The following is a 60,948-nucleotide window of genomic DNA, read 5'->3' as shown; positions in this document are numbered from 1 at the left end:
CAGAAACAGGACAATGGAAAATTAATTGACATCAAGAAAGATTTTTTTTTCTCTTTCATAAATGTAGCTTTATTGACAGCCTTTTCTTTGTTGCATGAAAAAAAAATGCTGCAAAAATGCATAAAAAAGCACAAAAAACCACCAAAACTGCATGTGTTATTTTGCTGCGTGTTTTTGCCACAAGGTGTAGATTTAGTGCAGAAACTTTCTGCAGTGTGTGCACATAGCCTTAGATTCCGTGCACTTTTTTTTTTTTAACCCTACAGAAACCATTTTGAAATTTGCAAAATGTCAATTCCCCTTGCGGTAAATTTACGTTTTATTTGCGGATTTTCCCCGCAGACTTGAATGAGAAGAGGAAGATCTGCAAATTAAAAAAACGCATATGTGTTTTTATTGCAGAATCATAATAAAACGCATGTGATCACGGGATATTTTTAACCCTTTAAAGCGTGATATACAAAAAAGAGGCAAAAAAAACGCAGCTAAAACAACACGATAAAGCAATGAAAAATACTTTAGATAATTCTGCAGCATCAAAACGCAGCTTTAGGGCCGGTAACCTCTAATAACCCCTGGGATCTGTGCGCCTTGGAATGCAAAGAGTTAATAGAGTATTATAATAGGTCTCCTCCCCGCATAACCCCTGTCCCAGTCCCAGTGTTTAACCCTATTATTACTGCGGCTCAGCACTGAGTTATGTGACATCTGTGAATCACGTGAGCAGCAGCCAGAGAGGATCTCTGGGTAAAGACCAGGGGAGAGGGAGGAAGCACAAGCCTGAGACTCCAGTCCCCTTCATTGCCAGGCAGCAGGCGGACTCAGGTAATGGGCAGGCTGCATGGTGCGGAGCCCCAGACAATGGTGGGATGACCCCATATACCCCTATGTCCTCTATAGATCATATATACCCAGCTACGACTAAGCCGGGGACTGCGATCGTCTATAGGATGAATATTGCAGGAGTATTTCGTATCTGATCTCCCAAAAGTTTTTTTGGAGGGCAAAATAACAAAAAACTTTTCATTTTGCAGTCCGAAGAGAACTAGAATTGTCTATTGTAATGTTTTTCGTGTACTACCGACTCCTTTTGCATAATTAGGTCGCCATGTACGCAGGGCTGTGGAGTCGGTAAGCCAAACCTTCGACTCCGACTCCTCAAATTCTCTTGCACCGACTCCGACTCCAGCTCCGGCTCCGACTCCGACTCCTACATATATTGCTTATAGTTAGGTGAAAAATTTATTGTAGTACATGAATATGTGTATGTGAACATCAGACATTTAATAATTTTTATGATACAATAATCAAGATATTTGGATAGAACATAAAATATATTTATTGGAATACAACTTTAGAACACAAAAAACTGTAATAAATTGTAAATATGTAATACACTATGTAATATACAGTAGATTACATATATATCTTGTGTGTGTATATACACATATATATATATATATATATATATATATATATATATATATATATATATATATATACACAGTGTATATACACACACAAGATATATATGTAATCTACTGTATATTACATAGTGTATTACATATTTACAATTTATTACAGTTTTTTGTGTTCTAAAGTTGTATTCCAATAAATATATTTTATGTTCTATCCAAATATCTTGATTATTGTATCATAAAAATTATTAAATGTCTGATGTTCACATTGTACTACAATAAATTTTTCACTTAAATATAAGCATTATACTAAATGTTATTATTTAGTAAAATATTCAGCACATTCTGCATTGCACTCCTGTCCCCAATTTATTATATATTTTAGGAGTCGGAGTCGGTGCATTTTATACCGACTCCGACTCCGACTCCGACTCCACCAAAATGAGCTCCGACTCCACGACTCCGACTCCGACTCCACAGCCCTGCATGTACGAGCTCGAGGATATTCCGGTCATATATATGTACCAATAATGAATCCGAGCACCTCCGCCAAGGCTTCAAGCTAAAGCCTGGTTCAGACAGACGTGTTTTACGGTCCACACGCAGTCGGCCAAGACTGGACAGATCTGACCTTACAACCTGGTTTATGACGTGAGTTCAGGTCTAGGAAATGTGGTCGTCTGAACCTGGCCTGAGTATATGTATGTATGGGGTATTATGAGGCCATATTGTCTCGTTGTATATTAAGGATTCTGCCACATGTTTCTTATTGATGCGATTTTAACCTCATCAGTTATAGCATCAGAATAAATCCGTAGTCCGGTTTCACACATTTAGCCCCTGCATTACCAGCAAACCTCGATAGTGAATAGTAATGTAATATAAAATATAATGGTCCCCGTAAATATAAATGTCAGGTGACGCTGCTGATTTTGGCAGGATTGATGGAACGTCTGAGGGGCATGGTTTAGTGATGAGCGGGCACTATCATGCTCTGGTGCTTAGTACTAGTGATGAGCGGGCACTACCATGTTTGTGTACTCTGTAATAGTTATGACAGAGCACTACCATGCTTGGGTGCTCAGTACTAGTGATAAGCGGGCACTACCATGCTTGGGTGCTCAGTACTAGTGATAAGCGGGCACTACCATGCTTGGGTGCTCAGTACTAGTGATAAGCGGGCACTACCATGCTTGGGTGCTCAGTACTAGTGATGAGCGGGCACTACCATGTTTGTATACTCTGTAATAGTTATGACAGAGCACTACCATGCTTGGGTGCTCAGTACTAGTGATAAGCGGGCACTACCATGCTCTGGTGCCTCATACTAGTGACGAGTGGGCACTACCTTGCTCTGGTGCCTCATACTAGTGACCGGCAGGCACTACCATGCTCTGGTGGTTGGTACTAGTGATGAGCGGGCACTACCATGCTCTGGTATTTGGTACTAGTGACGAGCGGGCACTACCATGCTCTAGTGCCTCATACTAGTGATGAGTGGGCACTACCATGCTCTGGTGCTCAGTACTAGTGATGGTCGGGCACTACCATGCTCTGGTGCTCAGTACTAGTGATGGTCGGGCACTACCATGCTTGGGTGCTCAGTACTTCTGATGAGCGGGTACTACCATACGCTGGTGGTTGGTACTAGTGATCAGCGGGCACTACTATGCTCTGGTGCCTCATACTAGTGCCGAGTGGGCACTACCATGCTCTGGTGCCTCATACTAGTGCCGAGTGGGCACTACTATGCTCTGGTGCTCAGTACTAGTGATGGTCGGGCACTGCCATGCTTGGGTGTTCAGTACTTGTGATGAGCAGGTACTACCATACGCTGGTGCTCGGTACTAGTGACCAGCAGGCACTACCATGCTCTGGTTGGTACTAGTGACTTAGCGGGCACTACTATGCTCTGGTGTTTGTTACTAGTGATGAGCGGGCACTACTATGCTCTGGTGTTTGTTACTAGTGATGAGCGGGCACTACCATGCTCTGGTGTTTGTTACTAGTGATGAGCGGGCACTACCATGCTCTGGTGTTTGGTACTAGTGATGAGCGGGCACTACTATGCTCTGGTGTTTGTTACTAGTGATGAGCGGGCACTACCATGCTCTGGTGTTTGTTACTAGTGATGAGCGGGCACTACCATGCTCTGGTGTTTGGTACTAGTGATGAGCGGGCACTACCATGCTCTGGTGCTCAGTACTAGTGATGGTCGGGCACTGCCAAGCTTGGGTGCTCAGTACTAGTGATGGTCGGGCACTGCCATGCTTGGGTGCTCAGTACTTGTGATGAGCGGACACTACCATGCTCTGGTGCTCGGTACTAGTGATGAGCGGACACTACCATGCTCTGGTGTTTGTTACTAGTGATGAGCGGGCACTACCATGCTCTGGTATTTGGTACTAGTGATGAGCGGGCACTACTATGCTCTGGTGTTTGGTACTAGTGATGAGCGGGCACTACCATGCTCTGGTGCTCAGTACTAGTGATTGTCGGGCACTGCCATGCTTGGGTGCTCAGTACTAGTGATGGTCGGGCACTGCCATGCTTGGGTGCTCAGTACTTGTGATGAGCGGACACTACCATGCTCTGGTGCTCGGTACTAGTGATGAGCGGACACTACCATGCTCTGGTGTTCGGTACTAGTGATGAGCGGGCACTACCATGCTCTTGTGTTCGGTACTAGTGACGACTGGGCACTACCATGCTCTGATGCCTCATACTAGTGACGAGCGGGCACTACCATGCTCTGGTGTTCGGTACTAGTGATGAGCGGGCACTACCATGCCCTGGTGCTTGGTACTAGTGATGAGCGGACACTACCATGCCCTGGTGTTCGGTACTAGTGATGAGCGTGCACTACCATGCTCTGGTGTTCGGTACTAGTGACGACTGGGCACTACCATGCTCTGATGCCTCATACTAGTGACGAGCGGGCACTACCATGCTCTGGTGTTCGGTACTAGTGATGAGCGGGCACTACCATGCCCTGGTGCTTGGTACTAGTGATGAGCGGACACTACCATGCCCTGGTGCTCGGTACTAGTGATGAGCGGGCACTACCATGCTCTGGTGTTCGGTATTAGTGACGACTGGGCACTACCATGCTCTGGTGTTCGGTACTAGTGAAGTGACGAGCAGTCAGATGCTCGGATGGACTGAACTTGTGTACTGAGTATAATGGAAAATCTTCTGGAAAGATGCTCGAGTTCCCCATTGACTTCCATTATACTCGGAAGACGCATTGTGCCCATCCAAGCGTCCGACTGCTTGTTACGAGACCCAAGTATGGTAATGCTCGCTCATTACTACTATGGTGGTCTTCTCTTTCCTGATGTGGTGGTCGGATAAGTAACAGTCAAGTGTTTGGGTATGTGAAAATTAGGAGATGGCTGTAAAGCCCCCGTCGCACATAGCGATATCGCTGAAACGTCACAGGTTTTGTGACGTATCAGCGACATCGCCAGCGATCTCGCTGTGTGTGACACGTAGCAGCGAGTGGGCACCTGCTGCGAGGTCGCTGATCGTTACAAAACGATCAGGACCTTTTTTTGCTTGTTGGTCTCCCACTGTGCAGCACACATCGGCGTGTTTGACGGCGGGAGACCAACAAGCACCGACTCTGTGTAAGCAGCTGATAAATAGGGAAACTAAGCAAAGCGCTTTGCTTGGTTACCCGATATTCACCCTGGTTACCAGCGTACGCCGCTTACAAGCTGCCAGCGCTGGCTCCCTGCACACGTAGGCAGGGTAAATATCGGGCAAAGCGCTTTGCTTAGTAACCCGATGTGTACCCTAGCTACGTATACAGGGAACCAGCGCTGGCAGCCTGTAAGCAGTGTACGCTGGTAACCAGGGTAAATATCGGGTAACCAAGCAAAGCGCTTTGCTTAGTCACCCGATATTTACCCTGGTTACCAAGCGCAGCATCGTTACACGAGTCGCTGGTGGCTGGTCGCTGGTGAGCTCTGCCTGATTGACGGCTCACCAGCGACCATGTTGCGACGCACCAACGATCCCTGCCAGGTTGGATCACTGGTGGGATTGTTGGTGCTTCGCTACGTGTGACAAGACCCTTAAAATGACAGCTGTAACAAGTATGGACAGCTTATGGCCTATGGAAATCTTTTCACTTGTGTTATCTTAATTACTACCTTTTCTGTCTGCAATATTTTTTCCTTTCATTCATTTTAAGACCCTGACAAATGTAGTTTGCAGCCTGATCCATGTTTCATATTGTCTCTTGTGGGAGTGTATCTTCCTATAATGCAGGCTGGATGTGTGTACCCAGGTCGCTGCTGTATTGCTTATCATTTTCAGCAATTTTTATACTGCTTTCTGCCTTATCTAAAGCCTGTTTTTGTTTTTTTTTGTTTTTCTACCCTCCCTGAAACTCTAATTACTTTCTCCCCTTTCCACATTTTGAAAACGTGTGTAAAATTCATGTACCCTTCCGGCTGCTATCTTTATGGCTGGATTCAAATATCCATGTGTCGCGGTCAGAGTATGGACCTCGATGCACAGGCTGATCACGTGTATCCTGACCCGAAACTGACAGCCTCATCTCTAATATCTAAAGGTTGTGTGTGTGTGTGTGTGTGTGTGTGTGTGTGTGTGTGTGTGTGTGTGTGTGTGTGTGTGTGTCCGCTAAAGGAAACCGCACCATCGCATTTACAATCACGACATTTTACACAGACGCCTCATGTGACCCAGGGAATGTCATAGACTATGTTTTGACAGGAAAATTTAACCCCGCGCTTTAGTTATTCTCCAAAAAACCTGCCTCCATTAAAGTGAATGGAGCCTGGAACTACAAGTCATTAATAGGAGCTGTGATTGGTTGCTATAGGAACAAACGAAATTGTTAGTCTAAGAAGCTTCTGTGTGAGGTAATATGATGTCGGTGGGGAGACAGACAGACAGACTGACGGGGAAAGAGAGAGACAAAGAGATGGACAAAGACAGACAGGGAAAGAGACAGGAAAAGATACGGGGAGACAGACGGGGAAAGACAGACCTGGAAACAGACAGATGGGGAAAGAAACAGATTGGGAGATAGAGAGGCAGTTATGCGGGCGTCACACGGTCCAATCTATCGTGCGATTGCACGAGCGATCGTACCCGCCTCCGTCGTTTGTGCGTCACGGGCAAATCACTGCCCGTGTCGCGCAAAGTCATTAACCCCCGTCACACGTACTTACCTGCTGAGCGACCTCGCTGTGGGCGGCGAACATCCTCTTCCTGAAGGGGGAGGGACGTTCGGCGTCACAGCGACGTCACACAGCGGCCGCCCAATAGAAGCGGAGGGTCGGAGATCAGTGGGACATAAACATCCCGACCGCCTCCTTCCTTCCTCATAGCCGCGGGACGCAGGTAAGCTGTGTTCATCGTTCCCGGGGTGTCACACAGAGCGATGTGTGCTGCCCCAGATACAATGAATAACCGGCTGAAAGAGAAAAATAAATGATTTTGTTAAAAATGAGCGACGTGTGACAGATAATCGATTTGCAAATGTTTTGCGTCGCTCGTAGGTGTCACACGGGACGATGTCGCAAATGATGCCGGATGTGCGTCACAAAAACCGTGACCCCCGACGATTCATCGCACGATAGATCGCCTCGTGTGACACCCACATTACTATCCTGGGCAACGCCGGGTACTACAGCTAGTTTGTGTGTGTGTGTGTATATATATATCTCTCAATGTCTTTTTTACATTGCTGTGCACACTGTTACTTTTTGGCAATCAGTCCACCTGAAAAAGAGAGCGGGTGCACTTACCCTTACAAATATTCTGCCGCAGTAAAATGGAAGCAAATTTTGAAGATTGTGTTTTGTGGTTTGTTTTTTTTTTTTTCTTTTTTTTTTAGAACATTTCATAGTTGATAAGGTTGAAGGTAGACTAAAGGCCGCTTTACACACTGCGACATCGCTAGCTATGTCGAGCGTGATAGCACCCGCCCCCGTCGTACGGCTGATATGTGGTGATCGCTGCCGTAGCGAACATTATTGCTATGGCAGCGTCACACTACCTACCTGGTCTGCGACGTCGCTGTGACCGGCGAACCGTCTCTTTTCTAAGGCGGCGGTTCGTTCAGCGTCACAGCGACGTCACTAAGCGGCCGCCCAATCAAAGCGGAGGGGCGGAGATGAGCGGCCGGAACATCCCGCCCACCTCCTTCCTTCCTCATTGCTGGCGGGACGCAGGTAAGGAGAGGTTCCTCATTCCTGCGGTGTCACACGGAGCGATGTGTGCTGCCACAGGAACGAGGAACAACATCGATACTGCAGCAGCAACGATAATTGAGCTTAGGGGGGCATGTCACCGATTAGCGGTTTTGAACGTTTTTGCAACGATTAAAAATCGCTAATAGGTGTCACACGCAACGACATCGCTAACGCGGTCGGATGTGCGTTACAAATTCAGTGACCCCAACGAGATCGCTTTAGCGATGTCGCAGCGTGTAAAGCAGCCTTTAAGTCCATCAACTTCAACCTAAGCTGTGCATTTTGAAAGCAAAATAAAAAAAATCATAATGTTTTTTTTTTTTTTTTTTTCTTTGTTTTCTTTCAGCCACATCAATGGATCACGGCTGTGAGTGCACGTACCTTGTGGGCGCAGCCCTTGGAGCATTGGTGTCCATTGTGCTTCTGTGGTTGGGGCACCGTCTGGGCGTCATCTATCAGCTCTTTCATAAGGTAAATCGTATGAAAACTTTGCGTTACACAATATAAATCCACAAATGGAAGATTTTCCTGCTTTGGTAACACCTCCATATTACACAACATATTTTATTTATCTTGAAACCACATTTATAGCCTAACCAGGCAAACAAGATCATCCGCCAGGTATCTAATATCTAATCAACGTTTTACTATAGACCAGTGTGATTCCTGCTCTAACGATCCCACAGCTGAATGTGTTTGCTTTACTTCATTGAGTGACCTTATGGATAAATGATTGATACCCCTGATGCCACTTTATACTGGCGAAACGATATGATACCCCTGATGCCTAAATGTTTCGTAAATAAAAAAGGTTGAAGATGGCTCCACCAAAAGCTTTGATCTTGGGTTCCTCTTCAGGTTTATTCAGTTTTTATTTAATATTGCACAATAACTTCTGACTTGGGTGGGCTTCACATCAGCGGTATTCTGCCGCAATGCCGGATCTGGTACAAATGCGTTTCACTTCAATGCATTGCCTATGGACTCACGGCAATGTCTGGTCACATGCGGTTGCATGCGTCATACACAACCGCATGTGACCGTAACTTGCCACGAGTCCATAGGATTTGCATTGAAGTGAAACGCATTTGTGCTGGATCCGGCATTGCGGCAGAATACCGCTGATGTGAAGCCCACCTTACTGACCCTTAATACATCTAAAATTATTTTATTCGTAGGTGGAAAGTCAAAGTCCCTGTCATGGAGGAGAGTTGGTGGCTCAAGTGCTTCAGTCCCACGGTGTAAAGTTTTTATTCACCCTAGTTGGTGGCCATATTTCTCCCATCTTGGTTGCAAGTGAAAAGTTGGGAATACGGGTGGTTGACACGAGGCACGAGGCCACGGCGGTGTTTGCTGCCGATGCAGTAGCCAGACTGTCAGGTAGGAAAGTCGCCATGTTTGGTGATGACAGTTGCACTCTGAAATGTTAAAGCATGAAAGATGAGATATGCCTTGACGTGGCTACTGGGCAGATATAAAAATGGCCATTTTTGTATTCTAAACATCTCAATTTATTCTTAGATTTCCTTTAGCAGTAATGTATATCTATATTCTCACATTCATGGTTTTCATGCTTTAGCATTTCAGAGTGCAGACTGTCTCCTTTTTTTGTCATTTTATGCCATGTTTAGCTATGCACCCGTTCACATTGCAGTTTTGGAAGTACCGTTATTCTTTGTGTCTAGATTAATGCACGTCTTAGTAAGGTCATTGCCATGGTACAAGGTGGCCGTCAGACCTAATAATAGTTGTGCCCCCCCCCCCCCCCCGAATTAGAAAATTTACTTATCCACGTGTTATGGTTATTTCGGTGCAGGTACGGTCGGAGTGGCAGCAGTGACAGCCGGTCCAGGTTTAACCAACACTGTGACGGCCATTAAAAATGCCCAGATGGCGGAGTCCCCGCTGCTGCTGATTGGAGGAGCCGCTGCGACACTGCTGCAGGTAAATCCTAAGCTACAGCAAGTGAGGACAAGAAAATGCATGACACAAGGGTGTAAAGAAGCCAAAAAAGAGAATGTTTGTATTCTGCACCGCGACCTCCAGTAACGTGCTCACAGCCATGTGAAACAGGAGGTCCAGGATGAACACACTTTGCTCTCCACCAAGAAAAGAGGACATTTTTTAATGTTTTCTGTATTACTAATATATATTTTTTTCTTTCTCTGTAAAATAGGGGAGAGGAGCGCTCCAAGATATAGACCAGTTGTCCCTTTTCAAGCCCATCTGTAAATTTTGTGCATCTGTCAGGACGATACGTGACATTGTCCCAGTGTTGAAGAAAGCTTTGGCCGAGGCCCAGTCGGGAACTCCTGGTGAGTAAGGCTGCATGCAACTGTAACTTGAAGATTGTGGGCCCCAATGTCGGTCTAGACCATAGGGCCCATGTGCGACTGCGTCCCCTCTACCCACTCTAGTTACACCATGACTGGAGGACCTTGCCTTTTACTGCAGTACATAGACAGCCCATAGATTTCAGTGGGAATTTGTGTAATACTTTATTCCGCCTGTAGAGGCGCTACACTGGGAATAAAGCACCTGCTGTCAAGTTCCTCTATAACTTGTATTAAGGCAACCTCTGAGCAGAAGAAAGTCAATGTGGCGCCGACGTCCCTGCAGGGACACAGACTTATTCACCGTCGGGGTCTGGTTGCTCCCCCCCCCACCCCACCCCATCCCACCATTGTTCTGCGACCGTCCACATGTGCACCTGCTTTCTCTTACCCCCGGGGCCTGTGCACATCATAGAAGCTACCTGGGAGTGCGCTTAGGGCATGCTCACACTGGCTCTCCTCGTAAAGGGCTGGCGCGCCTTTTCCCGGAAAAGGCCTATGGCTGTGAGGCATTAAGTATTTAAGGCACACTCCCATTAGGGGAGGTGCCTGCACAACACGCTTAGTTAGTTAGGCTTCCAGTTTGCCAGCTAGTTGTCAGGTCCCGTTATTGCTGTGTCCGTTCCAATACATGTCTATCTTGCTATGCCCACCATACCTGTTCGTATTCGCCTTACTGTCTGCCTCAGCCGTTCGGCCTATAACGTGCCTGCACCAGTGTCCATACCTAAGTCTGTCTCCTGTCCAGGGGATCAGCTGCTACAGTTCCGGTCTCTGTACTGGTAGTAGTGCCTGGTGTCTGCCCCGTGGCAGGAACTTACTTTTCAGTGGGAGGGGCTTAACTAAGTCCGGTTCCCCCCCTGTGGTCCAGTGGCCCCACTCCCGCTTGCCGCCTCAGCAATATCAGTGGTGACCATTACGGTCAACTTATTAGCGATTTGTTGATTGTCTCGTCTGGGTAGGAATTTACTCCGACATAAGATGCTGTGTACACCTTAAGGTGTCAGCAAAAATATAGCTGCAAAATGACACTATAAATGTGCCCCATAATGGTACAGTGAGTTTTAATTGATGTGTTGAAATCAGAGTCTTGGCCTCATTTCTTCTTCCCTTTCTGCATTTTCAGGCCCCGTTTTTGTAGAATTTCCTATAGATATTCTGTATCCATATCATGTCATCCAAAAAGAGCTGGCCCCAAAAGGAGCCCCGAAAGGGATCATGGGAAAAATAATCAACTGGTAAGTGACATTGTGCTGGCCTGGTAATTAGGTAGAGCCGTGCTCTTCTATCTGGTATAGAGTGATGTAGAAATGCACATAGTGTGACTTGCATCCTACAGTTCTCCTCTCGGCAGGCTTTAATTCTCATTTCATAGTTGTCTCTTAGCTAGTGGGTGGAGAGCAGCCGCTATGTCCTAGATATATGAGGGATTCCTGTCTCTGTGTGGCACCTTTCCAGAAGCAGCAGCTGTAAATCTAGTGCTAGGATGAGATAAACCCTTACTAGAAAGCAGCAGTGCATCTGTCTCTCTGCTTCTCTCTCCTTCTCCCCTTTCCATAGACCTTAATAGGCAGCGGTGACCTATTCACTCAGTGAGCTGCCAGACCATCGTGTTTTGAGCAAGATGGATTTGAGCAGTTTTTCAGAGTGAATAAGTTCAGGAAGAAAAATGAAGAAAAGAAATTACTCATAAGTGGAGAAAGAAGCAGATTTCGCAGATAAAATAATATACAGGGTGGTTCAAAAGTAGGTGGACAGTGTGCGTAATAGGGTTATCAAACATGGTGTAAAGTGAAACTGACTCAGTTGCCCTTAGCAACCAATCAGATTCCACCTTTCATTTTCCAAAGAGTCTGTGAAGAATGAAAAGTGGAATCCGATTGGTTGCTAAGGGCAACTGAGTCAGGGTCACTTTACACTGTTTGATAACCCTATTACACACTGTCCACCTACTTTGGATCCCTGTGTGTGTGTGTGTGTGTGTGTGTGTAATATATATATATATCTCATTTTTTCTGGCACATGATGGCTAACAGCAATGCATTGAGTGTCGCTCCACCCTCATTTGTTAGCCTGTTAAATGCCACTGTCAACCTCTGACAGTAGCATTGAACACACGCTGGTGGGGGGGTCGCATCATATTAAGCTCCCATTGTCACACCTGTGACATGATTGTGGGGTGCTGATGGGTTGCCATGAAAGCTGGGGAACACCCCTGTGCGAAAGCTTCCTGTCCCTGTCATTGCAGTACTCCTGTGAAAGCCAGCTTGCAGCTGGCACTCATAGGAGACTGTGGTTTTTTTTTTTTGCTACACCTGGTAATGCTGATTCACTACTATGTATACTACAAGTGCTAAAGGTTCCCGTGCCTGTCACTACGGTGCTCCTGTGAAAGCTAGCCTGTAGCTGTCGTTCAATGGACACTGTGATTTTTATAATACATGGCAGTGCTGATGCACTGCTATGTATAGTACAATCGATCAGATGATTGCAGCTTCAAGTCTCCTAAGGGGACTAACAAATACAATAAAAACTGAATAAAAAATAAGAAAAAAATACAAAAGTTCCAATCGTGCTCTTAAGCTCAAAATAAAGCGATAAAATAATACACACTTGTTATGGCTATGCGGATGAAAAAATAGAAATGTTATAGCACTTGGAAGGAGGGGGAATTACAAGTGAAATTTTTTTTTTTTTTTTTAATTTATTATTTTTTTGGAGGGGTGGGCTTTAATAGGAAACGTTCTTTTCATTCTTCATTAGTAGAGAGGAATATTAATATTTACTTATTTTATTTTCCCACTGCCTAGGTACCTGCAGAATCACCTAAATAACCTGTTTGCTGGGGCCTGGGAGCCCAGGGACACCTCACCTCTTCCTGTCTTCATCCCTAAGGCCACCACTGAGCAGGTAGTTGGCTCCCTGATGGTGGGGGAAGTGGGGGGGGGGTCTGTGAAAAGCAGTCTATAGTGTTATTTATGTAATTGGTGGATATAGAAGATTCCTCCATTTCTCTAAGTTTTATTATAAAACTTTGTCTATGACTTTGCAAAGTCATCAGTGATTCTGAGTTTCTGATTTGCCTAGTATTTTTTTTCCTGAACATTAGAGACAGGCTTTGGCCCCTTTAGGCCCGGTGCGCACTTACCGGTTTTTTCCCGCGGATTTCCTGCGGTTTTGATGCATGTTTCGCTGCAGAAAATGTTCATAACATCTCTGCAGTGATTCACCAGCAAAACCTATGGGGAAAAAAATGCTGTGCGCACTATGCGGAATTTGACAGCTGCATGTTTTGCTGCGGGATTCCCGCAGCAAAAACAATTGCATGTCACTTCTTTTCCACAGATCCCTGCGGGATTTCACTCCATTGACTGCAATATAATCGTGAAATCCCGCAGGGAAGTGATGTCATTATGACAGGAAGAGGAAGCGGAGCAGAGAGTAAACACACACACATCACTCACACACACATCACTCACACACAGACATAAAGAATACACATACAAATCAAACGGAAATATAGAAAAAAAAAACACGTGTGCCCCGCCGTATTTTTACCTTCCAGCTGAGGTAAGCACACAGCGGCGGCCCGGTATTCTCAGGCTGGGGAGGGCGAGGGGCAGGGTTAATGTCCCCCGCCTCCCTCCCGCAGCTGAGACTATCAGCCGCAGCTGCCCCGGGACTGTCGCATCCATTATGCGGCAGTACCAGAGTTTCCCCGGCTCTTCCTGCTGCCGTGATGCGGTGGCAGACAGAGTAATAAGGAGTTAATGGCGGCGGATCGCCGCCACTAAGTCCAGACTTGATCATGGCAGCGTCTATGTGACAGCTGACATGATCAACCCGTAAGTAAAGTGAAAAAACACACACCGAAAAATCCTTTATTTTAAATAAAACACAAATAAGCCTCCTCGTTCACCCTTTTATTAACCCCTCCCAAACACACAGCTCCGGCGTAATCCACGTCCTGCGATGCTTGCATCCAGCCGCGACTGACACTGACACACTGCTGAATGCAGCTTCGCAGCGAGCCTGCAGAGGTAACCACAGGGCATTTCCCACGGCCGGTAATGTGAACTCACTACCGCTCGGGAGAAATGCAGCTATCTATCTATCTATCTATCTATCTATCTATCTATCTATCCCTCTATCTATTCTTCTATCTATTTATCTGTCTATCTATCTCAGAAGGAAATGATTTTTTTTTTTTTTTTCTTTTTTCAATGTGCTTTACTGCATTGAATGTAATAAAACACATGTACCAGCCCGCACGCGGCAATACCGCAAACAATGCCGCGGTAAAACCGTGGCAAACCGCATGCGGTTTTCGGGTGTGGTTTGTAGCGTTTTTTTACCGCGGGTGCGGTAATCTTTCAATGCCTGCGGAATTTTCTTGAGAAAATTCCGTATTCCAGTGCGCACAGAGCCTTACTCTCAAAGTCTTGCACAAATACCAAATTTCTCGCCCTCCAGAAGTTTAGGCTTGGATTTTCTATACGACTTAAACCAATGTTGCATCTATTTGTCCTGCAGATCCAGAAGTGTGTGGAGTTGTTGAGCCGTGCTAAGAAACCGGTCTTCATCCTGGGCAGTCAGTGCACGCTGCCCCCGACACCTGTGGACAAACTCAGGTACTGCAGCTAAATAGCCTAAAGTAAGGCTTTGTTCACATGTTGCATTTTTCATGCATTTTTTTTTTTTTTTTTTTTCTACACCCAAAACCTGCTCTTGGCAGTAAAAAAGCCAATTCCAAAAAGCAGGCTGCTCTGTTCACATTTTGCTTGCAATCAGAAAAATGGTACATTTTCATATGAAAGCCAAACACTACTTCGAAAAAAAAAATAAAATAAATACGGAGAAAAAGGGACCAGAACAGTAAAGTATAACACCCAAAATTGATGTTTTTTGTTGTTCTTCAGGAAGGCCTTGGAATCTTTGGGAATTCCGTGTTTCTTGGGTGGAATGGCCAGAGGCATGCTGGGAAGAGACAGCCCCATACATATACGTCAGAACCGAAGGGACGCCCTTAAGGAGGCGGATTTAGTAATCCTAGCTGGTAAGGAGCTGCGCCCGGCTACATTAGGCATACAGTTACTTTTAAAGAATAACTAAACTTTCACTTTTTTTTTTTACAGTGGAAATTTATGAAACTTTGCAAATCACTTCCTTTAGAGAATTTGTCTTCAATCGTTAAAAAAAAAATACTGTATATGGCTTCCAAACTTCTGTCTTTCCAATCTCTCTATTTTTCTGTTTTCAGCTTCATTGATATCCAAACATACTTATTTGGAGTACAGATGATGGCAGTGATCGGTCATCTAAGCACCTTTGTCATTAACTCTGAAATTAAGCTGCTGCAGGAGATTTTTCTGATAGGCAGAACACTCGGAGGAGAGACAAGTGGGGGGGTAGTGATGAGTGAGTTCATTTGGAGTACAGATGATGGCAGTGATGGGTCAGCTCAGCCAGCATCTGTCTCATTAACTCTGATATTAAGCTGCTGCAAGAGATTGTCCTGATAGGCAGAACACTCGGAGGAGAGACAAGTGCTGATTAATGATGAGTGAACTCATTTGGAGTACAGATGATGGTAGTGATGGGTCATCTAAGCACCTTTCTCATTAACTCTGATATTAAGCTGCTGCAGGAGATTGTTCTGATAGACAGAACGCTCAAAGGAGGAGAAAGATATTATGGCAGTGATGGGTCAGCACGGTCACTTGATCAAGCATTGGGGTTCTCGGGCGCGACTCGAGTACAGAGTATAATCAAAGTCAATGGGAAGCTTAAGCATTTTTAAACTCTGCTCAATCGAGTAACGAGCAGTGGTGAGCACACTTGCTCATCACTACTGCTGACCCATCACTGCCATCATCTGTAGTCCAAATGAACATGTTCTGATATCCATGCATTTAAAAACAGAACATACTTTATTTGAGTTCATTGGATGACACTAATGGGTCAGCACTAGTGATGACCAAGCGTGCTCGTTACTCAATCGAGCATTGAGGTTCTTGGGCCGACTTGAGTACCAAGTAACATAGAAGACAATGGGAAACTTGATCTTTTTAAAACTCTGTTGCTCGAATGAGTAATGAGCAGTGGTGAGCACGGTCACTCATCACTAGTGCTGACCCATCACTACCATCTGTACTTCAAAAAACTATGTTCTGTTTTCAATTGCATTAATATCAAAACGTGCTCATTTGGGGTACAGATGATGGCAGTGAAAGGGTCAGCTCCACACCTGTGTCTTATTAACTCTGGGGATAACCACCTGTAAAAGTGGGTCTGATAAGAACTACAATAATGAATGTTGGCAGTGAAAGGGTCAGTACCTGTGTCCTACTGAGTGTTCTGCTTATCAGGCCAATCTCCCCGGAGTTAGTGACACAGGTGCTCAGCTGACCCATCACTGCCATCAGCTGTACTCCAAATGACTGCATCTGATATCAATGCAAATAGAATGCTTGAATTCGAATTTTTAACTCCAGACCGTTATTTTTGTGCATAAAATTAAAGTTCCAGAGGTGTGAATTAATGGTGGGAAAGGTCTACGGAGCTAAAGTTGTGACATTGCAGTCAGATTTCCGCACAAGGACAAGGCTGATCAAATGAATGAACTTTTCTAACTTCGAAGTTTTCCCAATCACTAATGACCTCCTTGTTTTTTTTTTTTCTTTTCACAATTCAGGCACAGTGTGTGATTTTCGACTTTCCTATGGCCGCGTGTTGAACAGACGTAGTAAGATCATCGCGGTAAACAGAGATCGCTGTCAGCTCCTGAAGAACTCCGATATGTTTTGGAAGCCGACTGTTGCTATACAAGGTAAAATGTCCAAGTCTGAAAAGGACTCCCATTGATCATAACAAGGCTTTACCATATAGCGCCAACAGTCCTATAGCGAATGAATGAAGCTTGCAGAGTTCTGCAGACCCCCGGGCTTCAGATTGGTGGGGGTCTAAGTGATTGGTGAGTCATCACATATCCCATGGATAGGGGATAACTTATAAACTTGGTACAACCCCAGATTGGAGACCATACAAAAATTAAAATTGGGGCACGATATTTCCAAAGCTGGATGGTTCCATAGATGTATTGATAACATGATGGGTCAGTCACATACAGGAGGACTCAGAACTGCAGGGAGATTCCTGTCCCAGTGTTTGCATTAGTCTGTGCACCCCTCCCTCTCAACTTGGGAGCTGACACTGGGAGAGAGATGCGGGCGGTTACAACTACTGGGGATGTACAATTTTATTCACTGTCCGTAATGCTGTACATCCTCTGTGCATTGTATAGAGGGGCTGTAGAAGCAGGAAGCCCCCTATTGTGGGTGGGAGCCAACCCTGCATGACACAAAGATCCACACTTGGCCAGAGTTTTTATTATGATTTGTATTATGGACCTAAATTTAGGTGTGTGTGTGTGTGTGTGTGTGTGTGTGTGTGTGTGTACTAGGATTTATGTGAAATATTGAGCATATACTTTTAAAGAGGACCGGTCACTTCCTTTAAAACATTTAATTAAAACCTTCTAAAAATCGCTGCGCTCGATTGATTCTGGCGCTCTTTTCCATTTTGCGCTACGTCACTCCATTGCAGAGATATTCACATTTGTTCCTTTTGGAGCGCACGATGAGAAATCTTTGCTTGTAGTGCAACTGGGCAATACTTCAGAATCTTCTTTGGGGATGTGTGCCAATTCCAGCTCAGCAGTTAGCCTGATAGTATCAGATGCTGGTGAGCCATGATTGGCATCACTTGGGAGGAAGGCATGAAGGTGCCCGTCCCCAGGGATGACACTAAAGAAATTCCTAGTTAGACTACAAGCAGAAATTTCACATAGTGCGCTCCAGAGAAACAAATGTGAATATCTCTGCAATGGAGCGGCGCAGCACAAAGCAGAAAAGAGCGGCAGAATCCGGGAAGCTCAGGGATTTTTAATAAAGCAATTTACTGGTCCTCTTTGAGCGTATAACCCAGTATCCGTTTCTCACCAGATGCTGAGGTGCAAGTATGAGATTCTTTATTACCATGTGGCTATAATGAAACCCAATTCTTGTGGAGAAGCAACTATCTTCACAGCAGATGTTTCCCAGACCATGTTTTTCTCTTCTAGGAGATGCTGGATCATTCATAGTTGGCCTCGCAGAGGGACTCCGGGGGTACATATGTCCCTCAGACTGGACAGAAGGCCTTAAAGCTGGAGATATAAGCAAAGAGAAGGCAAACGAGTAATGTATCACCACTATGGATGAAAATGCATGAGTGAATCATATTCTTACATTTGTATTGCTAATATATGGTATTAGGGCATCTATTCTGTGTTTAAGGAAACTTTTGCTAGATTTATGTTATTTTTTTTTTATGGTTTGGTGTTGAGTTGAGATTTCAACATTTCCAAGTTGCACTTTTAGGCCTAAGCCACACGGCCATAAAAACGGTGCGAGTGGAGTGCGATAAAAAATCGCATTCCACTCGGCCCAATAGTAGCCCGTGTCAGCATCCATGAGCCCTAATGGGACCGAGAAAACACCGCTTTCTCTCGCACCCATTCAAGTCTGAGTCGAGAAAAATTGCACTGCACTCGCGGTACACCGGTGTACCGCGAGTGCAGGGCGAGAATGGCAATAGCCGGCTACGGAGGAGAGAAGGAGAGAAATCCCTCCCTCCCCTCCGCAGAGCTGGCCCGTCCCCTGCAGGTGAGGTTCGCTCGCACGATCGGACCTCAGTCGCAGGGACACTCGCATGACACTCGGCTCCTGCTGTGCTGCCAGCGTGAGTCGAGTGTCATGCGAGGATCGCACTAGTGCCCCGTGTGGCCTTGGCCTAAGTATACGGCAGACCATCTAAATGTTAGGCCTGTGTCGTCCCTGCTGGTACATCCAACAATGGCCAGTATGGCGATTGCGTATCCCCATTTTTCTCTGGTCACATGACCACATGCGCCCTATTGTTCCAATCTCCAACATCATAGACTTGGAATATATCAGCAGCATGCATTGCTCGACCGGCCGCTCCATTCAACTCCTAACTGTAATCTTGGCACCCGGGGAGGATGAGGAACACTAGTCTTCCAGTCTCATTTGCGGGATCTGTGCTCATGTGACATTTATCACATCATAGGAATATACCTTTTAAAGGAAATCTGTCACCAGATTTGTCCCTTTATAAGCTGCGGCCACCACCAGTGGGCCCTTTATACAGCATTCCAGAATACTATATATAAGAGCCCAGGCCGCTGTGTAGAATGTAACAAAATCCCTTTGTTATACTCACCTAGGGGGCAGACGGGTCTGATAGGCGTTGCGGCTCTCGGTACAGCGCCTCCACTCTTCCATCCATCACTGTCCTCCTTCCCAGCCCCGTGTGGATGACGTGTCCTACATCTTCCACACAGTGTCCTCCATTGTTCTCCTGCACATGCGCACTTTGATCTGCACGGCTGAATGCAGAGGAAAGTACTGTAATGTGTAGGTGAGGGGAAAGGTCAAAGACCGCCCGCCCATGCGCAGTACAATACTTTGCTCTGCCCTCAGCAGGGTGGATCAAAGTGCGAGTGTGCAGAGTACAATGGCAGACTCTGTGTGGATGATGTAGAAAGCGTCATCCACACGGGGCTGGGAAGGAGAACGACTATGGAAAGAAGAGAGGAGGCGCCGGACCGAGAGCAGCGACACCCATCGGACCCGACGCCCCCTTGTGAGTATAATATGAGGTCTTTTTTTTTTTTTTTTTTTTCCAAAACGTTTTTTGATTTTTCAAATTTGTAAAAACATGACAAGTATCATTGCAAAAGAACATTCGTCTGACAAAATGTGACATAGAGGTGGGTGATACCCCAATTTGGAGTTCCATGTTGCTGTTCGATTTAAGATAGTATACAGTAACATTAAACCAAAACAGAGGTAATGAAATATAATATAACATATGCAATACAATTCGTTAAATCTCTGTGTCGTCCCTGAATGATTTCAATTTTGCTAGCGTGCCTTGGTATTCCCAACCGTCTCGTCTCCCCCTCCCTCCAGAGCCCCCTCCTAGGTGATTCTCAGTTTACCCAGGCTGTCCTGGATATCGCTCAGGATATACCACTCCGAGTGAACAAAAGGTGCCATCAGGTTAATTATTTCTCCCTGTGTGAATTGGCTTTCAATAAAATGTCTCCATCTCACAAAAAACTTGGCTGTCAACCCATCTTTATCCCTCTCCGCTTCTAGTTTTTCCCACTTCAGAAGGTTGTGTAGTTCGCCCACAACCTCCTTTATGGATGGGCCCTCCCTTTGAATCCAGTGTTTTAAGATGCAACGCTTAGCTATCATGGCAATGTCATGCGTTATTGCGTATTTCCTCTTTTCCTGCGTGCTCGGTCCTCCTCCTACTCCTCCCTCAAAGGAGTGGAAAATCCACACCATTAAGTCTAGTTTGCTGAAAATTCCCCATGTTGACTGGGCAAATAGTCTGACTTGGTTCCAGAACCTAGCGATTGTCTCACATTCCCATAGCCCATGCAGCATATCCGTTTTCTCTTTTTGACACTTAGGACACCACCTATCCCTACCTGGTATGTTGAAACCTATAATGGCCCTATGTAGAATTCTGAATTGAGTGTCTCTCCATCTCTCATTGGTAATATGTTTCCGCACTTGTACCCATCCTCTCAGTATATCATCCACCACTTCTTCCCTTCCCAATTGTTTCCCCCACGCTTTTAAAGTCCGACTATCCTCCCGTGAGATAAGCACCCCCCTTAGTGTTCGATAAATTTTAGAGACATTTATACTTGTTACATCACATTCCAGTAACTCATCAATCGAACTTCTGTTCAGCTCTCTTCCAACCACACCCAGGTCTCCTATTATTCCATGTTTCAATTGTTCATACTGGATGACATGTGAGCTATTAAGGTTGTACTTATCCAACACTTCCCGACCTGTCATCCACCTCCTGTCCTCCACATTCATAACATCTATCATTCTCCTGACTCCCCTCTCTTTCCATCTAGTAAATAGCTTGTTTTCTCGTCCCAGGGGAAAATTTGGGAATGCCCAGGGGTTCAAGTACTTGGACACTTTCCATGAGAGCCCCAGTTTTTTCCTTACCGACTTCCATGTTAGCATGGTGTCTCGGAATATAATTGAGTTCCTTATGTGCCCTTCAACCCTGGATAGTGGGGAGTGCAGAATGGACGTCAGATCCCACGGTGACGCATATTTAGTTTCCATCGCATGATCTGAGTGCCTACTCGTTCCTCTCACCCAATCAATTACATGCCTCATGATACATACAAGATTATACCCTTGGACATCTGGAAAGTTTAGACCTCCCTCCTCTGCTGACTTCATCAGCGTACGCAGCTTTATTCTGGGTTTCCTTCCCCTCCACAGAAATTCTGTATACGCGGAGTTGAGCTTATTCACATCCTTTAGTTTTAGCAATAGCGGGATTGTCTGGAAGGGATACAGCAGCCTAGGAAAGCTCATCATTTTTATCAGGTGGCATCTTGCCAGTAATGGAAGTGGCAGACCTTTCCATCCCTTTAATTGAACTATAATTTTCCTGATTAGCGGTCCATAGTTCAAGTTATAGATTGTTTCCACCGATCTTCCTATATGATGAGGTCTTTTTTTATGTTATACGCTTTGCCCTGGACTCTTTTCTTTTTTTTTTTTTTTTTTATATACAGTATCCTAGAATGCTGTATATAAGAGCTCACTGGTGGTGGTCGCAGCTTAAAGAGGAAAATCCTGGTGCCAGGTTCCCTTTACCAAGGTTCCTCTATTATATCTTATGAACCTGCAGACAAAAAGCTGAAGAGAAAACGGAACGACATCTAAATCCTCTCAAAGTTCTGCATCTGGTGGATGAAGCTTTGCCGGAAGACAGCATCATCGTAGCAGATGGTGGAGACTTTGTCGGCAGCGCTGCTTACATTCTGCGCCCAAGGGGACCTCTGCGCTGGCTGGATCCAGGTAATATTAACAAAGCTGTCATCACATGATATATGTGCATTCATACCTTGTCAAGGTTGCCATTATTTTTGCAAAAAGTCTCTGTGCTTTAGTGTCTTCCCATGTGGTGAGAGTTGGGTATTGAGATGGTGCGGGTTGATTTGCAGGACCGGATCCTTTGTTTGGCCACCTCCTACTTGCCTAGGCGTCCGGCTCCGTCTCTTCATTATTCAGCCTGGTATAACCTCATCATTGTGGCAGAACACACATGTGGTATTGCGCCAGGCTGGCTAATGAAAAGGAACCAGGTAGGAAGCTGTTCGTATGGCTCCCTTTCGGCAGCAACAGATGTGGTGAGGCCAATAGGCTTGGTCCTGAGAATCGATTTGGACCATCTCTACTAGGTTGTGCTCAATTCTACGCCCAGAGGTATATTGGACACTTCTGTGTCCATTTTCCAGTCCTCTGTAAGTGCCAAAGCCTGATTCTGGCATTAGTAACTACCAGGTGGACACCGTTGCGGAAGAGCAGGTCATATTTGATCAAATTAGCGCCACATTTTAAGCATCGCCATATTAGTACAGTATTATCCATCTCTCGATGAGTTGCAACACGTCCCTCTGATTACGTTCTAGGGTTATATACCGCTATGTGACAGCCCATAATTGCTAAATCTCCCATAAAATATGTGAGGCTCCTAAAAATAAATAAAAAATTCTAAAAAATTCGGAGATCTTTCAGGAGCGTTCTAAGATTTCCAAGAGGCTGCTGAAATCTCATGGAAGGTAGGTTTCGATTGTGCCCAAATACACATTTAGGGGCAAGGAAAAGAAGGGAAGTCTGTCAAGAGGAGTCTGGAAATATGCTCTCTAAAATGAGGCATGGCTATAAAGAAAAATCTTTTCACCTGGTGGGCATGACGATATTGTCAAATATGTACAAGTCCAAGAACGCAAGTGATATCTAGTGAGTAAGAACCTTACCTTTTGTTATCTAAGGAAAATCGAAGGGGTATCCTCTGTGAGACTGTGACCGGGGTTATCTATGACGGCCGGTATGTCTCGCCCCGGTTGTGCTCACTCCATGATAGAAAGTAAATCCACTATAGGGTTAATGCTGTTTCCCTACAGGCTGAAGGAAGGGTTAAATAGAATCAGGAACAAGGGCAGGTGTGCCGGGTGTGGGGGAAGTGACCAGAACTTCCTGAGCTCTCTGCTGGAGAGGCACATGTATTTTGTTATGGACTTTTTGTTTGGACATTAAAACCGTGTGCTGTGAACCTTGATGCCTGGATCCCGTGTCTTCTGCTGCGCAGCCGACCGTGCTACCTCACATATGGTGGAGAATCGGCGGGCATGACAGCCGGTGAGGTGTAGCATCCATCCCTGGTGACCCAGCTGCGCATGTCCTGGATTCGAGCGACTATACTACAGCCCAAACCCGGCGACGCCATGGAGGACATACTAAAGCATTTGGCTCAGGCTAATGCACAGCAGCAACAGGCTAATGCACAGCAGCAACAGGCTAATGCACAGCAGCAACAGACCAATGCACACCTGCTCCAATCCTTGCAAGTGCAGGAAAAAAAATTCCAAGAACAGATGGAGCAGGCCAATGCACGTCAGCAGCAAGCATTGCAATTGCAGGAAAAAAGGCACCAAGAACAGATGGTTCTCCTGGCCAAGTCGATCCGTGCCAGACCGGCAGCAACAACCCCGGGACCGGGTGACGACGGCAGCGTCCGGAAAGCGGTGAGACAAGCTTTGCAAAAGATGACCCCGGGTGATGATGTGGAAGCGTTCCTGGCGGTGTTTGAGCGGGTGGCCGAGCGGGAAAAGCTGCCGACCCCGCAGTGGGCTGAGGTATTGTCGCCTTATCTGACGGGGGAACCCCAAAAAGCGTACCTGGACCTCTGTGCCGAGGACGCCATTGACTATGTGACCCTGAAAGCCGAAATACTGGCTCGGTTGGGGGTGAATACCTATGTACGGGCTCAGCGGGTAAATCAGTGGTTCTATGAGGAAGCCAAACCCGTACGCTCCCAGGCCTATGACTTGTTGCATCTTGTAAAAAAGTGGTTGCAGCCTGACACTCTGAGCCCGGCGCAAATGGTGGAAAGGGTAGTAGTGGATCGTTTTGTGCGCACTTTACCCGTCACCGTTCAACGGTGGGTCGGACAGGGTGACCCGAGTACCCTGGACCAATTAGTGTCCCTGGTAGAACGGCATGTGGCTACGCAGGACTTGATACGGGACACTGAGACTTTGCGTACCGCCCGTCGGTCCGGCCCCTCCAAGCCTAGGGCCAAGGACCCACCGCTGACAACGGTACAGGAGTCCCCTTTCGTCCCGTCTGAGGCCGCGGCCGCCATTCCTGAGGTCCGGAAGGTTCTGTACCCTAAACGACAACCCGTCAAGGGGGTTTCCGTCCCCATTAGATGTTGGCGGTGCCAGCGGGTGGGACATATGGAAGCCCAGTGTCCACTCACCACGGAGCCCATGGATTGTGGGGTTACCCGGCGGGGTTCAATGTATGCTCAGGTGGTGTGTACCGCTGACCTGGTCTCCCCAGAGACGGAGCCCCACTTGTGCCAAATACAGGTGAATGGATGTCCGGTTACAGGATTGTTGGATTCCGGAAGCTTAGTGACCCTTGTGCGATCCACCTTGAGAGCTAAAGTAAAGGCCACAGGACGCACCGTGGGGGTGGTTTGCATACATGGGGACCGCCGCGACTATCCCACGGGGATTGTCACCATCACAGCATCTTGCGGTCAGGTGCAACATGAGGTGGGACTTCTTAACACTCTTCCTTATGACGTGATCCTAGGAAGGGATCTGCCCTATTTTTGGACTCTATGGAGGGGACCCCCTAAGTCCCCTCAGATATTGGTCGGTCCGGGACCTGAGCCCTACAATCCTGAATCCGGGACACCTGCCGTAGGGGTCACCATGATAGGGACAGAGTGTGAACCCGATAGGTCGCCCCTAGAGGTATTGGCAGGAGAGGCTGAGACGGTCGAGCCCATCCCGGAGTTGGAGGTGTCCCCGGATACGTTTGGGACAGCCCAACTCCAGGACCCTACATTAATACATGCCCGGAGTCGGGTGACAGTAGTTGACGGGGTGGCACAGCTGCCCGGTGCCCAGGTAAGGTACCCCCATTTCGCTCTTAAGCAGGATTTACTCTACCGGGTAGATGAAATACGGGGAGTAGGGGTAGAACAGTTGGTGGTGCCCCAGCCGCATCGCCGGCGGGTCCTCGACTTGGCTCATAAACACCTGATGAGTGGCCACCTAGGGGTCAAGAAAACGCAGGAGCGAATATTGCAAAGGTTCTATTGGCCCGGGGTCTTTGGGGAGGTAAAACGGTTCTGCGAAACCTGCCCGGAGTGTCAGCTTACTGCACCCCTGACCCATTTTCGCAGTCCGTTGGTACCTTTACCCATTATAGAAGTCCCTTTTGAACGGATAGGGATGGATCTGGTGGGGCCCCTCGTAAAGTCCGCTCGAGGGCACCAACACATCCTAGTGATCGTTGACTATGCCACCCGGTATCCCGAGGCGATACCTCTCAGACATACTGCAGCAAAGCTTATAGCTCGGGAGTTGTTTGCTGTGTTCTGCCGGGTGGGATTGCCCAAGGAGATCCTTACGGATCAGGGGACCCCATTCATGTCTAAAGTGACCAAAGAGCTATGCCGGCTACTCCAGATCAAGCAGTTGCGTACGTCTGTGTATCATCCTCAAACGGACGGTTTAGTCGAGCGTTTCAATAAAACCCTGAAAACCATGCTAAGAAGGGTGATTTCAAAAGACGGGAAAGACTGGGATATGATGCTTCCCTATTTGATGTTTGCCATACGAGAGGTGCCACAGGCATCCACGGGGTTTTCGCCTTTTGAATTGTTATACGGGCGACATCCCCGGGGATTGTTGGACCTGGCAAAGGAAACATGGGAACAAGAGCCCACCCCCCATAAAAGTGTGATTGAACACATTTTGGGTATGCAGAACCGCATAAGCGCGGTCATGCCAATTGTGAAGGAGCATTTACAGGAGGCTCAGGCCGCGCAAAGCGGCCGCTACAATAGACAAGCCACCGTGCGGACCTTTAAACCCGGGGATCGGGTGTTGGTATTGATCCCCACGGCGGAGAGCAAATTCCTGGCTCAGTGGCAAGGCCCCTACGAGATAAAGGAAAGAGTCGGGGTGGTTAACTATAAAGTATTGCAGCCCGGTAGGCGGAAACCTGAACAAATATACCATGTCAACCTATTAAAACCTTGGCAGGAACGGGAAAGCCTGATGGCTGTTTTTTCCCCACCTCCCTCCTCTTCGGGTCGTTCACATCCGGCTCCAGCGACCTCCGGAGAGGACGAACCGAAAGTAAGGATTGGAGAAGCCCTCACCAAGCAACAGAGGCGAGAGGCCAGACGGTTGGTTCAGCAGAACCCCGATGTCTTCTCCGAGCTGCCCGGTAGGACCAGTCTGATACGACATGATATTGTCACCGAGCCCCACCTGAAGGTACGCCTGAAGTCATACCGGGTACCGGAGGCTCGACGACAAGCCATATCGGAGGAAGTAAAGACAATGTTACGCCTGGGGGTCATCGAAAAATCCCGGAGTGAATGGGCTAGTCCGATTGTCCTAATACCAAAACCCGATGGCTCCTTAAGGTTCTGCAATGACTTTAGGAGATTGAACGAAATATCCAAGTTCGATCTCTACCCCATGCCCCGGGTGGATGAGCTGATTGATAGGCTGGGACAGGCGCGATATTTTACCACGCTCGACCTGACCAAAGGGTACTGGCAGGTGCCACTAACGGAGTCCGCCAAGGAGAAAACCGCTTTTGTTACGCCGGAGGGTCTCTTCCACTATGTTGTCTTGCCTTTTGGGTTACATGGCGCTCCGGCCACGTTCCAGAGGTTGATGGACTTAGTGCTGGAACCCCACCAGGCGTATGCATCAGCGTACCTGGATGACATCATTATTTACAGCTCCGATTGGCAGACCCACTTGGAACAGGTACAAGCGGTGGTGGACGCGCTTCGAACAGCCGGATTGACAGCCAATCCCAAGAAATGTGCATTGGGACTCACGGAAGCCCGCTACTTGGGCTACGTGATAGGCCAAGGAGTGATTAAGCCCCAAATTAACAAGGTTGAGGCGATCCAGAAGTGGCCTAGACCCCTGACCACGAAGCAGGTTAGGGCCTTCCTGGGTATCGTGGGGTACTACAGGAGGTTTGTAAAGGATTTTGCGGGACTATCAGCCCCCTTGACGGACCTTCTCAAAGGCAAGAAGTCCGTCATGGTGCGCTGGACTCCGCAGGCCGAGGACTCCTTCCGGGCCCTGAAGGAGGTCCTGTGCGGACAGCCCGTTCTGGTCAACCCTGATTTCCGGAAGGAGTTCATAGTACAGACTGACGCCTCGGAGATCGGCCTGGGGGCAGTGCTGTCTCAGGTGGTTCAGGGGGAGGAACACCCCGTCACCTTCTTAAGTAGGAAGCTCACCCCTCCCGAGCGGAATTATAGCGTAGTGGAGAAGGAGTGCCTGGCGATCAAGTGGGCCTTGGAGTCCCTACGCTATTACCTGCTGGGACGGCAGTTTCGCTTGGTGACGGATCACTCTCCACTGGTCTGGATGAGGTCCGCCAAGGAACGGAATGCCCGGGTTACCCGGTGGTTCCTTTCTCTGCAGAACTTCCGGTTTACGGTTGAACACCGGGCCGGTAGGTTGCAGGGCAACGCCGATGCCTTGTCCCGCGGCCCGTGTTTGATGGCAGGAGTTCAACCCCGCACGCTTGAACTGGGGGGGGGGTATGTGAGACTGTGACCGGGGTTATCTATGACGGCCGGTATGTCTCGCCCCGGTTGTGCTCACTCCATGATAGAAAGTAAATCCACTATAGGGTTAATGCTGTTTCCCTACAGGCTGAAGGAAGGGTTAAATAGAATCAGGAACAAGGGCAGGTGTGCCGGGTGTGGGGGAAGTGACCAGAACTTCCTGAGCTCTCTGCTGGAGAGGCACATGTATTTTGTTATGGACTTTTTGTTTGGACATTAAAACCGTGTGCTGTGAACCTTGATGCCTGGATCCCGTGTCTTCTGCTGCGCAGCCGACCGTGCTACCTCACACCTCATAAATATAGACAACATATTTTTGAAATTAACATGATTTTTCTATTTGCTGTCATTCGCCTGCAATGAGAGCTTTTATCTTACATAATTTCCAGCTGGTTTCCAAAGAATTTGGCCACCAGAGCTAGGAGAAGAGTGCACAGCAGTTACATTCCAGGAGAGGGGTTAACTCTTAAGTTCCTAGCCACCTCTTTCCAGCCCATTGATTTCTATACAGCAGTTATATGCTGTCAGAGCTCTGATCAGTCCTACAAAATCGCAATCCCCACCCCCATCCAGGATCTACAGTTTCCAGAGTTGTTCTCCTAATCTAAGCTCATACTTTCCCAGCCATTTGCTTGTTCAAAATCATTCTTTTTAAACACATTGATAACAGTGTAGCCGCAGAACAGACACTGAAAGGCAGTAAATTTGATGTATCAGGACCTAGCCTAAACTGTTCCTTAAGAAGGAACACCCCTCCCCACCCATCAAGAAGTAAGAAAAGGCTGCAGACCTGTGAGGATAGCCCTTTAATTAGATGTTGATAAGACAACTTGAGAATAGCCCTTTAAGTAGAGCTTAGTTCTCCTTCTATGTCAGATGATAAAGGACAACCGTCCACTACTCAGACAACGCCTTCTTAATCACTGTTTTCCCCAAGTAAAGTAATAATGCCTAGATGTCCCTCTGATGCTGTCATTGCTGTAGCGGTGTTGGCACTGTCTCTCCCAGGGATCTTATGACATTATGTCATGTAATCCCTGCAGCCACTTCCCTTGTCTTCTCCTTTGGATAAATCTGACATCCAGAGTAAATGAGACCTACTGCTGTTCTCGCGTCCTCCAGGTGTCTGGTTTGTAGGTGGGGAGACAGATAAGTGGCTGTAGGGATCGCATTACATAATGTCAGGAGATCCCCAGGAGACCCAGTGCTGAAACCACTTGAAAGGCACCAGCACCAAAAGCCAGGATAGTTATTATTTTACTTGGGGTAAACCTAGTGATGGAAAAGGAACTGTTTCAGTAGTGGACAACCCCTTTTTAAGGAGTAAAATAAGGCTCTCTGTGTGATTAGACTAGACTAATTCTGTTTAGAATTTTGTCTTTGATGTTCATTGGCAGCAATTACTGCTGAAGAGCAACTAAATGAACCTTAAAGGAGACCTGTCTGGAGAAAGCTATATACTTTCTTTCAATGGAATCTGCCACCAGATTTCACAATACAACCTGCATACGTTATTACAGAAATCTCTTAGACCTGATGAGGCTGCTGTTTTTACATTTAGAATCCATGTCAGAATGCTTGTATAATCCTTTCAGAATGTTTTACAGAATCTCCTCAGTGTCCCTCCTCCCTGCTGAGATCTCACACTGCTCAGTACAAGCTGCGGCTTGTCAGGCTTGGTGAGCAGAGATTGACTCTTAATTTAAGTACTATTACTCTTACTTCGTCCATGTCAGAATGGCATTTTAATAAGTACACCGGCCTCAGCAGGTGTGTGAAATCTATTTAAGAATATATCTAGTTTGTATTGGGAAATTTGGTGACAAATCAGCTTTAATTGTACAGAAAGAAGGTGAAAACTGTTTGATATTGTCTATTCTGAAATATGATGGCTTGAATTTAGAGGCATAAAAGCCTGAGTGGAAGATTCGGCCTCTTCTGATACTTGTCAGGGGCAGCCTGACCTCGGACTGATGTAAATCATCAGATACAACAATATTTCCATCCTACCCCACTTTAGAAGAGACAGATATGTGCGGACTGCATGTGACTCAGTGACTTATCTTTTAATTTCAGGTGCTTTTGGCACTTTGGGAGTTGGAGGAGGATTTGCCTTGGGAGCCAAACTTTGTCGGCCAGAATCAGAGGTACTAGAGCTTTCAGGAAACCAAATGGAGTCTTAAGCGGGCTTTACACGCTACGATATAGTTAATGAATTATCGTCGGGGTCACGTTGTTTGTGACGCACATCCGGCGTCATTAACGAGATCGCAGCGTGTGACACTTATGTGTGACCTTAAATGATCGCAAAAGCGGTCAAAATCGTTTGCCGCGGAGAGGTCGTCCTGAAACCAAAAATCGTTTTCTGCTTATTAGCGATGTTGTTACTCATTCCTGCGGCAGCACACATCACTATGTGTGACACCACAGGAGCGAGGAACATCTCCTTACCTGCCTCCACCGGCAATGAGGGAAGGAGGTGGGCAGGATGTTATGTCCCGCTCATCTCCGCCCCTCTGCTTCTATTGGACGCCTGCCGTGTGACGTTGCTGTGACGCCGCACGAACCGCCCCCTTATGAAGGAAGCAGATCGCCGGCCAGAGCGACGTCGCAGGGCAGGTAAGTCCATGTGAAGCTGCCATAGCGATAATGTTCGCTACGGCAGTGATCACACGATATTGCATGTACGACGGGGGCGGGTGCTATCGCGCTCGACCTCGCTAGCCGATGCTAGCGATGTTATAGCGTGTAAAGCCCGCTCTAGGGCCCGACTCATTATTGCATTTGTAATTTTGGTTTAATATCTTACACCCTTTTCTTTATCGTTCCTTTGGGAGACCCAGACCTTGGGTGTTTAGTTTCTGCCTCCGGAGGACACACAAAGTACTACACTTAAAAGTGTAGCTCCTCCCTCTGAGCTTATACACCCCCTGGTGAGCCAGTCCCAGACAGTTTATCGCTTTGTGTTCAGGAGGCATACATCCACACATACATTCTCATCTGATTTTTTTTTTGCTTTTTGGAAAGAGATTGAAGAAATGCGGGTCCACATCTGGACTTCCGGCATGTCCCTTCTCACCCCACTGTGTCGGCGGTGTTGTAAGGTTGATTTCCAAGGCTGGAGCCTTACATGCCGTGCTCCTTCACCATCCCTCCTGGGCTCTGGATTGAAGTGGGAGCTAGCGCAGTCTTCATGCCTGGCAGGAGACCGGTCTCCGTCCACAGCCCCTTCAGGACTCTGCTGGACCGGAGCACTCATCCCCAGGGACCTGGCCCTGCGTCTCAGCAGCTAAGTACCTGAGACGTTCATATGTTGGGGGTCTCTGTCCTTTATTGTATGGGGAGAGTGTGTTTGCTGTACTTGTTTTTGGCATTTCCGGCGGGTTCTCCGGCTTTCGCCCGAGCACCGCGCCGATGGTGCCTGCGCTTCGGCCTCGCTGGTCAAATTTAGGCCCCGGCTTCGCCGGAGGCCTAGTTTCTGTAACCTGCCCTCGCATGTCACTCATGCAGAGGGACAGGCACGGCTCCTCCCGGCGGCCGTCCTGCACAGGGGAGGGACACTCCCCACTGCTTGTGAGTGACTTCTCCCCTGCAGGTCTCTATGGCCCTCCAGATCCTGCCTTTCTACAGGGACGCCCCCTGTCCCGCCCCCTCTCTTCGCTCCGGCGGCCATTTTCTTGGACAGCGTTCACTCTGCGCTGTGCCATCCTGCACTCTGCATCCCCGCTGAGGTGCTGTGCATTGGGGGTCCGGGCTTCGGGAACTGGAGGGCACACAACACCGCTTCCAGCGGTCTGGTAAGCCACAGCCGGTCTCTGGCTGTGGACCTTTGTATATACTCTCTGGGGTTCATCTCTTGTAGAAGTTGTCCCCACTCCAGCAGCATGTCTCACACGAGGAGCAAGGCTCCAAAGCTTTATACTGTATGCGCTGCATGTAAGCTCCTGCTGCCTGAACTGAGCACCTATCCACATTGTGATGTCTGCTCTAACTTGGAGGTGCCACAGCCTGGAGTCTCACCCCCAGTGGTCTTTCAGGCTGCTTCTGCACCTGTGGCTGAACCCCCGGCCTGGGTAGAGTCCTTTTCTAAGTCTATCTCACAGTCATTTGCTGAGTCCATGGGACTTCTGTCCAGGTCTTTGAATATGCATCAGCCCCCTTCACAGGGTGCCTCTAATGCTCTTGCTAAGGGTCCGTTAGGATCCCTATCATCTGACCTCCGTCCACCGGAGCTCACAGAGGATTCATCACAGGCCCCCGTCCTCCTAAGCGGCGCCGCAGGGTTTCCCCTCCCTCCTCATCCCGCGGTTCTGATTCAAGAGCTGACTCGCAGGATGAGGAGGATGCCTTTACAGGGGGCTCGGAGGCTAACTCCATGTGCCCCATTGATCTTTCCGAGGGTGACTCAGAACTTAGTGACTTGATTGTTTCCATTAATTCTGTACTGGATCTCAATCCGCCAGTCTCAGAGGAGCAACCCTCTCTGGCAGAAAAGCACCAGTTTACCTCGCCTAAGAGAGTAAAGAGTGTGTTCTTTTAACCACTCCAGTTTTCAGACCGCTGTGACCAAACCCAGGGCCTGTCCTGACAAACTCTTCCCAAAGCGTGGTTCTGATGACCGTTTTCCCTTTCCACCTGAGGTGGTCAAGGAGTGTGGGCTCACTCCCCAAAGGTAGACCCTCCGGTGTCTAGGCTCTCAGCCCGGACCGTTGTGTCGGTGGCTGATGGCACTTCCCTTAGGGATGCCACTGACCGTCAGATTGACCTTCTGGCCAAATCCGTGTATGAAGCGGCGGGGCCGCGTTTTCCCCAACTTTTGCAGCAGTGTGGGCTCTCAAAGCCATCTCTGCTTCTCTGGAGGAGATGCATTCCCTCACCAGGGAATCTATGCCCGAGATGGTTGCCTTAACTTCTCAGGCTTCAGCTTTTTCATCTTATGCCATGTCTGCCATGCTAGAGGCTGCTCACCGCACTGCGGGGGCTTCGGCTAATTCCCTCGTTATCCGCAGGATCTTGTGGCTTCGAGAGTGGAAGGCAGATGCTTCTTCCAAGAAGTACCTTGCTGGGCTCCCCTTTGCTGGTTCCCGGCTGTTCGGTGAACAGCTGGATGAAATTATTAAGGAAGCTACTGGCGGGAAGAGTACTTCCATGCCACAAACCAAGACCAGGAAACCTGCCCTGGGTAGGAATCAGTCGAGGTTTCACTCCTTTCGTTCCTCCAACTGGTCGTCCTCTAAGCCCTCCGCCTCGTCCGCTAACTCAGCTATGGACCAGAAATCCAACTGGCGCCCAAAAGCGCGTCCACAGAAGACCGCAGGAGGTCCTACCACTAAGGCAGCCTCCTCGTGACTCTCTGCTCGCTCCAGCAACGTCCTTAGTCGGTGGCAGGCTCTCCCACTTTGGCGACGCTTGGTTTCAACAAGTCTCCGATCAGTGGGTGAGGGATATCATATCTCACGGCTACAGGATAGAATTTTCTTCCAGCCCGCCAAACAGATTTTTTTCTCTCTACTCCCCCCTGCTCCAAGGCCGCCGCCTTCTCACAGGCCGTGGCAGCCTTGCAGGCCAACGGAGTAATTGTACCAGTTCCCGCCCGGGAACGGTTCAGAGGTTTTTACTCAAACCTCTTCCTAGTTCCCAAAAAGGACGGTACCTTCCGGCCCATCCTGGATCTCAAGCTTCTCAACAAGCATGTTCGGGTGCGGCATTTTCGCATGGAGTCTCTGCAATCAGTCATTGCCTCAATGACCCAAGGGGATTTCCTAGCGTCCATCGACATCAGAGATGCCTATCTACATGTGCCAATTGCAGTTTCACACCAGCGTTGGCTACGTTTTGCAATAGGAGAAGATCATTTCCAATTCGTGGCTCTCCCCTTCGGGTTAGCCAAGGCCCCTCGGGTATTCACCAAGGTCATGGCAGCAGTGATTGCGGTTCTGCACCTCCAGGGGTTGGCAGTGCTTCCTTACCTGGACGATTTTCTGGTCAAGGCTCCATCCAGCGCAGACTGTCAGCGGAGTGTCTCGCTCACTCTCGCCACTCTAGCCCAATTCGAGTGGCTTGTCAATCTTCCCAAATCCACTCTGACTCCGACCCAGAGTCTCACGTACCTAGGGATGCAGTTCGAGACTTTGCCGGCACTTGTGAAGTTGCCCTTAAACAAACAGCTGTCACTCAAGTTGGCGGTGCGCTCTCTCCTGAGGCCCCGCCGTTATTCCCTCAGGCGTCTGATGCAGGTGCTGGGTCAAATGGTGGCGTCCATGGAGGCTGTTCCCTTTGCCCAGTTCCACCTGCGCCCCCTGCAGCTGGACATTCTCCGCTGTTTGGACAAGCGGCCTTCCTCCTTACACAAGTTAGTGGCTCTGTCGCCACGGACCAGGAGCTCTCTTCAGTGGTGGCTTCGGCCCCTCTCCCTGTCTCAAGGGTGCTCCTTTCTGGCCCCGTCCTGGGTGATTCTCACCACGGATGCCAGTCTATCCGGCTGGGGAGCGTTATGTCTCCACCACAGAGCACAGGGCACTTGGACTCCGTCCGAGTCAGCCCTTTCAATCAATGTGCTGGAAACCAGAGCTGTGCTTCTAGCTCTCCTAGCATTTCACCACCTGCTCGCGGGCAGGCACATTCGAGTCCAGTCAGACAACGCGACAGCGGTTGCCTACATCAATCACCAGAGCGGGACACGCAGCCGCCTGGCAATGTTGGAGGTCCAACGCATCCTTCAATGGGCGGAAGACTCCAGGTCCACCATATCCGCAGTCCACATCCCAGGCGTGGACAACTGGGAGGCAGATTACCTCAGCCATCAAGCGTGGACGGTGGCGAGTGGTCCCTGCACCCGGCAGTATTTCAGTCGATCTGCCGCAAATGGGACACTCCGGACGTGGACCTAATGGCATCCCGTCACAACAACAAAGTTCCTGTTTACGTGGGTCGCTCCCACAATCCTCAGGCCTTCGCCGCGGACACTCTGGTTCAGGACTGGTCCCAGTTTCGTCTGTCCTACGTGTTTCCCCCTCTAGCTCTCTTGCCCAGAGTCCTGCGCAAGATCAGAATGGAGGGCAGTCGAGTCATCCTCATTAACCGGACTGGCCCAGGCGAGCTTGGTATCCGGACCTGCTCCAACTGTCCGTAGAGATGCCGTGGCATCTCCCGGACCGTCCAGACCTACTCTCGCAAGGTCCGTTTTTCCGCCCGACTTCTGCGGCCCTCAAATTGACAGCGTGGCTCTTGAGTCCTGGATTTTGACGGCTTCTGGTATTCCCCCTGAAGTCATCTCCACTAGGACTCGGGCCCGTAAGTCTTCCTCCGCTAAGATCTATCACAGGACTTGGAACATTTTTCTGTCCTGGTGTCGTTTTACTGGCCATCCTCCTTGGCCATTCTCCTTGCCGACCCTTCTGTCTTTTCTACAGTCCGGTCTGCAGTTAGGACTGTCCCTCAACTCTCTCAAGGGACAAGTCTCAGCTCTGTCAGTTCTGTTCCAGCGGCGTCTCGCTCGGCTGGCTTAGGTCCACACCTTCATGCAGGGCGCGTCTCACATCATTCCGCCTTACCGGCGGCCCTTGGACCCCTGGGACCTTAACTTGGTTCTCACGGTCTTGCAGAAACCCCCCTTTGAGCCTCTTAGGGAGGTTTCTTTGTATCGTCTTTCACAGAAAGTGGCCTTTCTGGTTGCCATAACTTCTCTCAGGAGAGTCTCTGATTTGGCTGCGCTCTCCTCGGAGTCACCTTTTTTAGTCTTTCATCAAGACAAGGTAGTTCTCCGTCCGACTCCGGACTTTCTTCCTAAGGTGGTCTCTCCCTTCCACCTTAATCAGGACATTACCCTACCTTCCTTCTGTCCGGCCCCTGTTCATCGCTTTGAAAAACCTCTACATACTCTAGATCTGGTGCGTGCTCTCCGGATCTATGTGTCTCGCACCGCTGCGCTTAGGCGGTGCACCTCTCTTTCTGTGCTAACCACAGGTCGGCGCAAGGGCCTCACTGCTTCTAAGCCAACCTTAGCCCGTTGGATTAGGTCGACCATTTCGGACGCCTACCAGAGTACGCAGGCGCCTCCCCCGCCGGGGATCAAAGCACACTCGACCAGAGCTGTCTGTGCCTCTTGGGCTTTTAGGCACCAGGCTACGGCTCAATAAGTCTGTCAGGCTGCCACTTGTGCTATCCTGCATACCTTCTCGAAGCACTACCAAGTGCATGCTCTTGCTTCGGTAGATGCGAGCTTGGGCAGACGCATAATTCAGGCGGCGGTCGCCCATTTGTGAAGTTAGGTTTTGCCTACTTCTTAGTTTTTCTGTTTATTTCCCACCCAGGGACTGCTTTGGAACGTCCCAAGGTCTGGGTCTCCCAAAGGAACGATAAAGAAAAAGAGAATTTTGTTTACTTACCGTAAATTCTTTTTCTTATAGTTCCGTCTTGGGAGACCCAGCACCCTCCCTGTTGCCTGTTGGCAATTTCCTTGTTCCGCGTGTTTTCACCGGCTGTTGTCATGGTTGTTCCGGCTCTTGTCTTGTTCTACTTGTGGGTGGCTATTCTCCTTCAGCTTTTGCACTAAACTGGCTGAGTCTGCTCACCAGGGGGTGTATAAGCTCAGAGGGAGGAGCTACACTTTTAAGTGTAGTACTTTGTGTGTCCTCTGGAGGCAGAAGCTAAACACCCATGGTCTGGGTCTCCCAATACGGAACTATAAGAAAAAGAATTTACTGTAAGTAAACAAAATTCTCTTTTTTTTTTTGCTTGCGCCATATCAATTTTTCCACCCGTGGCTTTTTTTAAAGTTTATCTTGCGTGTCCTCCCGTGTCGGTTTTTGTTTTCTTTCTTTATCCTTATTATTTAAAGAAATAAATAAAAAATGTATGTAAAAAGTATATGTGTGTGTGAATGTGAATGTATGTATGTATATGTATATATATATGTATATATATATGTGTGTATATATATATATATATATATGTATATATATATATATATGTATATGTATATGTATATGTATATGTATATATATATATATATATATATGTGTATATATATAATTTTTCCAATTAATTGTTATTTATTAATAAGTAAATAAACTAAATAATATATATTTTTCTCATTTCATTTTTTTAATTTCGAACACTGTGTTCAGGGTTTTCGCATATCTCTCGCCTGATAAATCTTTTGAAAAATCGAGAAATTTCTTACAAATGTATTCCAGTCACCCACTAGAGTGACGTTATTTTCAACACTTTGCAAAATGGAACTTTGTGTTTTTTTTAATAAGTTGCAATAAAAAAAAAGTTAAATACTAAAATAAAGAGCTTTTTTGACTTTGCACAAAATTCATGAATTATGTGCAATGTTTTCAAGAATTTGGTGCAACAATATGACAAAAAATACTTTTAAGTAAAAGAAAAAAGGTGATGTAAAACAAACAAATGATTAATTCAGGCCTTAGTTTTGATCTTAAATAATTTTATTATGATTTTATTTTTACAATTAATTTTTTATTGTAAGGTTTGGATTGTATTTGGAGACGGCTCATTGGGATACAGCATTGTAGAGTATGACACATACACTCGTCATAAGGTGAGAATATGGTTTTCTAATTCTTTTAGAAAATAATCTAATCTTCATAAGTTACAGTTAGAAAGTAATCATAGTTTTATTATTTATTTAATGAATCTATAGTACTCATGAAAATAGGCAACTGTGTAATATATGTTGTCAGAGAAATCTTCTTTCTCCTCCTGCCTTTGAAATTCTATAGAGCGAGGAGGAAGCTCTAGAGACACATATATATATTACTGCAAATTCTCCATAGAACTTTGAGCACCAACTGCCCTCTACTATCTCCGTAATGGGAAAATCTGTTCACTTAAAACACATTTCTCTGACGCCTCATTGGGGGACACAGAACCATGAGTGTTATGCTGCCTATTCATAGGAGGACACTAAGTAGATGCAAAAGCATAGCTCCTCCTCTGCAGTATACACCCCCTAGCCGGGCCAGGCAGAGGGAGAAAAAAAACAGTAAAAACTTCTCAACAGAGGAACATGAGAAAAGAAGAGTCATAACCAAATAAGGTACTGAGAGAACCAAGGTCCAACAGGGCAACAGGGTGGGTGCTGTGTCCCCCAATGATGGCTAAGAGAAAACGATTTTACGGTGAATACACAAAAATCCGTTTTTCTCTGACACCTCATTGGGGGACACAGAACCCCCCTGACTGGTTTCCCAGACAAAGGGAGAAAGACTGTGCCGGGAAGGCTCCCAGGACTTCTGAATTTAGTCTTTATTCCCACTATAGCTGTGTGCTGGCTGGAGGAGGGGAAAGGCCCTTACTGATTTCATGGACTCCTACAGAGATAATCTATTGGTAGCCGTGTGCTGACTGGAGGGAGGGGGAGAAAAACTGTCACAGAGGCTCCCTTCCCGCCGTTTTTTACGGCCGACAGCAGGGGGGCACACTGACTTCTTCTTGGCGCTCTTTTAGCGATAAGCCCCGTTCCCCCAGGAAAACGTGCGAAGATCTCCACAGAGACTCCTTCCTGAGGACGCAGGGCCATCGGCTGATTCTGGTGAGGTTCACCGAAGCAAATACAATCCTTGCTTCCCACTGCTTCACTTGTAGCTCTGCTGAGCATTGCTCCCCCTCCTGGCATACTCCTATTAGGAACATGCAGAATTCTAAGGGTACTAAGAGTGCTAAGGCTCACACAGTCTATTATTCAGCCTGCACTGCCTGCCACATTGTGCTACCACGTAAACACACGTCTTCTCTCTGTGAGGCCTGTGCCCCTATAGCCCCCCAAGACCCCCACCACCACCACCGCCACAACCGTCAGCCCAGAGCCTAGGGCTCCCAGCCCACCGGAATGGGCACAGTTTCTGTCCCAATCCATGGAAAAACTGTCACAGAACCTGGTGCTGGCTATGCAATGTCGTCCTCCACACCCTTCTGGGCCCCTGGACGGAACGCAGCCCGAGGATACCCCTATGGAGGGGCCTTCTGAGGTAATCCGGGCACATGCTTCACCGGTTGCAGGGATCAGGAAAAGAGCACACGGCCGGGTGTCTCCAGCACTCTCTCATGGCCCCCATGGCTCTCCCTCGGGAGCACACAGGGCAGACTCTCCCACACGCTCCACGGCTTCTGAAGAGCTGGAGGAGGGAGAATGCTGTTTACACCAAGAGGATTCCTTGGTTTCACCCTCCCCAGATGATCAAACTGCAATAGACTCCCCTATAGCAGCAATCAACCAAACTCTGCATGTGGAGGATCCCCCATCCACTACCACTGACCATGTGGTCTCCTTTAAGAGGGCAAGGAAACCCCAATTTCGCTGATCACCCAGAGTTTCAGGATATCCTCACAAAGCAAAGGGAGAAGCCTGACAGGCGCTTCGGTAACCGTAAACTCATGGAGTCCCGGTACCCTTTTGCCACAAAAACGCTCCTGTCTTTACCCGATGGTTCCTCCATTAAGGACCCGACAGACGGACAGGTGGAGCACCTCGCCCGCTCTGCCCTTGAGGCTGCGGGTTCCTCCCTCTCGCCCTCCTTTGCCTCTGTGTGGGCGATCTCGGTCTGGGCAGAATCCCTTAACACTTCGATTGAGGAATCCCAGTTCACTCATACCTTCACAGAGGTAACCGCTCAAATTGCCGTTGCGGCGGAGTACCTCATGCAGGCCTCCATTGATGCTGCTACCTGCGCAGCTTTTGCCGGCTTAAATACCATAGCCATCCGTAGAGCTCTCTGGCTCTGACAATGGCGAGCGGACTCTGCCTCCAAGAAGTCTCTCACGGGCCTTCCCTTTTTTTCCAGACCGATTATTTGGCGAACGTCTGGACAAGCTCATTTCTGACGCCACGGGAGGAAAAAGTACCTCCCTTCCCCAGCTGAAGGCCAGGATGACCTTAACCAGACTTCCACAGTCCTCGTTTTGCTCCTTTCGAAACTAATTTGGTTGGTCGACATCCCGCTCTTCCCCCGCCAGTAGCCGCGGACTACGCAGGGACCGACCTTCTCAGCTCTCCCCGAAACCCACTTCGTCATGGCAGCCTAGACCGAAACAGTGCAGGACTAGGGAGACTCGTCCATGACGTTTTCCCCCCTCATGACTCCTTTGGCGCCCCGGAAGACACACTCATTGTAGGAGGTCGACTGCGGCTCTTTGAACACATCTGGGCTGCCGCCTCAGACAACAAATGGGTGCAAGACCTTGTGTCTTCCGCATAGAATTTCGGACCAGACCCCCGAGTCGGTTCCTTCTCTCAAACCCCCCAAAGACTCAAAAACAACGCGAGGCCTTTTTCTCAGCAATCCACTCGCTCCAAACAGCAGGAGTGATAATACCCGTCCCGGACGACGAGAAGTTCAGGGGTTTTTATTCTAACCTCTTTGTGGTCCCCAAAAAGGATGGGTCAGTTCGACCCATCCTGGACCTCAAACACCTGAACAAACATGTACACGTACGGAGATTCAGAATGGAGTCACTAAGGTCCATTATTGCATCCATGACCAAAAGTTCCTCCGCTTCGCAGTTCAGGATTCCCATTTTCAAATCGTAGCCCTACCCTTCAGACTTGCCACCGCACCAAGGGTCTTCACCAAAGTCATGGCGGCCGCCATGAGCGTCCTTCACGCCAGGGGAGTAGTCGTTCTCCCTTACTTGGACGACCTCCTCATCAAGGCCCCCTCCTTCCGCGACTGCTCAACCAGCGTACAGATCATCGTGGACACCCTATACCACTTAGGGTGGCTACTGAATTTAGACAAATCATCCCCGGTCCATCACCTTCCTGGGCATGTCCCTGGACACCCGTCGGGGCTTGATCTATCTCCCTCAGGACAAGGCGATCGCTCTTCGACAAGTGGTACGCTGCCTTCTACGTCCTCCGTCTCGCTCCATTCGATTCAGCATGAAGGTGCTCGGCAGGATTGTGGCGGCTATGGAGGCAGTACCTTTTGCTCAACTGCACCTCCGCCCACTGCAGCTAGCCCTTCTAGCTGCCTGGGACAAGATCCCCTTCTCCCTGGACAAACATCTTCACCTGACGCCTTCAGTCTGGTATCCACGCTGCTGGTGGCTTCGGTCCTCATCCCTATCGAAGGGGAGATCTTTTCTCCCAGTGAACGGGCTGGTCCTGACCACGGACGCCAGCCTCCTAGGCTGGGGAGCAGTGTACCGGCACCACACTGCTCAAGGACGTTGGACGCCCCAGGAGTCTTCCCTACCCATAAACATCCTGGAAATCCGCGCGATCTTTCTCGCGCTCAGGGCGTTCTGCCCTCTGCTAGCGGGTCATCCGATTCGAGTCCAATCGGACAATGCGACAGCTGTAGCCTATATCAATCGGCAGGGGGGCACCTGCAGCAAAGCGGCTTATCTCGAGGCCATCAAGATCCTCAGCTGGGCCGAATCGACGGGGTCAGTGATATCAGCGGTGCACATACCGGGGGTAGAGAACTGGGCAGCAGACTTTCTAAGTCACCAAGGCCTGGCCGCCGGAGAATGGTCTCTCCACCCAGAAGTGTTTCTACACATCTGCACTCGCTGGGGCACACCAGACGTGAATCTAATGGCCTCAAGGTTGAACGCAAAGGTACCCGTGTTCATAGCCAGGTCACGCGACCCGCAGTCCATCGGCGCGGATGCTCTAGTCTGCTCCTGGCACCACTTCCGCCTGCCTTACATATTTCCACCTCTACCCCTGCTGCCACGGGTAATCAGGAAGATCAAGGCAGACAGAGTCCCGGTGATACTGATAGCACCGGATTGGCCCAGGCGCACCTGGTACGCCGAATTAGTACAAATGCTCAGACGTACCGTGGCACCTTCCAGACATCCCAGACTTGCTGACCCAAGGGCCCATTTCCCATCAGAACTCCAGAGCCCTGAAGCTGACGGCATGTCCATTGAGACCTGGGTATTAACAAGAGCAGGATTCTCCCCCGCGGTTATCTCCACCATGATCAGCGCCCGAAAGCCTGCTTCATCCCGCATTTACCACCGTATGTGGAAAATCTTCTTTTCATGGTGCAGGGAAACTAACGTCCAGCCTATGCCTCTGGCCATCCCCAAAATTCTCGACTTTCTGCAGTCTGGCTTGCAAGCGGGGGTTGGCTCTCAGTTCCCTTAAAGGGCAGGTCTCAGCGCTCTCAATCTTCTACCAATGCCACCTGGCTCAAAAACCGCAAGTCAATACCTTCCTCCAGGGCGTTTCCCATCTAGTTCCACCGTACAAATGGCCGCTGGACCCATGGGATCTCAATCTAGTTCTGGACGGTCTCCAGAAGTCTCCTTTTGAACCTCTCAAGGAATCCTCCCTTGCTCTTCTGTCCTGGAAGGTAACATTCCTGGTGGCAATTACGTCCATCAGACGGGTTTCGGAGCTGGCAGCACTCTCTTGCCGCGAGCCTTTTCTGATCTTTCACCAGGACAAGGTGGTTCTGCGCCCCCTTCCGGATTTTCTTCCAAAGGTTCCTACCCAGTTTCTTTTGAACGAGGACATTGTTCTGCCTTCCTTTTGTCCACACCTGGTTCATAGGGTGGAAAGGTCTCTGCATTCGTTAGACCTCGTCAGAGCTCTCAGATATTATATATCCAGGACAGCCCCCTTTAGGAAAACGGACTTTGTTCGTCATTCCTGAGGGGCCTAAGAAGGGACAGGCAGCTTCAAAGGAAACTCTGGCTCGCTGGATTCGCTCTGCAATCCAGGAAGTCTACCGCCTGCAACTCAAGCCCATTCCTAGTGGGCTGCGGGCTCATTCCACGCGAGCAGTTGGCGCTTCGTGGGCCACTCGGCATCAGGCTTCAGTGGAACAGGTGTGTAAGGCTGTGACCTGGTCTAGCCTACATACGTTTTCAAAGCATTACAGAGTCCATACCCAGGTTTCAACTGAGGCAAATCTGGGTAGGAAAATTCTGCAAACTGCAGTAGAGCACCTCTCTCAGTAGGCGCTCCAGGCTGTCTGGGACTGGTTCCTAGTCCGTCCAGGGGGTGTATACTGCAGAGGAGGAGCTATGCTTTTTGCATCTACTTAGTGTCCTCCTATGGATAAGCAGCATAACACCCATGGTCCGGTGTCCCCCAATGATGGCTAAGAGAAAACGATTTTACGGTGAGTACACAAAAATCTGTTTTTTACTAATGAATTGAGAATTTTGAGACTAAATGATCAGTCCAGGAGGAGAAAGAAGCAGATTTGTCTTCTAGGATATATAGCAAAGTTTCTTATTTTCATGTGTACTATTGATTTCTAAAAACAAAAATTAAAATGTGGTGTTTTTGTTTTTTTTTTTTTAAATATCTTTTTAAAAGATGGAAACGTTTTTCACATGGTTTAAGGGGGTTATAGACCAGAACCATAACCAAAGTCCTGCCGTTTATCGGAAATAGCCAGTGAGATTGTTGATTAATTCCCTGACAAAACTTGGGTAAATCTAAGTAATGTGGTGGGACGGTCAGTTTCCAGACACATGACTGTACATCTCCTGGTAGAAAGGTGCCTCTTTCTAAAATATGAAAGTACAGAATATGTCTAGAGATTTCTGCTCCAAAACTTAGGAACACTGGGAGTCACAATGATCAGGGAGTATGGAGCGCTGGAACTTTTGTCTTCAATAGTGTAGAGCTATACATGCTTGGCCCCTGCTCCATTCGTTGTCTATGGGATGGCCAGAATGTTTGAGCTCTGTACTTTGCTTTCTTTTCCATATGAAATGAATGGAGTGGAGGTCGAGCATGTGGACCTTTTGATCCATTCAAGATGGGTCCGTGCAAAGCCGGGTTCCAGAACCTTGATCTCTGGATCAGTCAGAACCCAATAATTTCCTATGCTGTGGATAGGACATAATTTACTAACCCTATAAATGAAGATAATTTGCAACACAGAAATGGTTGCAAAAGTGGACCTAGCCTAATACTAACCTACTACTGTGTGGTGGACCTCCATTGTAATGGATGACCTGTTGCCTTCCAGACTCCCATTATTTCGGTTGTTGGAAATGATGCCTGCTGGAGCCAGATCTCTCGGGAGCAAGTTCCTATGCTGGGGAGCAATGTTGCATGTGGTCTGGCTTATAATGGTAAGTTGTGCCGGAGTCTTGTCTTTTTCTGTACGTTGTGTTGACTTAGGTGACCTCCATAGACTTGCTTCTTTTTCAATCCTAACAACTATGACCGTATGGTGTAAATAGATTAAAACCTATCAGCCATACAGATACCCTGGGAATTTCGAACGTTGCCCATGTCCCCCCAACAGTTATGGCTGATTGGTGAATTTCGGGTGGTCTTCATTCCCTTATCCATGAGTTCAGGAGATGTTTCCCACCATACCTTATCTCTGTGCAGATTACCATGTTGTGGCCGACGGCTTCGGAGGTAAAGGTTTCCTGGTCACTCGACAAGATGAAGACAGAATAGCCGACATCATCAAGGATGCACAAGACGCAGCCCGGAAGGGGAAAGCGGCACTGATCAATGTGCTCATTGGAAGAACCAATTTCCGAGACGGCTCTATCTCTGTATAAACCCAATAATGGAGAACGAGCAGTATCCAGGAACCAAACCTACACAACTGGTCGAGCTCTCTGAACCTATTCTTAGACTCTCTACCTTACTTTTATGAGCTTCTAGCAATTGTGAAGAGCTATAAATTGCTTCATAGAGGCTTAAAGTAATTTTGTTTTTATCATTATATTGTTTTAGGGGTCCAAAATTTAGTGTTGATAAAGTTCCTAATATATCTTTATAGCTGTCAAATTCTCTACATACTGTATTCATAATTTCACAAGTAACATTCTGGCTGCCTGCAGTCACCACTAGGGGGAGCTCAGGGGTGTGTTCATTCTGTGTATGTAGTGAGCTCCCCCTAGTGGTGGCTGCAGGCTGCCTGAATATTACATTTTAAAGGGAACTTGTGCTATACAGGCTGGTAGTAGCAAAAACATCTTACTTGCTGAAATATCTCTCGCACTACCTGTGAAATGTCACGTGGTCGTTTCTGGTTCCTCCCTTCCCACCTGACTTGATTAATGCTCCTCATGGGCGTTCACATTTTTCTCAGCAGCTACAGTAGGCTCCTGTGAGATACAGAATCACAACTTTGCTCCAGCAGCGCCTGGTGAGTTGAGATGTACGAGCATTGGCTTCATGTGGGCATGTGCCGGTGCGGCTGATCCTAATCATTGGAGCGTAAATCAAACCACTCCTACATGACTCTTAAAAAAGGGAAACGCCCACTGGACTCTTCACAAAGAAATTTCTAACTTTTTTTTTTTTTAATGATTGAAATGACATTTTAGAAAGTGACATAAATGGAAACCTATCGGCCTCCTGGCTCGGAGTTTAGGGGCAAAAAAAATGGAAGAAGGTAAAAAAAAAAGTTACAGTAATCCCAGGAGACAGTCCTATGCATCTCTCCTTGCACCATTTGTTGTCTGAGCTCTGCTCTTTTTCCATATTAAGTTTTTATTTTCTCCCCTTTCCCCCCCAATTTAAGGGCTTAGTATGCGATGACTGTTTCCCTTTTATATGTTTTCACAAGCATGGAATTTGGACTAATGTATCCAATAAGAAATGAATCCGTGCGGAGGATTCCACTCTCGGTCAACAAAACGGAAATTGGAAAGTAAATATAAATTTATGAAATTATCCTTATCTGACAGATTGTCAAAGGGAATCGGTCACCAGGTTTTTACTCCCCCATCTGATAGCAGCATAATGTAGTGACAGAGACCCTGATTCCAGCGATGTGTCACTTACTGAGCTGTCTGCTGTCATTTTGATAAAATAAATGTTTTCTCTGCAGTTATTTGAATGTGGAGCTCTATAACCCCGCCCACACCACTGATTGGCAGCTTTTTGTGTACACTGTATATGGGCTGCCAATCAGTGGTGTAGGCGGGGTTTTACAGAGCTTATGAATATGCTGGACTACCTGGCAGCAGCCAAGTAGTCCTGTAATGATAATCTACTGCTGATTTAAACTGTGATTTGTATCTACACTAAGCAGCTCAGTAAGTGACACATTGCTGGAATCAGGATCTCTGCCCCTATTTTATGCTGCTCTCAGATTAGGTGGCAAAAACCTGGTGACAGATTCCCTTTAAAGATTTTATTTTTTAATAAAGCCTGGCATAAAGAGAAGCTGCCATATGATTCCTATTGCTACCCATGAAATCCACAGATATGCCCACTCCTCCGCTCTCTATCCTGCCCTGCTAATAAACCAATACAGTGCATATTTTTATGTAACCCTATAGCCTCATGTCTACAGTTATAGGCGACATAATAAAGTTTTTTTTTGTTTTTTGTAATAATATCTAAACAATATAGAATGTGGTACAATATTTTCTCAGGTAAAAACTGTGTAAACCGAGACGTCATCTGACTCTGTGTTTATTGTTATTACCGTTCTTTTAAATTTATTTTTTTTCCTAATCCTTTAATTTTACCAATATTGTTCAATTAACGAAATATTAATTCCAGATTATTAATTGAAACTAACATTTCTTTTATACGTTTATGTATATGGAATATATAGACGTGATAGGGGAATCCTCATCGGTTATGCTCCTGCTGCAAAATTTAAATTAATGGATTGAAAGGGGTATTCCCATCTCCAGGAGGCTATCCCAATATGTAGTAGGTGTAATAATAATATTATTTACAAATACATCCAATTAGAAAAGTAGTATAGTTCTCCTGATATTGCCATGTCTCTTACCTCATGTGCAGGGCATTGCAGCACCTTCAGTATCCATGGTTAAGACCATGCATATAGTCACAGTGAGTTGCTTGTGGTTATAACCATATATACCTAAGCTGCAATACCCTGCACATGAGGTAAGAGACATAGTATAGGTCTCCTGATTAGCCATGTCTCTTACCTCATGTGCAGGGCATTGCAGCTTAGGTATATATGGTTGTAGCAACAAGCAACTAACTGTGACTATATTCATAGCCTTAACCATGGATATCGAAGGTTCTGCAATGCCCCGCACATGAGGTAAGAGACGTAATATAGTTTTCCTGATATAGTCCTGTCTCTTGCCTTATGTGCAGGGCATTGTAGGACCTTAGGTATCCATGGTTAAGATGATGCATACAGTCAGTTAGTTGCTCATGGTTATCATAGATACCTAAGCTGCAATGCCCTGCACATGAGGTAAGAGACGTAGTATAGTTCTACTGATTAGCCATGTCTCTCACCTCATGTGCAGGGCATTGCAGCTCAGGTATCCATGGTTACAGCCACGAGCAACTAACTGGCAGTAAATGATTCATTAATGGAAAGTTTTACTTCTCTTTTATCGAATTTGAGCCACAAAAACTTGTGTTTACCAAGAAAGCTGTATTACAAGAATTTCTTTAAAAAAAAGTCTGAACTTCGTTTTCCATACAATTTCAAAATGTAAAGTCTCCGCTTGCTGTCAGTGAATAAATCCATACTTGCTTATGGCCAGGAGTTGAAAACCGGACTCCTGTTCAGGCGAATAATGTGCTGGAATTAAGGGCACCCAAAACATCTCTAGCTTTTTAAAGTGCCGGCGGTTTTTTTTTTAAATTACTATTATTTCTAGAGTTAAACTTCACTCTATTTTGGAATATAGCGAATAATTGTTAAATCTGGCATCTACAATTATAGGGAATCTGTCACCAGGTTTTTGCTACCTAATCTGAGAGCAGCATAATGTAGGGGCAGAGATCCTGATTCCAGTGATGTGTCACTTACTGAGCTATTTGCTGTCACTTTGATATCACTGTTTAATCAGCAGTAGATTATCGTTACTGGACTACTTGGTGGCTGCAGGTAGTCCAGCATATTCATGGATCTTCAGCAGAGAAAACATTAATTTTATCAAAATGACAGCAAACAGCTCAGTAAGTGACACATCACTGGAATCAGGATCTCTGCCCCTACATTATGCTGCTCTCAGATTAGGTAGCAAAAACCTGGTGACAGATTCCCTTTAAGAAGTTGGGTGAACAGCAACATTCTTCTTCATGGGTTCAAATATTATGGTTTATAATGGTGTTTGGACTTCACTGAAACAAGAGGAAGAGGCAATTATGGGATGTCAACTTCTGGAGACAATTTTTTTAGTTATTTGATCTTAAATACATGTACTTGGGGCTAAAATCATTTTTGCAACTTGGTTCTATTAAGAATTTTGCAGGTGGTTTGTTTCCCGGCACATTCAACTTTTGATGAGGTCATGCACCAACTGAGAGGAGCTAAAACTAAAAAAACAGAGAAGTGGTTCAAACCCGCCATGATGAGCTCACTGATAGATTCCCAGTTAACTCACTCATTTATTGTGCTTGCACAGGGCCCTTTTCTGTTGGTTTCTGCCCCTGCTAATAAGTATCCAGTGAGTCTTCAGGCAGTGAGAAGGCACTTGGGTGGGCTTGAGATCTCCATACTAGTTTTTGGTGGGGTTACAACTGTGGAACCTATAGCAATCTGACATTAAGTATTGGAGGTGCCCTTCAAGTTTTCGGATAAACCCTTAAAAATTAAGAAATGTTTCTTGCTTAGATCACTGGCCATCGGTCACAATCTACATGGGTTGCACCATACGTTTCGATGCTACTTGTTTTTTTTCTTCTATATCTGCCTTCATTTTGCGGTGCTCTGGTGTGACCGACATAATGCTATTTAAATCTATTTTAATATTTTTAGAACTAAATGATTTTACATTTTCTTACTTCTACAAATATACTGTAATATTTGTAAATTATTGAGAACGTTTGTAATTAAAAATTTCTCAAAGCTTCCCGAGCTCTGTGTATTTGTATTAATAAAAAAAAATATATATTATATAATAATAATATATATATATATATATATAATCACATACATACAGCCAGCGCCCTGGACAAGCCAGGACGTCACAGGTACTACAACAACACACCCCGGTTAGGCATATCAGCCACATACACAAATCCTTGTTGCCTCCCTCCAGGGACTGATGTCCACACCAGGTGGGGTGGAGCCAGGCGGTTGGCCCCACCCACTGAGGAGTTCACAGTCCTGGAGCGGGAAAAGACGGCAGTTGAGAACAGTGAGGGAAAGTGAAAGGAGAGGAGTGAAGCGGTAGTGGAGCAGACTGACCGTGTCCGGGTACGTGGCCCGGGCACCCGAGAGCAAGGTTGGCAGACGGTGGTGACCGTCTGCAGGCGAGGCCGATTGACGCACAACCGTAAGGACCGGAAACGGGCGGTGGCCCGCCGGTACCGGACTGGGGAGTGAAGAGAAGCCAGCACCATTCGGCAGGGCCTACGGACCCCGACCAGGCTAGGAGTCGCCGTTAAACCGGTCAAATCCGTCAGCGACAGGAACCTCCGGGGTTTCCCAGCAGCAAAGACCCGACTGAAGGCAACCGCTCAACCGTGAAGGGAAATACAGCTACCGCCACAGCTAGAGTTCCCAGGGCCAGAGCCTGCGGGCAAAAAGGGGCTCCTCTGGCAAATACACCGCTGGGGAGCGGGTTACCGGTGGGAAGCCATCGGAGGCGAAGACACATTACCGGTGCAGGGAGAGACAGTCACCGCCAACCTACCGGGAGTGACCATTGCAGCCGGCTGCGGGACCCGTCCATCCAGCCATTTGTTTTATCAGAGACTCCGTCTGCGTCATTTGCTGAGTGAGTACTACTGTGCCGCCGGGCACTGCGCTGCTCTCCCGCGACCCTGCACCTCACCAAGCCCCGCCATCCATCTTACAGTCACCATCACCGGGCCCCGGGACCACCAAAACCCCCCTACCCACGGAGGGGAGAGAAACATCTCGGCTGCTCCCTGTCATCGCTCCCGGGATCCCCGTCCAGCGCAGCGGTGGTGTCCCAACCTCACCACAACCGTGGGTGGCGTCACGGACAAAATCCCCAAACCAAACCATCCCCTTTTCACTCAGGGGCGAGGAGCGCCGCTCGAGTCCCCGGATCCGGCCCACCGCTCGAGCCACCGAGCAGCAGCAGCGCCGGACCCCGAGCATTAGTGAGCGCAGCGCCCCGCCTCCCGCGACACATACATACATACATACACACACACACTATATATATATATATATATATATATATATATATATATATATATATATATATATATATATATATATATATATATATATATATATATATATATATATATATATATATATATATATATATATATATATATATATATATATATATATATATATATATATATATATATGTATATGTATATATATATATATATATATATATATATATATATATAATATCAATTTTTTTTTATATATATTATAAAAAAATATACAATATTATTATTATATATTTGTATTTATTTATTTTTTGCTTTGTCACTTTATATTGCAGTTGTGTAACACTGCACCGTCCCCCTTATGAACTCCTGGCTGTGTTTTGATCAAAATATAGAAGTGATCCCCAATTTGGGTAACTTGTACCTACAACTGTAGAGGTGCACCCTAATCCTACTGGGTTGACTCGCCATCCAAATAGCACCTTAATGGGATCACAATCCTCGCACGGAGCCGCCCTGGAAGACAATCAAGAAAAAGAACCGGATGAGATGAGAGATGAAACGTCGCATTTTATTGGTGAGATTAAAAAAATGAATCTGTCATCAGGTTTGTGCTATGTAATCTGAGATGTAGGGGCTGAGACCCCAATTCTGGCGATGAGTCACTTACTGGGCTGTTTGCTGTCATTCTGATACAATCACTGGTTTTTCTGCTGCAGACAGACCTAGCAGTACTCAGAATACAGAGCCATGTATCACCGCGCCCACATTACTGATTGGCAGCTTTCTGTGCACACTGTATATTGACAGAAAGCTGCCAATCAGTGGCGGGGGTGAGGTTACATAGAACAGCAGGACAAGAAGGCATGAAACACCTTGTTCTGTAGTGATCCTCTCCAGCTCATAAAACACTGATTTTATTGAAACAGCAACACCCAACCCAGTAATTGGCACATCACCGGATCAGGGTCTCAGCCCCTACACCATGCTGCTCTCAAATAACATAGCAAAAGCCGGTGACCGATTCCCTTTAATATAGGTGGGGGCAGAATATATTTAGGTTGTATCGGGTATAATATTACAGGGGACCTGTATAGATTTAGCCACTCCTGTTCGTATAAGCCACACAAGGGGAAAGCTCACTTCTATCTCACGACCTGCTGTACAAGCATCTTCCGGTGAAGGTCTCCCCTAGATTGACATCTCTGACCGTGTAATAGATAAATGGCTTCCAGTGCAAAAGTCACAGCTTCTAGAAGGACGGGGTGCATTTTTATGACTTATGCACAGTCTGGACCCAGACGGGAGCCCTAAGAACTAGCTCTTCCCTGATGGCGTCCCTGGCTCTTCTTTTGATTAGCCGGCCTGGCGCAACATCCAGCATGACGAACATGAGAAGTTGCACTGGGTTGGCTAATCAAGAGGCTCCCGGTAAGAGGCAGTTCTCAGAGTTCCTGTCCGGTGGCCATGGATGACCTACCGGGTCCAGAGAATAGATCTGCCGCGATTCTAGTGGAGCCCACTAAATGACGTCTGCTCCATGTTCCCCTTCATTGACGCCCCGCTTAGGAATGATAGCTCCGCGCGGTCCGTGGAGATGGCTGTACTAACGAGCGGGTGGTTCTTCACAAAGGATTAGACCTCTGCTAAACTAGGAATCCGGCGTACAAAATCAAGTCCCCAACGCATTTGTTATAATGAAGAATAAGCCGCCAAGTGCTTTACCTCTGATCTGAACCACAGATTTGGAGCTCGACAGAAGAAAAGTCAATACAGCGCACGATACGCCAACCGGATGACATTTCTCCGCTTACTCCAATGCTGTGCACAATTCTGCTCACAGTGGAGACAGGGACAGAAGACCGGTAGGGTTCTCCCTTCTGCTCCTATACACTCTGCAGAAGAGAAAGAGAATAATATGGAGGGACGGTGGCACAGAAGATCAGAGCGGATTAGTAGGGAACACGCTTTGGTAAATCGTAAAACTGAGCTGAAACAGGAACAGTCATAGGGCCCTTAGGTGACAAGGGGCAAAACTACGACACCGTCCGGTAGGTGGAACTCTCCGGTCCCAAATTATCTATTGTCGGACAACCTGTAACAAGCAGTCACTAAAGCGGGGTTCTGTTTCATGGCCCCGCCGAAGATGGGACACTTTAGGCCTAGAAATTGCTCGAGGAGATCCAGTGGATATGATCACCCCCCTCACTCAGCTTCCATTTCTCCTACTGCAGACCCGCTCAGCCGCTGTCTCCCAGCCGCTACTGCTTCCGGGTCCAATCATTAACTTTCGGTGGTATTCACTGCACTGCTCATCACTTGGCAGTTGTCGGCTGTGTTCGCAGTGACGTCAGGGTTCACCCGAGTCCATGAGCCATGGACTCGATTGAACTTTGACTGTCACTGTGCGAGTCTCTCATTAGTATCACCCGGCACGGCGCACACTCTTCTTACAGAAGCGGGTCAGCTGCAGGTATTTCTATGCAACTGAGGCACTCCTGTCAGGATAGTGCGCCGTGCTAGGTGATACCGATGCGAGACTCGCAGGAGTCATATGCAAGCCGCAGCTGTGCATCCAGGTGAAGTGTCTCACAGCTCTCGGCTGAGTCTGTGTGAACAGACCTGTGTTTGTCTTCTCACACAGATGTAGCAGAGCTGAAGATGCTCGCCCGCCTTTGGAATATGTCGGAGGGGTTTTTTTGGGGGTAATTAAGATGGAGTCCTAAATATCTTCTGTTTTATTTCCAATAAAATATTTTTTTCTCTGTGTTGTTTTATTTTATGTTAAAATAACAGACAATCACAGACGCTGTCACAGAGTGGGCATCTGTGATTGGATGCTAGAGTAACCTGGAAGAAGCCCATACATTCTAGCATCTAGATTATATGGGCTGTTTCCAGGTTACTCCAACAGCCAATCACAGACGCCCATTCTGTGTGACAGCGTCTGCGATTGGCTGTTTGGTCCCTCAGACATACATATAAAAAAAATGCATGGCTTTACCTTATTTACAATATTTCAAAATTATTTTCAAAAATAATTAAAAAAAAAATGTGGGCTCCCGCCATATTTTGATCGCTAGTCAGGTAAAACCAGGCAGCTGGGGGCTGGGATTCTCCGCAGCCCGCAGCCGCCTCTGGAAATGGTGCATTTTTCCTAGTGCCATTTCCAGGCGCTTTGCCCGGATCATCAAGTGGCCTGATGTTAGTGGCACACTGGGTAATAAAGGGGTTAATACCAGCTTTGTATTCTCAGCTGGTACGAAGCCCGAAATTCATGGTGTCATGCCAAATTAGACATGGCCACCATGATTTTCTATTAAACAGTAAAAAGAAAGACACAACACTTAGAATTTTTTTTATTCGAAATAAAACAAAACATTTAGAGACCCCCATCTTTATTTAAAAAAAAAAAAAAATCCTTTGTCCGGCATAGTCCACAGAGAGAGCCATGTCAGCTCTGCTTCGTTGCACTGTACAGACAAACGTCTATACAGAGAGAGAAGCAGGCTGACAGTGACAGTCAAAGTTCAATCTGTGACACCCCTGAACTATCAGGTTGTCACAGGGTATTGCACAATCTGCCCTCCCGTGCAGTATCTACCTCCTTCTTGGTTTAGGGTCCCTAACTACATGGCGTTGCCTACATCAGCTATCAAAACCCTAGATACACTCTGCACCACACCCACCAGACACACCAGTGGACGGCTTGAGTGGAATAGAGTCGCTCACCTGGAAGGGTTGAAGCGGGGAGCTTAGGAGTGTCAGGGAGAGAGAGTCGGGTTTGGAAGTAAAAGAGAGAGGAGGTCAGGAGCAGGGCTCCTAGGAAGCAATCTAGGTGGCAGACGGTGGTCTGGGCCTAGAGGAGCTGGACCCCCGGTCACAGGGGATCGTGGCAAGGGGCACGGATCTGTCGAGGAAGACAGCCGGTGGCCTTGCACCATCACTGGGCTGGGACCAAGGCACGACGGGGTATGTGGACCCTAGGTCGGGGAGTAGCATCAGGCAACCTAACAATTTACCCGAGGAGAACGGAGCCTTCAAGATCCGTTCCCACCCGCTCCAAAATCGGGGTACTAGCGCAACGAGGGGGATAGGAATTTCCACTCAAAACGGTCCAGAAAATCCCAAGCGTGAACCCTTAGAGCAAGCTCCCACACTTAGCCATAGTGGGGAGGGGGACCCGGCAGGTTTCATACTACCGGAACTAACAGAGACGTAAACTTAGTGCCAGGAGGCAGGTCACGGATCACCAGGCAGCACCATTGGGGACTGGACCCGAACTAAGCTCCCCTCAGCGGCAGAGGTATCCAGAACTTTGGTTTATCCAGTTGTCTGTGTCAGCTTAATGGACTGAGTGAGTACGCAAGTGACCCCCTTTGCATCCAATGGCACTCCCCCACAATCGCCAAGCCCCGGGGTATTCCTCCCTACCCGTGGAGGGTCACAACACCTGGCTGCCCTATTCCATAATTCCGGGTACTCCCAACTGCAGCGGTGGTACTCCTAATTATCACATACCATGGGTGGCATCACAAACTCTAATAATTCCCCTGTAAATACCCCCCTTCATTTTGAGTGGCCGCACAACCTCCGGGTCCGGAGACGCTCAAGCTACCGCGGATCCGGATCTGAGGAGCTCGGCTGCTGGCAAGGGGGTGACTGCACAAATCCATGGCTAAGCCCTGACGTCACCACGAACACAGCTGAAGACTGCTGTGTGACGAGCAGTGCAGTGAATACCACAGGAAGTTAATGATCGGACCAGGAAGTAGAAGTGGCCGGGAGAAAACGGCTGAGTGGGTCTGCCGGACGTGTCACTGGACCTGTAAGTATAATGACAATGTTTATTATTAACTATATTTCTTATTTTAAAGACCCACCCTGCCCCATACCATGATTGTAAAGTCCAAGTTCGGGATTTGGACAGAAGTTTGCGTTGTCTCAGAAGCCGAACTCGAATTTTACAAAAAGTTTGGGCGAGTCTCCAGAACACAAACATCAGGGAGTTTGCCCATCAATAGTGAGAAGTAGTGGGATGACCGCAATAGGTAGAATCTATGATAAATGAGGACGTAGGCGGAGGCAGCACAGATGGAACTAGGTACAGGCATGATTTCATGCATCAGTCGCTCCTCGTAGGGGAGATAATTTGCTAGACCAGGTCCTGTCAAATAGTCCAGATACAATTTCAGATCTACAGGTCCGGGAGCACTTGGGCACCAGCGACCATAATATGGTAAGCTTCAACGTAATATTCAATAGAACATTTGAAAGGGGCAATGCTAAAACCTGGAATTTTAGGAAGGCTGATTTCAAAAAATTAAAGGAAAAGCTTAAATGTGTAGATTTTGGTAGTTGCAGGAAATCCGGGTATCATGCTGGGGAGATAAGCCAGTATTTATATGATCGTCATAGATCCTCCCTGTTTAAAAAAAAATCGTCGGGATCCTTATCTATTCAATAACCTTATCATCCTCATCCCGCTGAATTTTTTTCAAAGAGGGAGGATCTATGAAGAACATATAAATACTGGCTTATCTCCCCAGACTGCATTGTCCTGTCATTGATATATGTCCTGAGGAAGAGGGCTGAGTTCCTTGAAACGCATTGACCTGTATCGTCTCTTGCTACATAAATACATGGATTAACCTTATCTGCCTCCTGGAATTGGTGATAAGCGCGGCATGATACCCAGTTTTCCTGCAACTGCCAATACCTAAAATTTCGGGGCTGCAGCTGATTCATAATAATAATAATAATAATCTTTATTTCTATAGCGCCAACGTATTCAACAGCGCTTTACAATTCAGGAGGATTCACCCTGTGATTACGCCAATATAGTTGTGACTGGCACAACTCCTATAGGTGAGTTTTTCCATTAACTCTTTCTATGCTGTTTGCCAGTTAACCTCATAACGACGGCCGTACGACTTAAAGCGGCGGCAAAACAGGGTACTTATTCTGTTCCGCCGCTTTAAAGCGGCGGCCCGAAAAAACCCTGTAGCGCCCCCCAGCGACCGAAAATCTCGGGGGTTTCAGCTACCGGGGGTAGCTGAGACCCCCCAGATTATGAATCGGGGTGTTTTTTTTGGACCCCGATCATGTGATCGGCGGTATACACCGTATACCGACGAACACATGAAAAAAAAAGAAATGGCCGGTAAAACTGATTTCTTTTTCATCTGACATGATCAAACATGTCAGATGAGAAAGAAATCTAACCCCCTAGTGCCCCCAAAGCCCCCGGTACCGGAGAGCCCCCCCACCCCCACCCCTACCCCCACCGGACATCCAAAATGGCGCCGAAGCGCACAGAAAACTGCCGCCGGCGCCGGCTCTGCAGTCATTTCCCTCCGATCTGAAATGATCAAACATTTCAGATCGGAGGGAAATGTCCTCCCCCTGACCCCTCCTCCGGTACACCGGAGATCTCTGGTCACCGGAGCCCCCTCCGGTTCTCCAGAGCCCCCTCCCCCCTCCCCCCTCCCCCCTCCGGAGCGTGGAAGATGGCGGCGCACAGCGCGCGGCCGCCTTCATTCTGCTCTTTCTGCCGCATGTGACACGTCACATGCGGCAGAAAGGTGTCCCCAGGTCCCACTAGGTCACCCCCCGTCACCCCCCCCCCCCCCCCCAAGCCCCCGGTTATACGTTACCTGTCTGCCGCTCCGGGCCCGCGATCACGCCGCCTCCTTCTTCAATGCTGGCGGCGCATGCGCAGACAGCGGCTGTCAGCTGGATCCCTGCAAGCAGGAATCCTGCTGACGTCGCTGATGCACAGGCTCCACTGTGGACCGGGGGAGGGTGAGTGCAGTGATCTGCAGCCACACTCCTCACATGGAGAGGCTGCTGTTCCAGAAAATGGGGGGTACGTTCTGTGAGCGTGCCCCTCATATTCTGGAATGAGGTTACTGCAGGTCACTCTGCCCTAGGTTGGACCGGGGCAGTGTGAGTGCAGTATTCTCAGATTACTGCACCCACACTGCTCATGGAGAGCTTGCTCTTCCAGAAAATGGGGGATACGTTCCCTGAACGTGCCCCCCATATTCTAGAAGATCCAGAGCCGGCGTGGGACCTCCAAAATGGATTACAGCGACCGGAATTTCTTTATTTTCAATAAATTGGTAAAAGAGGAATGTTTCGGGGAGTGTTTTTTCAAATAAATTTTTTTTTTGTCTTTTTTTTTTCTATTACTGACTGGGTTAGTGATGTCGGGTATCTGTTCAGATGCCGTGACATCACTAACCCCAGGGCTTGATGCCAGGTGACATTACAGCTGGTATCAACCCCATATATTACCCCGTCTGCCACCGCACCAGGGCGCGGGATGAGCTGGGGCGAAGCGCCAGGATTGGCGCATCTAATGGATGCGCCACTTCTGGGGCGGCTGCGGCCTGCTATTTTTAGGCTGGGAAGAGTCCAATAACCATGGCTCTTCCCACCCTGAGAATACCAGACCCCAGCTGTCCGCTTCACCTTGGCTGGTGATCTAATTTGGGGGGGACCCCACGTTTTTTTTTTTTTTTTTTAAAAAACGCCTGGGGAGCCCTCCAAATTGATCACCAGCCAAGGTGAAGCTGTCAGCTGTGGTTTGCAGGCTACAGCTGTCTGCTTTACCCTAGCTGGCTATCAAAAATAGGGGGGACCCCATGTCGTTTATTTTAATTATTAATTTTTTGGGGGGCTAAATACAAGGCTAGGCACCCTTTAGTGCCACATGAAAGGCACTAAAGGGCGCCAGCTTAGAATATGCAGGGGGTGGGACGTTATATTTGTTTGACATCTATCCATTCATCCATTGTAGCATTTTACGCTGTGTGCCCACAATCAGGGTTTGCAGCGTTTTGGGCGCAGAGTGTTTTCCCTGTGTCCATAACGCTGCGTTGTGCAGTAGAAGCACAGTGGAAGGATTTTTAGAAATCCCATGCCCAATGTGCTTCTTTTCTCCGCAGCATAAACCGACCTGTGGCGCAGCTTCCCGAGCCTCAGCTTGTCAATTTATGCTGCGGAGATGAGTGTTCTCTGCAGGTAGCATAGAGCTCCACAGCGGCCTGAACCCAAATCGTGGGCTTGGGCAGCTGCGTTCTCCCGTGGACAACACTCACATCTCTGCAGGAGGCTGACACTGTGTACTAGATGCCGTGTCGCTGGATCATGGCCACATAGCCTAACAGTGAGACATTTGTTGCTACAGCAACATTTTTGTGAAGTACCTGTGGATTCAAAATGCTTATTATACTCCTGAATAAAATCCAGTTTCCAAAATGGGGTCACTTGTGGGGGTTTTCTGATGTATAGGTACCCAAGGGGCCCTGCTAATGTGCCATGGTGCGCGCAATTTATTTCAACTTTTCCAGAATTCAAATGGTGCTCCCTCCATTCCAAGCCCTCCCATTTATCCAAACAGAGGTTTTTGGCCACATGTGGGGTATCCCTGTGCTCATAAGACATTGGATAACAACCTGTTGGGTCCACGGTTTGTTGTTGTCTCTTGAAAAAGTGAGAAATTTGATGCTAAAGCAACAGTTTTGTGAAAAAAATGAAAATTTTCAATATGGCAACCTAAGCTTATCAAATTCTGTGAAGTACTCGTGGATTCAAACTGCTCACTATACACCTTGATAAAAGCCTTGAGGTGTCTTGTTTCCAGAATGAAGTCACTTGTGGGGGACCGCCACTGTTTAGGCACCTCAAGGGCTCTCCAAATGCAACCTGGCGTCCGCTATTGATTCCAGCCAATTTTGCAGTCAAATGGCACTCCTTCCCTTCCGAGCCCTGCCATGCGCCCAAACAGTTGATTTCCACCACATATAAGGTATCGCCAAACTCAGGAGAAATTGCACAATAAATGTTATGCTGAATTTTTTTCCTTTTACTCTTGTAAAAAAAAAAGCTACCTGGTTGAAATAACAATTTTGTGGTAAAATTTTATTTTTTTTTTTCATGGCTCAACGTTATAAAATTCTGTGAAGCACCTGAGGGTTCAGGGTACTCACCAAACATCTAGATAAATTCCTTGAGGGGCCTAGTTTCCAAAATGGGGTCACTTGTGTGGGGTTTCTGCTGTTTAGGTACCTTAGGGGACCTCCAAATGCGACATGGTGCCCGCAATCTTTTTCAGCCAAATTTCCTTTCTAAAATTCAAATATTGCTCCTTTCGTTCCAAGCCCTCCCATTTGTCCAAACAAAGGTTTCAGACGACATGTGAGGTACCACCGCGCTCATAAAAAAGTGGTTAACAAACCTTGAGGTCAAATTTTTGGAATTACCTCTTGAAAAAGTGAGAAAATTGATGCTAAAGCAACATTTTTGAGAAAATTATTAAAATTTTCAATATGACAACGTAACGTTAACAAAATCTGTGAAGTACCTGTGGATCTAAAATGCTCACTATACCCCTAGATAGAAGCCTTGAGGGGTCTAGTTTCCAAAATGGTGTCACTTGTGAGGGGTTTCTTCTGTTTAGGTACCTTAGCGGACCTGTAAATGCAACATGGTGCTCGCAATCTATTTCAGCCAAATTTGCTTTCCAAAATTCAAATATTGCTCCTTCTGTTCCGAGCCCTCCCATTTGTCCAAACAGAGGTTTCTGACCACATGTGGGGTATCGGCGCGCTCATAAGAAAGTGGGGAACAAGTTTTGAGGTCCATTTTGTTGTGTTATTTCTTCTAAAAGTGAATAAATTTGGGTTAGAGCAACATTTTTAGGTAAAATTTAATTTTTGCTTTTTTTCATTCCACATTGCTTTTGTTCATGTGAAGCACCTGAAGGGTTAATAAACTTCTTGAATGTGGTTTTGAGTACTTTGGGGGGTGCAGTTTTTATAATGGTGTCACTTTTGGGTATTTTCTGTCATCTAGGCCTATTGAAGTCACTTCAAATGTGATGTGGTCCCTAAAAAACTGGTTTTGTAAATTTTGATGTAAAAATGAGAAATTGCTGATAAACTTTGAACCCCTCTAACTTCCTAACGAAAAAAAATTTTGTTTCCAAAATTGTGCTGATGTAAAGTAGACATGTGGGAAATGTTATTTATTAACTATTTTGTGTCACAGAAATCTCTGGTTTAATGGTATAAAAATTCAAAAGTTGAAAATTGCTAAATTTTCAAAATTTTTGCCAATATTCAATTTTTTTCATAAATAAACACAAAAAATATTGTCCTAAATTTGGTACTAACATGAAGTCCAATATGTGACAAAAAAACAATCTCAGAATCACCGGGATCCGTTGAAGCGTTCCAGAGTTATAACCTCATGAAGTGACACTGGTCAGAATTGCAAAATTTGGTCTGGTCATTAAGGTGAAAATTAGCTCCGTCACTAAAGGGTTAAGACTCTATTGCGCTTCTTGTCCATGGTCTCCCCTCTGTTTTCAATGTGTAGATTGGTATCCCTATTTACCAGGACTTTGTCCCAAACATAAATGGGGTAAATTTAAGGATATACTGCTAGAGTCCTGTAAAAAAAATTATACCCTCTGGTGATAAAATGTCCAGGAATAAAAAGAAGGCACTATGGATAAATAATACTGTATAAAGTATAATAAAACAAGAACAAAGGGAGTTTAAAATCTTAAAGGCTGAGAATACAGAAATAGCATTTCAGTAGTATAAAGATATCAATAGGAAATGCAAAGAAGAAATTAAGCAAGCTAAATTAGCTACTCAAACAAAAATCGCCAAAGACATTAAAATAAATCAATTATTTTTATAAATACACTAGTGCCAAAAGGAAAACAAAGGATGGTATCGGCACCTTAACATATAATAACAAGTTAATTATAGAGGACAAAGACTGAGATATTAAACAGGCACTTCTCATGAGTGTTCAAGAAGGAGCTGACTGTACCAGGGATCATTCAACAAGTGAAAAATCAAAGTCAACCAATATTTGACCAAAAAAACAACATACTGAATGGCTACACTCAATTAGTAACAAAACCTATAGAGAACTATGAATGGACGAGCCAGATGAATAAAATTGTAAACTTTATTGAAAAATTATTTTTAAAAGAAACACACATATAAAAGACAAAGAATAAGGTCACAGTCAGATACCATCAGGTGATAACAGAAAATAGATCAATATATGTACGGCAGTAAATGTCTAAAAACCTATACCTCAGATTAGATTAA

The 60,948-nt window shown here is 47.1% G+C and overlaps 1 protein-coding gene across 2 annotated transcripts; it reads left to right on the top strand.

Moving 5' to 3' along the window:
* Window positions 1-758: 758 nt before the first annotated feature.
* HACL2 (2-hydroxyacyl-CoA lyase 2) lies at window positions 759-47,464 on the top strand. Of its 2 annotated transcripts, none has more exons than XM_075327427.1 (16): window positions 759-825; window positions 7,995-8,119; window positions 8,827-9,028; window positions 9,465-9,592; window positions 9,825-9,963; window positions 11,108-11,219; window positions 12,792-12,891; window positions 14,515-14,612; window positions 14,901-15,037; window positions 16,676-16,810; window positions 18,104-18,218; window positions 21,787-21,956; window positions 29,866-29,936; window positions 37,286-37,357; window positions 43,761-43,866; window positions 44,132-47,464. In XM_075327427.1, the coding sequence occupies exons 2-16, from the start codon at window positions 8,003-8,005 to the stop codon at window positions 44,308-44,310; spliced, it is 1,881 nt and encodes a 626-aa protein (XP_075183542.1). In that variant the 5' UTR covers window positions 759-825; window positions 7,995-8,002; the 3' UTR covers window positions 44,311-47,464. The 2 variants fall into 2 exon arrangements, with proteins under 2 accessions (XP_075183542.1, XP_075183543.1); XM_075327428.1 differs by lacking the exon at window positions 759-825 and adding an exon at window positions 1,910-2,069.
* The last annotated feature ends 13,484 nt before the right edge of the window (window positions 47,465-60,948 follow it).

Source organism: Anomaloglossus baeobatrachus, chromosome 11 (genome assembly GCF_048569485.1).
Source record: "Anomaloglossus baeobatrachus isolate aAnoBae1 chromosome 11, aAnoBae1.hap1, whole genome shotgun sequence".
Classification (NCBI taxonomy): domain Eukaryota; kingdom Metazoa; phylum Chordata; class Amphibia; order Anura; family Aromobatidae; genus Anomaloglossus; species Anomaloglossus baeobatrachus.
The sequence above is the reverse complement of the archived record's forward strand: the minus strand, read 5'-3'. Positions and strand labels throughout refer to the sequence as shown.

Bases quoted from the DNA above. Each gene is read 5' to 3' on its own strand.
- HACL2 (XM_075327427.1), top strand. From the start codon at position 8,003: ATGGATCACGGCTGTGAGTGCACGTACCTTGTGGGCGCAGCCCTTGGA. The intron at 9,029-9,464 runs GTAGGAAAGTCG...ATTTCGGTGCAG, and splicing joins TGCAGTAGCCAGACTGTCAG to GTACGGTCGGAGTGGCAGCA. The intron at 29,937-37,285 runs GTACTAGAGCTT...TTTTATTGTAAG, and splicing joins TTTGTCGGCCAGAATCAGAG to GTTTGGATTGTATTTGGAGA.